Genomic DNA, 72089 nt, shown 5'->3' on the forward strand with positions numbered 1-72089 from the left:
TTTAGCTCGGTTTTCAACAATGTAAGATACATTGGATCGAATCATTGCATTTGCCGCATTTGGGTCCGTTATTAATCAAGTTTAAACATGTATGAGCACGTTTTAGGCCTAATTAGTAATCAAAAAAGGCTCTAAGATTACTTGGTCTCAAATATGAGTTTTAACTTACTTTATAATGCATTTCATAGTCCATAAACACTTCAACTTTGATCTAACATGAAGAACGGATTTTTATAACATCATCGCACTTCCTTTCGGGACAAGAGGCCAAAAGTAGGTGTCTACAGTTAGCCCCCACTTTGATCGAATCTAGAATAGAAGATAATCAAAGTAGTCAAGGAAATAAATCTGAGACTCATTCTGCGAAGTTCTCAAAGAATAAAGAATCTTTCAGAAATGTTAAGGATGTCGAAACGATCCTTTAGTCGCTAAGTGTTCGAGACAAGTAGCTATTAAGGCAAGAAAAATTATTTTCTAGTCTTAGTGCGCTAAAGAATCTAGATTAATCCTTTGCAAATGTAGAACACTTTCACAAGTAAAGGTGTTCTAGGTGATGTCATGTCATGAGAAGAAATCGGTTTAAAGATGATTAAAAGGGGATGATGTCCTCCCAATCATGTCATCGTTGGTCTAAAGTCCCTCGATACGTCATTGAAACTTTAGCCTGATTTTAACAATTTGAAAAGATGATAAAAAGTGTTTCGGCTTTCGCAGCCTGAATAGAGTTCTTAACAATTCGCTTGTAAAAACGCAATACTCGGTGTCCACAAGATAGAAATACATATCTCAAGACTAGAGACATATATCCAAATCCAGTGAGAGAGAAGAAAATCGGCAACTCTCTCAGCAGTTTTGTCCACAAGATGAGTACACGTGTCTTGAGACTGGGGGCATGTGCCTACATAGGTGCGACATCATCTCGTCGCTCTTTATACAGGGGTGGACGACACCCTAACTGTCTGATAAGCTAGTAAGCTCACTAACTACCGTATTTGCTTCCTATCAAGAAGTGTCTGTTCCTGAATGGTTCGGCGTGGCTGTCGACTCGTGAGCTAACGCCTAAAGTAAAGTAATTCTCTACCTTTTAGTTTCGAGAGGTAGATCTCGCAAAGCTGAGGAAGAAGTGAAATTTACGCAACACCTACGCCACACAATTTTACGCTATATGATAACGCCTTGCATTTTTACGCTGCATGATGACGCCTTCCTTTTTGTTGTGGACATGAAAAAAGAAGAAAAGTTGGTCATTTATAACGTCAGTACAGTAAAATGACAAACCTGTCTATGGGAGCTTTTACGTAAAGCACCACTACGAAACGTCTTAAGACACTCTTACAAAAAACGTTCAAAACGTATGCTTAGGAACGGCACAAAGCACGGTGTGCATGCAAAATGATGCAAAAAACTATCAAAGAAGAAAAAAAACTACAAAATGCAAACCAATTTAAAAAGATTTCGATAATTCGCGCGTTATTACGTCTAACAACGTACAAAACCGTTGGGAAAAATTCGAAACAGATCGAAATCTGAGTACTGGTCTTTTAAGTGACAAGTGTCCGCGCGCAACATAGTAAGTCGCGATGGATAGGCGCGCACAAGAAACTAGGTTGCGTTGGGATGCCACACGCAACTTGATGTGTTGCGCGCAACATTTGAATTAGTAAAAGAGTAAGAGAAGCGTGATCTGTAGCTCACTTTCTTCTTCTCCTCTTTCTCTAATTTTGATCTCTTCCCATTTTTTTGGTTGTCGTTTAAAGCTAAGGAAAGTAAATCTTTCTCCTTTTACTTTACCAGACTTTGATCTTGGTCAATAAAATGGAGAAATCGAATGAAGAATCCTAACTTGGAGTTGGGGTTTTCAATTCGACTTGTTTTCATGAATTTGTTTGTTTGTCGTTGTTTTAAGAAATATATTGCAACAAATTTCATGCGAGTTGTAAAGTATTGATCCTGTATGAGCATGTCAAGCATATATGTGTTTTTTTTCATTCTAATTTTAAATTTGTGCTTGAAATTTATTTTTCTTTTTTGCTCGCATAGACTATACTTGTTAATTTTAATGTAAATTGAAGTGTTTAGAACAACAATTATGCATTAACATTATAAATGAAATTTTGAACTTTGATAATAGCATGAATTTGTTCTTGCGACTCATGTTTATTTTTTTCATGCGTAAGTTGCAAAATTGGCTTTATCAATGATAAAAATAACCGATGGTTATTATTATTCACTTATAAAACTATGATTTCAAGATTTGCACAAAACTAGTTAGGGCCTGTTCTCTTCCGTTGAAATTCAGTTCAGTTCAGTTCAGCTCAGCTCAGTTCAGTTCAGTTCAGCTCTTAATTTACGTCTAATGATATTGCTAATGATATAAAGCCAAATTTCATTCTTTTAAGCTCTTATTACAACGACAACAACAACAACAACAACAACAACAACAACAACAACAACAACAACAACAACAACAACAACAACAACAACAACAACAACAACAACAACAACAACAACAACAACAACAACAACAACAACAACAACAATAACAACAACAATAACAATAATAATAATAATAATAATAATAATAATAATAATAATAATAATAATAATAATAATAATAATAACAATAATAATAATAATAACAGTAATAATAATCAATAAGTAATAAATAATAATAATAATAATAATAATAATAATAATAATAATAATAATAATCATCATCATCATCATCAATAAATAATAATAATAATAATAATAATAATAATAATAACAATAATAATTGAAATAATAATACTAATAATAATAATCAATAAATAATAATAATAATCATCAATAAATAATAATAATAATAATAATAATAATAATAATAATAATAATAATAATCAATAAATAATAATAATAATAATAATCAATAATTAATAATAATAATAATAATAATAATATTATTATTATTATTATTAATATGTACATTTGTATATACACATATGTATAGTAATAAATAATCAATAAATAATCAAATATCACTAATCTGTAGTTAAAAATCACTAATTAATAAGTTCAGTTCAGTTCAGTTCAGTTCGGCTGAATTCAGTCAATCGGAACAGGCCCTTAGTTTAGGAAATTCTTGAAGAGATCATCAAAATGGTGTAGCTTGGTTATATTTCGGGTTCGTGAGCCCCCATTTTATATTTTCGAATGTTGTAGCCCCTAGTGTTGGGTGACTTTGATGATTTGCTTGTTGTTAATAATTAGACCTTTTCATGTTGCTTGAAATGGGTATAAAAATCCTATGTTTCTTCTTATTATGATAACAACTAGGATCTTGGAAACGATTAAACTAGTGTGTTTAAATCGTTTTCGACCATTCATAGTTTTAACAAAGGAAATTTGCTAAGTCTAGTAATATTGGTCATTCATTAGAACAAGTGAGAGGAAAAATGAAATGTTGTTCAAATTTTTCGTCTATTCTTGCTACTTTTTAATTCTTTCTTTTGAGTTCAAATTTTGTCACTGTTTTGAAGCTCGAGAAAGTAGATGTTATCCTCCTTGCGAAATTCCAATGTGTGCTACAATATAGAATAATTTTAAATGAAGACTCCTTAATTTAGAATTTAGGAGTCTTTTGTTTACATTTTAACTCATGAAATTATTTGTCTTATGTTAATAAAGTGTCTTTATACAATTTTCATGTTGAATGATAAAGTACTACACTTTCGTATGAGCAAGTATCTTTTTATGTATCATGATTTTGTTTCTTTGCTCTATACTAGTCATACTCTTTAACCTTTAGAGTAAATTGAAGTATCGAAACAACAATTATGCACTAAGATTAGTTTTTGAAGTTGAACTTGAAAATGGATCGAATATGTAACCTGTTTAATGGCCAAGTTCAGTTGCAAACTTAGTTTTCAAAGGAACTAAATGATTATTAAATCATTGTGATGCATTTGACAATTGTAAGGCTCGAGATCTACGTAAACCATTTGTAGCTTAGGCGATTATCGAAAGTAGCTCGAATGGCATGAATATCTCATTTTGTTGTTGTTGTTGTTGTTGTGAATTTTTTTTTTTTTTTTTTTTTTTTTTTTTTTTTTTTTTGTGGATATTGGAGCCCCCATGTGTCGGGTTATGCGCATTCTTGCTATTTTACAAGTCTTGGAGCCCCCAATTTGAGGTAGTTCTAATGACTTGCTATTTTTTAGGCCATTCATATGATACTGAGATGGACCTATGTATATGTCCTATTTTGTTTTGGGATATTTAGGACAATGACATGGCTTTCACATTTTAGTTAAAGTCATGTTAAAGAAAGCAAGTTAGTTCTTTGCTTGTTTATAAACAAAAACAATTGTGTTTAAGGTTTAGTAATGTTACCTAATGTATAAACGGTTGTCAATATCATTGCGGTGATTTTATTCTCAAAGTTGATTTAAAACATCAAATATTTTCTTTTGTTCTTATCAATCTTTGATTTTGGTCTTGTAGGTGGTTTGCTTACCATCCCTTAGCCAATTTTCGCAGGAGAACTAAGCGAGAACAAGTTCGAGTCAAGAAGAAGTCGAATCTTAATTCAATCCTTTTGGAAATATTTATGTATATATATGTATTACCCAAACGGTTATTGAGAATCTGAAAATTTATTATTTGAGAAAACAAAAATTCAGAAAGGAAATTTTGAATACTATTTTTATTAGAAACATGTTATTTCGAACTAGAATTCAAAATTTGAAAATTTGAAAAGGGGTCCAATAATTATATTATTTTCAAAACTAGAACCAAAATGGAAAGAAAAGTCTAGCTCGTAATTGAGTGTGACTTTTTTGTCCAAGATTGATGAAGATTAGTTGTAATTTGCAACTTATTTCAACAAAGATATGAAAATGTGAGCAAACTTTCGTATATCTGATTTTGTTTATGTTTTTTTGTTTGTCATCATTGTCATATTTTGTTAATTGAAAGGGAAGTTCTTTCAATTAAATAAGCACCGTAGTTTGAAAATGAATGTTTATTAAACCTAGGTTTGGTGAAGTGTTAGAATAATTTATAAAATCATTCGAATCACTTTTAAAAATATGGTCTTATTTTAAAATGAAAGTTAAGTTGAGACCTATATTTTTAATTTGAAGCCCCCAAGTGTAGACTTAGGTGGCTTTTGGAATTCATGTATACATATGCTAGGGGATGTTTCTCATGTTTATTTAAAGCCCTAAGACTTGTTTTTTCAATTTGTGGAATATTGCATATGTTTATCACAAATTGTTTGATCAAGTAACAAAATTAATTATCTTGGTCAACTAATAGGAAGTGGTATTCTTCCCTTTGTCATTTAAAGTTATTAAGATGGTTCGTAATAAGCTTTGCATGACATTGATCTCGCAGCATAAATAGCGTGTTCAAATCTGAAAATAGAGAGAAGTGGGGATGTCTTGGCTTTTTTAAGCCCCCCAATTTGAGGCAAAGAACAAAATATTTATACTATTTTCGAGTATTTTAGTTGCCAAATGGGAGGGATCATCCCGACTTACCCCCTAAAAAAGAAATGAACAAAAAAGACAGATTTGTATAAAAAGGAAGGGGAATCTCCCATAGAAGAATAAAGAAAGAGAATTGGACATGTTTTCGAAAAGCGAGGATTATTGACTTAATAATTGAATCATTGTGATGACTTGGTTGTGAGGTATACATCTGATAGCGATAACGATCATTTTTTCATGTAGCGATCATGTTCAATCAATGTTCCTCGCTTAGAGAAGATGAAGATATCCCACGCTGGCGGACATATATTATTTACTCATGATAAGTGAGAAGACCAATGCTCAAGAGTTGTAAAAGACATCTAAAGTTGACGTCGAGGCTGTCGATATATCAAATCAATTTATTGTATTAACTCTTTTTCTTTCTAGGCAATGTATATAGAACCTGAATTACCTTGGTAATAAATAGCCCTATTATTATAAGAAAATAAGATGATTGTTTTTTTTTTTTTAAGTGATAGTCATCTCATTTTTCTTTGGCAAAAGATATGGAAAACATCGAATTTAGTTTGATTTGATTGCTTTACTAACATGATGTAATCAAGCCAATGACTATCAAATCATCCAATCATTTGAATTTTTTTTTTATATGATCTTGTAATCATAACCCAACACTTCATGCATTTTATATATGTGCGTGACTACTCAATAGTAGGTCCATATGTGCAAAGGCCTATGATTGGCCATATTTTCATGGAATGATGACTTTGGTATATGGTTATGGTCTACCTCAAGGAGGGCCTTTCCAAGGTTGTAACGTGGCTAGGCTTGGGGTTATGAAGAATGGACAGGCTCAACTATACACCCAAAATCCTTTACTTTTGGTGCTTATCAAATTAAAACCTTTCTGCTTTGTGTGACAACTCCTACATTAGGTGGCCTTTCCTTGTCCTCTTTGTATTTTCCTTTCTCTTCTTTTTTTGACAAGTTTTGTTTTGGGTTTAGAACGATTTCTTTTTTTTCTTTTGCATTGGGCTTTTGGGGGTTTAGACTAACTTTATGTCCCCCTCTTATGTTTTGTTCCCCCAATTTCCTATTTGTATCTCTTTGCACAATTCTCATCCCAAGGTATGGATAATGTAGGTTGAATAACTAATGCTCAATTGACGAGGCTCAAAAGGGTTGCCAAAAAGATAGATTTTCTCCAAGGTTAAGAGCATGGGATTATATTTGTGGAGTTTCAAGTTGCTTCCTGTGTTGGTGAAATCATTATATCCTTTCTTTGTGGGCCTAAGATGGGCCTCTTTTCATTCAATACATACATCTTGTAAGCCAAAGCTCATCAAGATTCTTAAAGTGTTGAGTATGTATGCCTTTTGATATTGCCTGTTTGTATGTGAACGTTTTATTTAATTCGAGTCAATGACAATAAAGAGATTGAAAAGAGAACAAGATAGATGTACTTGAAAATATATTTTTTTATTCATTAATTAATGAGAGTATAAAATAAGTAGATTCGACAGCATGAATCTCTTAGTCTATCATTAAAAAAAAAAAAAGGAAAGAAACAAAACAAGACCTAGGGTGCTACATCTTCAATTGTTGACAACTTCTTGAGATTGCGTCTTTGAGCTTTGTCCGTTTCCGAAGTAGGTGAAATCATCTCTAAAAATCAAGTCTATCTATATGATTCATGGTTTCATTTATCAAGTCCCTTTCAATTAATGTTCCCACAATATAGACTTTTTGAAATGTGTCTAAACCAAGGTATTGTAAATGACACATGTATGGTGGAGTCATATTGTCTATGAACTTTGGGACAAGTTCATGATCCAGAGGTCTTTGTGAAATAAGAGCAACCTTTGATCGCCACTTGGAAAAGAAGTCAATGAAGCCTTTTTCTTCCCCTTGCATTGCTTAAGCAATTCGAGATCGCGCAAGGTAGTTGTGAGCTCGATGTTATCTCCATATTGGGTTAAAAATGCTTTTACAACGTCACTCCAAGTGGAAGTTTGTTTCACATCGAGGTTATGAAACCATGATCTAGCAATGAAAGAGGAAAAGTACATGCATATAGGCTTGGCTCGACCCCTTTCAATGCCATAATTCCAATAAAGCTCATTAAGTGAGTCCTAGGATTGTCTGTAACCTTAAAGGTTGGCAAATCTGTATTCAATAAATTTTATGGGAGAGTCTTGCCATTAGGTTGTGGTGCAAGCTCATAATTGAAGTACTTATTCCCTGAGTTAGCTCAAAGGACAAGTTTCTCCAAGGCCTCTACTCTTTCGGCTCTTGCTTTTTCTTGCAGAGCGTTTTCTTTTTTCTTTTTCTGCTTTTATTTTAGCCTTCTCTGCTTTTTTATGAGCCTTCCTTTGGGCTTCTTCTTCTCGTAGGGCCTTTAGGTTTTGGAGTTCCTCTCTAAGTTTCTCCAATGCTTCTTTGTCACCCCTGATTGGACTAGTACGCGATTGTGGAAGATGATCTAGTAATGTGTATCACGAGAAATTGAGCGCGTTCACTTAAACCTTTTCTGCCAAGCATTCAAACAATTGTTTTATTTCTTTTTATTTTAATCCTTGTAATCGAATTCACTTTAACCAAGTTTGTTGATGAAGAATGTCAAAAAATTCACGAACAATCATTAATGGAATGTCATGATTTGTGCTGACTTCAACAAGGTAATCATCTAAGGATTTTACTTTAAATGAATTATTTTCGAAAAAGATAGAAGATAAAGACAAGAAGGTTGGATTGAAAATGCTCATTAAATTTTTAGGAATATTAATCAACCCGAACATACTCCTTAAAATGATCAATATACTATGGTATTTGTTGATCATTAGATTGCAATAGAGATCTATATCATTTTTTTTCAATTATGATTCTCATATTGCTCATCTTAAAAGGATAATATATTACTATTTGCTTAAATAGAATGATGGCCTCCGAATGTAAAATCTAAGAAATAATTAAATTATTTTCTTGGTTTTATCATTCATTATCTCTCTCTTTTTTTTTTTAGAATATATATATTTTTTGTTCTATTTCTCTCTCTCTCTCTCTCTCTCTCTCTCTTTATTTTTTTTTTATTTTTTATTTTTTTTTATTTTTTTTTTTTTTGTGAGGCAAACATCCCAAGTAAGGTTCTCGGGATTTTCTTTTTAAACATAGAAGAGGTAAATAAATTATACTCTTAAATCAAGGTTGATCAATTACAACTAAAACATGATGACCACGAAAGTAGGCACATTTAAGAATAAACATATTTATGACGTCCTATTATGGGATGCGAACTTCTAATGACGAACCTCATAAAAGTAATGTCATTAGTTCGATTATAATGTACGTAAACGAATCGTTATAATAAAAAACAGTATCGTGCGCAATTTTCCGTCTTGCACTAAGGTGGAAAGTGCATCTTCAAGAGTAGCATCTACCACATACGTTTTTTTGTTTTTTTTTTTTGCGAAAAAAACATTTTTTTGATTTTTTTTTTTGAAAATGCAAAAAGAACGAAAAAAGAAAATTTCGATTTTTTTTTCGATAAAAACATATTTTCTTTTCTTTTCTTTTCTTTTTTTTTTTCTTTTTTTTTTTTTTTTTGGAAAAACGAAAATGACGATCAAAGTAAAGATAACTAAGTTAGACAATGTTGTTAGCCAAAGATATATTTTTTAGCACCTACTTAACAATTAACCTTGAAGCAGTAATATCGTTTTCTCCGTATGATATTGCTCGTAGCGAGTCAAAGTCAACGTTGAACAGTGGGCGCGTGCAAGACACAGAGTTGCGCGGAGGTGCCGTGCGCAACTTCTAAACTTGCGCTTGGAGGGCGCACACAACTTTGACAGTTGCGCGTGCCACCTGGTAGGTTCGACAATTTTTTTTTTCGAAAACGCAAAAAGAGCTATAAAACATTTTTTTTTTCGAATCATAATTTTTGCAATTTTTATTTTATTTTATTTTATTATATCTCTATCTAACAAGTTGGAATTAGTTAGATTAGACACGAAGCACATATTCATGTAGTCACATTAGCACATATTCATGTAGTCACATAAGCACATAAAAGGAACCGTCAAAGCATACAATGTCATTCTAAGGTCAAGGCTTGGGTGTCCAAAGGTACCATATCTTAAGGGATGATGCACGAATCAATCACTCAACGTGTTGACCCATAACATAGCCCTCCCAACATTTTGTTGGCGATATGGGTGGGATGATTGTTATTGATTTTGGGATAGGAGCCTAGTGTTGGCAACCCCTAGTCAATGAGCCAATCCCCAATGGTTAAAGTGTGCTATGATTATGCGTGATGCAATGTTACTTGTTTGATTTTTACTTTTGTGAAAAAGGAAGATATTATGCGTTCGAGCCTCGCTCTCTAACTAGAGATTATCCAAGTTAGTTCTCGTTACAACCCATAGGCAACCTAGTGTTTGAAACCTTGGATCATAACTAAGAACTAATCTTGTAACCTCTAAGTCCCCAGTGGAGTCGCCACTGTAAGGAGGGTGTTCCCATCGTAGGGGATCATTCTCCTTAGATGCCCATGGTCCTTTAAAAGCCTAGGACTTTACACTTATTAGGGTGTATTAGGATTTAAATTCCTGACAGTTTGGGAGAACTTGAATTATAAATGATACTCTCATCACGCTTTTTTATAAGAAACAAGTAGGAGTCGCCATTGAGTTTTAGGAAAACTCATAAACCTCGTTCATGCCTTTCTCCCAAGTAGAGTTCAAGGGATAATTAGCACGAATCGTAAGTTTATCCATGCCCAAATTGATCTACATAAACCAGAAATGAGTTCGGGAGCGAGGGTACTAAGATAACTTTTCCTTTAGAGGGAGGGAAAAAATAAGTTTAGATCAGATCAAATAAAAAAGATTAAGTTCAGACCAGACCAGATTAGAAAAAATAAATTTAGATCAGATCATCGTTTCATGTGCAGTTTTTTTATCGCTAAATATCTTTAATTTCGTAATGAAAAAAAAAATATGAAAATTACATATTAATAATACACATTATTATGAATCTAACAAGACCCCACTTGATATATTTTTTATTTCCTTATAGATTATTGTACACTTAAGGTCAAAGTTTGGTCAAATAAGACAATCAGATTATTAGGTCATATCGGACCAGATCAGATCAGATCGGATAAGTTCAGATACGCAAAAATAATGTGAACCAAACAAGCCTTTTTAATGCAATATTCTTCGGTAGATCTCGTGATGGAGGAGGTGGGTGGTTTAATTTTGTGAGGGGGTCTTCATTTTCTAGGTAATAATCAAAGAAAGATGGCGGTTGATTGTGGGTCTTCAATTTCTGGGTGAGAATCAGGGGAGGAAGATGGTGTATAATGGTTGGTGTTGATGATGATGGTTGGTGTTGGTGATGATGTAAGCTACTAACGAAAATCTAGGATTTTTTTTTTTGATTTAATGTCCAATAAAGTAAAAGATCTAATTTAGTTGTACTTGACCTCTTCCAATTGTATGTAATTTTAGTTGTACTCAACTTCTTCTAATTGTGTGAAGTTGGGTGGTAATTTGTAGATTGTTTATAATTTTTCACAATTGGACAATTTACTATCACATCAAATTCGGATTTCGGATACATGATTTCTCGGGTCAGGTCATGGGCCGAGTTTCAAACTACCCGAAGATCTGGGTACCCAATGGTACCCGAAAACCCGACTACTCGGATCTAAACACCCTTAATGTTGGCAAAGAGGAAAGATGACAATTTTTTTAGGGTTAAATAATACCGTCGAAAAAATAGGTTTAGTTGGATATTTATAGGTAAAGTACTAGGGTACTATAATACTCTTATGCGGAAAGCTATGTCAGATGGTTCTATCCATGGGGCCAAAGCTAGCCGTAGGGGGATGAAAATCTCTCATCTCCTTTTTGTGGATAACAGTCTACTCTATGCAAGGGTCAACTGAAGAGAATGCTTGAAGATTGTCCAAATTCTCAACATATATGGAGTAGCTTCTGTATAGAAAATTAATTATGACAATTTGGAGGTTTCTTTTAGCAAAGGTTTAGTAGCACAACGCAAGAGGAACTCTTGAGTATCCTTGCAATGCGGCGAGTTGATAAACATTCGAAGTACTTGGGTATCCCAACCATTGTTGGAAGGTTAAAAAAGATGGTTTTCTTAGCTCTCAAGGATCGAATATTGAAGAAATTGATGGGTTAGAAGGAAAAAATCTTATCCCGTGCCAGAAAGGAGATTCTCCTCAAATTGACGATACAAGCAATCCCAACCTATCATATGAGAGTTCATAAGATTTCGATGTGTGTTATCGATGATCGAGATTCAAGCAATAATGGCTAGATTTTTTAGGGTGAGGGTGTAGATAAGAAACGGGTCCATTGGAGGAGTTGGCATGATTTGTGATCTCCTAAATGCTTGGGAGATACGGGCTTTAGAGATTTAAATGTCTTTAATGATGCTTTGTTTGGTCGTCAAGCTTGAAGGTTATTGTCTAGGTTAGATTCTCTTCTTAGCAAGGTTTTTAGTGCTAAATACAATGCACAAAAGTCTTTTCTGGACTCTAACGTTGGCTATAGGGGATTTTTCCAAGTGAAGCATTTGGTCTGCAAAATTGCTGATTAAGGAGGGTATGATATGGAGAATAGGTGAGAGTGTGGGATGATCCGTGGGTTGTCAACGGAAATAGCCGATTCATTTCTACTCTAAGGACTGATGAGATAGAATGTGTTATTGACCTCATTAATCATGAGACAAGGGAGTGAGATTTTCATCGAATTGCTAGCAATTACTCGTAGCATACTAGAAATTCCCTTAAGCTCCAGTGCTAGGCCTGAAATCATCGCTTAGGCTTTCTCCATGGACGAAATTTATTCAGTTAAGATAGCTTATATGCTCAGCAAATCGTGCAATCTCGATGATTTTCACAAGATTTGGGCGGAATTTTGGAAGCTAGAGGTGACTCCTAAGGTCCGACACTTCTTATGGAGAGTTTGCATGGGCACTCTCTTTGTGCGAGCTTGCTTGAAGTATCGTTACATGATAGAGAATGATGAACGTCCTTGGTGTGCAAGATGCCTGAAACTCTATGACATGCCCTTTTTATTGTCACACAGTTCGTGATATGTGGATTAATTGTGAATGTAGCGAGATGTCCCTTTGGCCTCAAGATATGAGTTTTTTGGAACTTTTTGACTCTTGGCGAAATCTGGATCAAAAAAAGAAGTACAGGGGAGATATTTTCTTGTGGAACATTTGGGAAAGGAGAAATGATATGATCTTCAAGGGTTCGAATACTCATCATTCCATTATTACCAAACGAGTGTTCCACTTTGCAGATGATTGCATCACCTACTACGAGAAGATTTATGGGGTGGCAAAAGGAAAGAGAAAGAGAAGCCCTAAAAAGTGGATAGCTGAGGTGTGATGCATCTCTATGCGATGAAGGCTAGGTGGGGCTTGGAGTGGCAGCTCATGATTGTAATGGTGATGTTTTGTTTGTTGTACAAAGACCAATATAACCCTTGATAAGTTTATCAAAAAGATTAAAAATAATTTCATTTCAGTTAAATAAGTTCAATTCAGTAAAAATAATTTCAGTTCAATAAAAATAAGTTACGTTCAGTAAAATTCACTAAATATAAAAAGGGTAATGCACATATAAGCATTTAATATACTTCCTTTTTTCGTATTAAGTTGGAAATTTATCGACAATTCACGAGTAAATCGGTGTAACAAAAGTTTATTTATTGTCAATTCTATCTACTTTTAGCTTATTATATGCGTATATATTTCTTTCTATTAGTTCAGCAAAAATAGTTTAAATTTAATAAAAAATAGTTTTAATTTAATGAAATTAATTTCAATTCAATAAAATTAATTTCAATTTAATGATTCAGGATAACTTCATAACTTGTATTCATAACTTATACTACGTACTTCGTATTTCCTTTTGAATTCGCACGAGGAAATCTTAGTTGAATCAATAGACGTGTTGACTCCATGTAAATCACTCACCTCCCCCGTATAAATTTACATCAGCTCCATACGACAACACTGATTACTCTTCACAATATTCTAAATTGAATCTCACAAACACCCAATTCAGACACCAATTTTCGTCTCCCAAAATTCAATCCAATTTCCTCAAGATCATTAAAATATTTCATCCAAAAAAAAAAAAAAAAAAAAAACTTTTGAATGAAAAATCGTCGTAAATTTTGATCCAGAAAACAAATCTGTAACTTGAGTATTACACATTTATACTACACCCAAATCAAAGCTGTTTTTCGATTTCAAATTTTGAAGGGGAAATTCAATTTCCCCTTTATCATTTGTTTAACGAGCATGTCGAAATCTTTGCCTTACTCCATGAAAGATGTTGAATATGATAATGCTAAGTTTCGGCAACGCTCTTTCACTAAGGTTTGATTTTTTTTTTTTCTTTTTTCTTTTTTTTTTCCTTACCCTTAATTTTCTCATTGGTTGATTTTTTGTTTTTTTTCAATTGCACTTAATTTTTCTCTAATGTGATCTTCGTCTTATATAGCAAATTTATCATAATTAGTATGCAATTACTAAAATTATTGTGCTCAGGTCCGGATTTAATAATCGTGTTGACAGTGTAATTTGGACTAGCAATGAGATTTCTTATTCCAGATTTTGGGAATTTGGACTCTTGATTGAGGAAAGAAGCCCATGAAACAAATAGGGATGGTGGAGCAATTGATGTTGTGAGGGTAAAAAAATCCGGTCCGGATTTGATAGTCGCGTTAATAGTGTAATTTGGACTTGCAATGTAATAACGTAGTTCGGATTTTGGGAATTTGAGTGCTTGATTGAGGAATAAAGGCCCCTGAAACAAATAGGGATGGTGGAGCAATTAGTGTTTCTGGTTCGGATTTAATAGTCGTGTTGATAGTGTAATTTGGACTAGCAAAGTAATTACGTAGCTCGGTTTTTGGGAATTTGAGTGTTTGATTAAGGAATAAAGGCCCCTGAAACAAATAGGGATGGTGGAGCAATTGGTGTTTGCGGTTCAGAGTGAATAGTCGTGTTGATAGTGTAATTAGGACTAGCAATGTGATTACTTTATTTGATAGTCACATGATCTTGGTTGATTACTTATTGTTGATGTCTAAGAATATATAAGTTTCACTGTGTTTGGGTTTAGTTGTCATATTACTGGTTCAAATTATTTTATCAACTCAAGTGTTAGTTCTTGATGGAGGAATTATTATTGTATCCCCTAAATTTCGGCCTTTCGGGTTCAAAAGGTTTGTTTGAGAGAGTAGCAATTTGGTGCACACTGTTTCTAGAACGCTTGATACAAATGGGTTTCCTAATAGTTTGATTATATTTGCCAGAGGATTATGTTGACAATGAAGTTGGTTAAATACATTAAGATATAGGGATGTAACCGTATCTTTGGAATACATGTTGTTCCTCCATATTTCTCTTCATATATTCTTCAAGAAGACCTCCTACATCTCATTGATGGATGCACCCTTGGGATGTGAGAAAACACATTTATGTTTCGGATTATTGGGAAAATATCTCTGTGAAGAGTTGAATGTGTGTGTGTGTTTTTTTTTTTTTTTTTTTTTTTTTTTTTTTTTTTTTCATATTTAAACTATGATGTAACTGACTAAATTTTTACAGTTCTAATGGACTTTAATTCGCTTGAAGTTCAGTGCCAAAGATGGGGGTGTACGTTTTGTGTTGTGCTTGTGTAAGAAGTATGCAATTATAAAAGCATAAGGGTCTTTGAGCTTAATATTTTTATTTATGGATGAATTTGTTAAATGGGTATGGATGATGATATTTAATCGGCAAGCTTTATTTATTTATTTATTTGATGGTTTAACAAGAGCTTGCCTAAAAAATCCTTCGTTGCTGAGAAAGAACTTGTGCCTGTAATATCTAACTTCATCTCTGACCAAGTGTACTGCACTTGCTGAGGTTGGCTTTATGACATAACCCTTACTCTATTATGAAGGTTTGATCAGTGACTCTGACCAAGGATATTGGAATGCATTACCCCTGTATCAGATGCTTTAGGGTATGAATCGGATGTGAACTCTTCAGTAACGATCAACTCATCTAATTGTAGCTGAGGGATCATTGATCAAGCTCTCAGCTTCTAACTGATTATTTGGGTTAACAACATTTTCTAAGGTTAGCCTTTAACTGTTGTTATTGACTAACGATTTACTGCACCTCGCCCTGCAAAATTACTATTGATGTATCACAGAAAGTTTTCCCACTTCTGAATATACTATACCCTGCCTCTACGGTAAGAGAAATTCTCTCTAATGTCTCTAGCAAACTGGGGCATATTATAGGGTAAAATTTATGCTAGTTTACCTTTGTAAGAGGCTATTGCAGTGGTAATTGAGACATGATTTAGCTCACTGGGATACATGTGAAATTTGTGACAGAATGTCAGTTACAGCTACGTGTAAATGAATTGTAGAACAGTAATTATGATAATGAGTTTTCCAACCAAACAAATCGCTTTAACTATGCAATTGAATGTGGAATATATACTGAAATTACTGTTGGTAGTAAAATTTGCTACTGAGGATTCAACTTCATTCACGAATTCTTGTCAGGCTTAGGTACTCCGAATTCTTATTTACGATACGATAGTAAGAAGAAAAATATATAAATCCTATCCTAAAAATACATATTTCCTTTTGAGGAATGTGAATCTTTGGGATTTGTTTATGATGGAGTAGATAGGACTCCAAACAATATACAAGTTTAGATATCAACTTTTCATCCTATATGAGACTCACAATGGATTACCTCCTTGAGGTGTTTGGTATGTATGAATTTATTCCTTGCTAGTGAAAAGTAGTATAGAGACGTCATCTACTCATTTCTGCTTTAGAACCTGAATTCTTGGATATCTAGAATGGTCATTAGAGCCAAGAAGTGCCTCAGCCAACAATTTACTGTTTCAACTAGTTTTTCACTATTTCACTACAAATATTCCGTCAACTACTGTGTTTACACGATGTAGCCCATGCTCCCTCTTTTGCATATCTTCAATACTGTCAGATAGCTAGTCAGTAGCTCTTGCATTTCCAGTTCTAATAGTTGTTGACTGAGCTGTTGTCCTTTGTATTTTAAAAAAGAGTGTACAGTGTAGAGTGGAAAAAGGTCTTTAATAAATTGAAGAATGGATCATGCTGTTCCAATGGTTTTGGTTCTTTTGTAGTTGGTTTGTTGATGCAATACATTGGTACATTCTTTTCTTTAAGGAACAATATTCATAAATTTTGCAACCATCATATTTATGTGAAACTGATAAGCACATTCTGGCTAGTAGAAGTCAGTAAGCCACTAATTTATGTTATCCTTCTCTGCAACATATACTAATATACATTTGCTTGTTCACATACTGGTACATCAGAAAAATTTGGTTACTAAAGCTATCATTGCTGTACATTTACTTTGACTAATGGATATTGTTATTTCATAGGTTCTTAACCAGACAATGCTGACCAAGGATGTTAAACGTAAATGTCTGGGATGCAGCACTGGGAAGTTTCTGGTGATAATTATGCTTTTTGGCCTTGCTTATCTCATTTTGAGACAACCAACACATGCTGTTTCTTCCCACGGGATAAAGGATAAAGCAAATGTTACAGTGAACACTAGTACCCGACTGAGGGGAGTATTTAGAAAACCACCAAGGCTACCCCCTCGATTAACACCTGATGAGATGCATACTAATAATAAATCTATCCATCAGCTAGATGCAGACACATCAAAATGGATGGGAAAACAGCAGCAAGTTAAAGGGGCTTTTATTCATGCATGGTCTGGTTACAAAAAGTATGCAATGGGTTTTGATGAACTTATGCCATTAAGTAAGAGGGGAATAGATGGTTTAGGTGGTCTTGGTGCAACAGTTGTGGATGCTCTGGATACAGCCATGATAATGGGTGTAGAGGATATTGTTTATGAAGCTGGATCTTGGATTGAAACTCACCTTGCAGAAAGGATCAGTCAGAAAGGCCAGGTTAATTTGTTTGAAACTACAATACGTGTTTTAGGTGGTCTTCTAAGCGCTTATCATTTAAGTGGTGGAGCTAATTTATCATCTCCGTCTGTGGGGCCAAAACCAAGTGCATATCTCAAAACTGCAACAATCTTAGCTGATAGGTTGCTTACTGCTTTTACCTCTAGCCCAACTCCCATTCCCTTTAGTGATGTTATACTGCGTGACAACACGGCACATGCTGCCCCTGATGGATTAAGTAGTACATCAGAAGCTTCTACACTACAACTTGAATTCAATTATCTCAGCGATGTACTGGGTGACCAAAAGTATAGCTTGGAAGCAATGAAGGTATTGGAGCACATGAAGACTCTACCAAAGGTAGAAGGGCTAGTTCCTATTTATATAAGGTATTGAATTTAGATTGAATATAAACTTCATCAGTTAAAAGATGGTTTGAGTTTTTAGCTCTAATTGCATATGCCTTTGTTTCTATTCAATGTTTTATGGATCTTGTTTATGCATTTATGCCACTCACCATGTTTATGTGCTATGTAGTACTATCAGTCTATCATGCTAGCTAGACAATGCTTAATTTTGGCCCTGGGTAAACCTTTTTATCTTGTTGAAGCCCAACGCCTCACAGTTCAGTTAGCTCCCTAATGTATTCCCTCGTGGCTTGTGAAAATTACATATAAAATATTGAAATGAATAGAATATTCTGTAAAATATCTAATGGCTAGAGATAAAAAGAAGTTACTAACTTTTTCTACTTATCTCTTCACAGTCAATTTAACAGCATTATATCATTACCCTCTATAAAAGAAAATTGCTATCATAGAGTGTTGGAAAGTGTATAGATTGAGAAGACATGCTTCTTTTCACTAGAAAAATTTATAATTCCGATGCTTACCTTTTCTATGTACTTTGAAGTTGGATAATATCATTATGTCCTTATGAATTAATGCAGAACATTTGTGTCAGGGTTCAAAATTTTTAATGTGTGAAAAATAACACAAATGAAATACTCAGAGATAAGAAACACAACACTAGATACATGGATTTCATCTTGCTTTGAATTGAGAAATGCTTATAAGACAGGAGTAAAGAAAAGTCAACAGATAGCAATTGTCCCATCAACCTGATTTGTTGGTATGGTCAATAGTTGATGTTACCATACATCTTTAGTGTGTCTAGAATGGTTTATTCAGAAGAGAGGTTATGGAACATGATTATGTTGCACACGGAGAAAAAAATTGACCCCCTTGTCTAGTTGGCGGTAATAAGAAGTGGTAATAGTGATGAATTTGTTTGTAATCTCATAAGAAATACTCATTCTTCATATACTGCCATTGCTACCCTATCCCACTTCTAGAAGTAGAAATGGGTGGTAATGAAAGTGTACGGGGGAAAAAAAAAATTTGGGAGTAGAGAAACATCACCATAAACATTGGAATGAGGATCTCCTTACAAAATTACATTATAGATCCATTACCAGTGGTACCATTAATTGCTGCTTGTGAAATTAATTGAGAGGCATTAGACTCAATGGTATGTGTTGCTTGATTTAATGGTCATTTTGATCTTCTTACAAACTCTGAATCATGTTGTAGTTTTTGGGTTTGTATATTGATGATTGTTTGCATGTTTGTGTTGTCACTTTACTTCATCTTTATGTACAGTTTAATAATCATTTTTGTTTTGCACCTTATGTTTTTTCTAAGGCGCTCTAATTTTGCATTGAGTCATTCTATATCTACGGCCATATTTTAGTAACAAAATGCTGCTAATAGGCATTCTAATGGTTTTATTTACATAGAACTAAGAAGCCACATGCATGTCTTTAGATAAGACTAACCAGTTTTTAGTTACAATTTGGATTCTATGTCTTCTTGTCTCCTTCCTAGGAAGTAAAGATAGCTGTGTTGATTTGGCTCAGTCTTTTTTATTTTATTGTTATTGATACAAGCTCTTTTGTTTTGCTTCAACTTTTGTGTTTGCAGTCCTCAAACAGGTGAATTTAGTGGAGAAAATATTAGACTGGGATCACGTGGTGACAGCTATTATGAATATCTATTGAAAGTTTGGCTGCAACAGGGAGCAAGTCAAAGCAGAAATTTAACATATTTACATGATATGTATGAAGAGGCTATGAAGGGTGTTAGACACCTCCTTGTCCGAAAATCAATCCCAAATGGGCTGGTTTTTGTTGGGGAGTTACCTTATGGAGCCAGTGGTTCTTTCAGTCCTAAGATGGATCATCTGGTATGTGTTTTTAAATGAAATGTCTGTTGACTTTGCTTTCCTTAGATTTAATGTTGTTTGTGAATAAATGAGTGTGTATATTGCCTACTGAAGCTTTTTAATCTGCCAAAGTTTTTTTGTCTTTTTCTTGCTCACTGAAGCTTGTATGATTAGTTAAATATAATTATTTATTATTAAGGCGATAATTCTAAGCTATCCTATATTTTTTTTTTTGTAATTTTTTAAGTATAATTTTACATCTTTTATTTATAATACTTCATATATAGCCCGTATTGACTCTTTCCTCTTCTTTTTTGCTGGCTCTTTGGAAAACCACGTATATAATAAAAGTAATTTTTTTTTTTTTTACTAATTTAGTGATAAGGTTGCATAATTTAGGTCTTTTACGTTGGCTGCTAATTACTTGAATGTATTTAATTTTGTATTATTATTTCTGCCTTTAGGTGTGTTTTCTTCCTGGCACTCTTGCTCTTGGTGCCACCAAAGGCATGACTAAGTCAAAAGCTATGAAAGAGAACTTGCTAAGCTCTGAGGACCTGGAAAATTTAAGGCTTGCTGAAGACCTTGTTAAGACTTGTGTTGAAACGTATTTCGTAACTTCCACTGGTCTTGCTCCAGAAATTGTTTATTTTCATGTGGAGGTCAGTGATTTCATGTTACTTTGTCGAAAGTATTAAACTTTTTTCCTTGCAGCAGTTTTGATTGCTTTACTTTGCACCTTTTATCTCCCTTGTTATACATATGTGGCTGCTGTCTGATAGAGATTTTTGACCCATTTTTTTTCAATTGAAGCAGGATTACTTTGAAGAAGGGTTTGATGGTGGAAACAAGAGTTCAAAATTTCTGAATGACATAATTATCAAGCCTGCTGACCGTCACAATCTGTTACGTCCTGAAACAGTGGAATCCTTGTTTGTCTTGTACCGCATAACAGAAGACCCAAAGTTCGTCAAATTTTAATACCTTGTTTATTAGAGATTTATTGGGTTTTTTTTACTTTATTTAAAAGCACTTTCTACTCTGCAGGTACCGTGAATGGGGATGGCAGATATTTGAGGCGTTTGAGAAATATACAAAGGTTGATTCTGGCGGGTATACTTCTCTTGATGACGTGACTTCTCTTCCTCCTCATAAAAGAGACAAGATGGAAACCTTTTTCTTGGGTGAGACACTGAAGTATCTATACTTACTGTTTGGAGACAGCAATATCGTTCCACTAGACAAATATGTTTTTAACACAGAGGCACATCCTATTCCTATTAATGCTTCTGTCAAAAGGCAGTGATGCATGATGAGTTTATATGGTGGATAAAGAAGCATTTGACCTTGCTGCGAAATATGGTATGCATGGATCTAGCGCTTACAATTGGCCTATTGTTTATTCTTGCAAATTCTCAAATACTTCTTTTTGCTCACTACTGAACAATCTATTGACGGTAATTTCAAGTGAAACGTGAGCCTGTCTATCCCATGCAACGGAGGGCAGATTTACACTGGTAGCTGCTGATTAAGGGCTCCAGGGGGTAAACCGGTAAAGCTTCTTTGAATCGCAGTTTTTATGACTGTTCACTTTCCAACATGACTTTGTTGTAAATTACATGCACGGAAAAATTAGGTTATATGCATAGTGGTCTTCCCCCTTTATTCACAAACAAATTAGACTCACATAATTTTGCTGTCCCAAATGACATTTGTATTAGACACCGTCCATTTTATACAAGTGATCTATAGAGTTGCAATTTATCTGGAATTCTATGCTCAGCAATGATTTTTATTTAATTTTTTTTTTCCCTCTCCTACTTTCACTTTCTCAATTTTCTTTGATTAGTGTCTTCAATTTATCTCTTTACCTTATTCCATTTTTCGCGACGGTTTTTGTGACAATTCATGTAAGCTGACCCCTGACCCTAAATCAGTTTGGGACTGTGCTTTATTGTTTTTGTAGTTCTGCAATTAATTTGCTTTGGACTGCTTGAATTATTGATAATTTGATGCACCATCTTTGAAAGAAATCTGTATTCGCATGCCGCTCTGTTCCCCTCTTAAATCTGCAATGCATCATCCACACAATTTAGAGTATTGCAGATTTGCAGGTTGATAAGGTAGAGAAAGAAGCCATAAGCCATTAAATAATTTTGCAGGATCATCAAATTAATTTGAAATTTGTTATATAGTTTCCGATTTTGAAGGAGATAGGTTGGATCAGCAAAGCTGTATGTTAAGATTTTTCTAATCTGTAGGCGGTTTTGATTCATGCACAATACGCCGCTGATCGTTGGTTTTGTTTGTTGGAACATAACTAGCTTTAGAGCAAGTCTTGAATGATAAATTGCAGGCAAGTCTTGAATGATAAATTGCAGGAAATTAACATTACCTAAAGGAAAAATTGACATATGCTACCAGCAAAAGCACTTCGTGTCACATTTGCTACCCGTTTAATTTTTTATTTTATTTTACTACCACCAAATCCCAAAATTAGAGATTTCACCACCTTTTGTCTTATGTCGTTACTTATCCGTTAGTGGGGCCCAACCACTGTTCAGCCACCACACTACCACCCAAGCCACCTCACTGCCACCGTTCAACCTCCTTTTCCACATCAACACTGCCCCGAAACCTCACTGCCACCCCCTCCCCTCGCCGGCGACCAGCCAGCCCCTTTCCGTCGTCAGAGCTAAGCCTCTCCCCTCGACTACCACCGCTACATCATCAGCCTCCCTCCCCTGTTCATTTTCTTTGGCTGCTCTAATTCGCTTCTTCCATCCACCATCATCTAAAATCAACATCTTCAAACGCTTCACCTTCAATCATCATCAAATCGCAGCCGTTGATTCGATTCAACGCATCTCAATTCTCAATCGCCCAATTTCATCAATTTCGCTCTAGAGTCTCTGAATCTTTGGTTGAATTGGGGCGTTAATTTCCAATTATGGGGCTCCAAATGCTAAAATTGCGGGCTGATATTTGTTCGATTGGGCTGTCGATTATGGTGGTGCGGGGCTGCTGGTGGAGTGCGCTTTTTGTGGTGGCGCTGCAGCCTGCAGGCAGCAGTGTTGGTTCTGAATGTGCTCGTTGCAGTGTTGCGGTGGGGGTTGAAGTGTGGGATGAGCTTGGTGATGTTGGAGAGAACAAGGAATTCGCAATGGTTTGATGTTGTGGGTGCGCTGGTGGCAGTTTGCAGTGGTTTGATGTGATGTCGGTGATGGTATAAATGGTTGTGTTGCTGGAGGTGCGGCTGACAGGGGTTAGTGAGGTGTTTGCGTGAGGAGCTGGGAGTATGGGAGTGTTGGTGAGTGGTTAGTGTAGTGTAGGTTAATAAATTAGTGTGGTGAAGGATAAATTGGGCCCTACTTAACGGTAACATTGACAGAAACCGTTATATGGTAGTGATATATATAGTTCGGGAATTTGGGTGGTAGTAAAATAAAATAAAAGATTAAACGGGTAGTAAATGTGACATAGGGTGTTTTCGCTGGTAGCAAATGTCAAATTTTCCTTACCTAAATGTTGTTTGGTATGTGCAATTATCTCAATTTTAACTAGAAGACCTGATTTGACTTTTTGTGGGTTGACATTGCTCGCATGTTATGTGAAAAGCTGAAGGCTAAAATTGATTATGTTAGCCAATTTTGACTATCTGATTGTGTTAATTGATTTGACGAGCTGATTGTATTAGTTGATTGTATAAAAGTGTTTGATAAATAATTTTTTTTTTTTTTTTAAATCTGTTTGAGTATGCAAAATGACCAATAAGGACATTGACATATTTGATTGTGGTAGGGTTTTGGGTTAGTTAAATGATATAATTATCATTTCACCTTAAAATACTTGAATGAGCTAATGAAAAAGCTCATCCAAGTATCATTATAACAATGAGCTTATTTGGTGAAATAAGATCTTTGAATAGCTCACGACCAAGTATCTCAATTAGCTTATTGTAGTGGTCAGTCAATTAACATTGGTCAAAAAAGCTAATTTGATTCATCAAACAACTTTATTGCCATGTTTGGTGAAAAGTTAAAAAGCCAAAATTAACTATGTTAGTTGATTTTGACTACGTGATTGTATTATCTTATTAAATTAATTGATTGTATTAACTAATTGTGTAAAAGTGTTTGGTAAATAGTTAATTGCTTAAAGTTATTTGAGTATATAAGATGACTAATAAGTTAATTTACGGGTAGTTAGAGATAATGTTTTAGAGTAATGGGGTATAAGTGTAATTACATCGTAACATATGAATAAGCAAAAGGAGCTTTTTGAAAAGAAGCTTATTTAGTGGAATAAGCTTTTTGAATCAGCTCACCACCAAGCAACTCAATTAGCTTATTATAGTGGTTAATTAGCTAATATTAGTCAGATAAGCTAATTTTCTCTACCAAACACGTTCAAACATCTTATGTGAAGTGTGAAGTACTTGATAATATTCGCATGATGTAGTTACCTCAAGTTCTCACCTGTAGCGATCCGACCCATAATCACCTCTAGGCGTAAACAAAAAGAAACAGGAGCTGAACCACTAATGCAAAGCGAAACAAGTATCCTATAGCAAGGACCACTTGTGTAAGCCGAAACAAAGGCAAAATGGTCCCGAAAAGGGCAGGGCAAGACACTAAGGCAGCCCCTCCCGCACATCCCACCGGTCCATATATAAACTGGCCGATACACAAAAACAGCTGATGACTAATGACTACACAAAAAGGGCGCTCCCTAAATTGATCATTTGTTTGTTGGGGACCGAATTGACGCTACCCCCTCCCTTTCTTTCATGTTTGCTCACTTTTTGCAATTTGAGCGCAATTTCTCAACTACTAGCACGTTGTTTTGTATCTCGCTTTCTTCTACATTTACTTATTTTGTATTTTTCTATAAACCAACAAAGTTTGTAAATATCTTTTCCCTTGTTTTTATTATAGTGGTTTGTAATGCATTTGCATCTCATTTGATTGAAACAGTGACAGTGCCATTTTTATTCCAGCATGTTTGAATTTTCGAAATTGTCTTTGCTTCCTTACATTTTTGTCAAATCTAGATACTTGATATTTCTGGACTTCTGGTACAAAATAGTGTGTGCTAATTATGCTAGGTACTTGATCATGGTTCATGACATCTGATATTAAATCTCGTTTACATCATTTGTCTTTGGGACTTTTTTTTTCCTAAATAAATTATGTGGAAATAGCCAAATAGGTACACCATTATCAGTATGATGACTAACCGTTTCATTTACTCAAGGGAGAGGTAAACTAGGTCAATTTAGAGGATAGTTAAAAAGTTTGTTTAGAAAGGATGGATATCGTACTCATATTTTTAATTCCGTTTTGAAATCTGTTGCAGACAGGTAATTAAAAGTGTACAAAGGTAATCGATTTTCTTGTTACACTTTTAATTACTTGTTAAAGAGAAAATGAAAAAAATTTACAAATTATAAAAAATTAGACCAATTAACTATCATAAGACCACTTTGTAGGTGGGTTGGGGCGTTACGCCAAGGAAGAGAAAAACCGGTATAGAGTCACATGCATGACTTAATTACAAAAGTGGTCGAGTACGACGATCATACACAAGTGTTTCTCTAAATATAGAAGTAGATGATGTGGTTGTCGAAGAAATGAGGTATTGATTGTGCTAGGAGGGAGTCCTTGCATAAGGAAAATATTAGTTTGTTGTTATATGACTAAGTTGGAGACGTAAATGGTTTATTACTAATGGTGTTTGTTCCATTTATTGCTTACTTTTGTGTGTAGAATTATATACTAAGGTAATGCTTGCTAAATATAGTAAAGGGAATTGGATCACTGATTGATAGTAATTTCAATGTTGTTCAAAATGATTATCATTGGAAATATGTATGCTATGTATGCTAGTGTTATTAATTTGGCAGGACCTTTAGGAGGAGATCGATATGTTTACTAAACATGATTCGAAATGATGAACGAATGTAATTATCTAGCCTGTTGATTGTTACAATCTTTTTTAATGTATCGCCAATCTTTGGCTATGCTATGAATTTACCAGGTATGGCTTTAACAATTTTAGATGTTTTATATGTATGCAATAGTTGAATGTCATAATATAGTGTGAGAACTTGGTATACTTATTATGCAAGACCAGCTATCCGCCTGTCTTGTCTTTATAGTACGTCATTTTATAATTTTATAGAGCCTTAAAGGTGCATACTGATCCCATTGTAATTTGGAGACTAATGCACAAGGGTACTTGTGACTTTATATATATGTTTCAAATTTCTGTTGCATCGTTTTATCATACAGTCATGCAATTGACCAAACTGAATTTCTTGCTATGAATGACAAATTGTTGGTGACAATTGCTGTGGAAAGTTAAGTCCACTTCAGTAAAGTCTAAATGCAATGTAGAACAAAAACTATTGTTATACAATACTGATAGACAGTCACAAGGAAGAAGAGGTTCTAGGACCTCTTTAATAATCTACTGTTGTATTAAACACTCAAATGAGGGCTTCCCCTTTCAATTTCAGTAAGTTAAGGAACTTAATTGATTTACAAGTTTCCTATCCAATTATCCCATCTGTTCTATGATACACTTTTCATTTCCTCAAAATTTATTTTGGAAGGAGGTTAGAAGAGTTCCATTTATTTGCAACTTGCATTCTAATTATGCAGCTAAATTGCATTGGACTCTTTGGAACCTCGATGTTATTGCAGAAAAAATAGATGATCTCCATCTCTAATGACACCAATATCTTCTACTTCTGCATTATCAGTGCTGGTAATTCTTGTAAAGCATCCATCGAACTTCTGGCCTGCAGTGCACAGGTGTTTGACATCAGAAGGATACACAATAGATGAAGCAGCAGGAAAAGATAAGTTTCGCTATTGAGTTTAAGAGTGAGGTCTGATCCATCATATTCAACTGTATCTTTCTAAAGTAAAGGTTTTTAAAAGAGGAGTTTACCTGCAATACTGAACAGTTCTTCAATGCTATCAGGCAGAACAATCAATTTTCCAAACTGCTTCTCTATACGGTCACTTTGTGACAGTACGTGAATGATAACTCTAATATTATTGTTTAAGTTTGCAGTTGCTACTCCAGAATAGCTTGGTCTAGACATCTCTGCTACTGCCTGGCTACAATAGTTCTTGCTGCATTCTCGGTTCTCATGGTTGTTCTGGAACCCTGGTGATTGTATTTCACCAGCCTCTACACTAATCCTATCACTTGATTCTCTTTTTCTATGAAGTATTTGTTCACTATATATGTTTTCACTTCCTTGTTGCACTGAGAAATTTGATGCTCCCCACTTCGTGTCAGCACCTTCATCGACCAGAATCTTAACTGCACCAAGTTCTTCATCCTGAACAGCTGAACCAAACTTTGGTTGATCGTTTTGGATCTCTGATTGAATTCCCATGCCACATGTAGTTGGATTGTGGAATTCTTTAGCGTCCACCTTGTATGTGGCCTTCCATCCTTCATTAGTCAAGGAACTTTCATGGAATCGGGCTTCACATCCAATTGTAGAGCACATTTTACATCTGTGTGGACCATGAAACCATCCACCACAAAGGTATTCCTCAACTACTGGCTGCATTAAACAACCTAGGCTTTCTAGAGACTTGAGTTTCTGCAAAAAAAGATTAAGAGAATGACATTAGCACTCTGTCACCAAAACCAAGCCCAACCTGTTTACTCTTTAGCTTAATTACCAGATACAGATTGCTCATAATGATGTGTCCGTCTTCCTTGTGTGTGTGAAAAGAATTTGTAATCGAAGTTCTATTTAGCCTTAGTATCTGAGACAGCTCTGTGGTCCGAACTGTGAAGGGCTGCGGTCTGTCACACAGGACTCCTATATCTCCAAATATATCTCCTGCAAGTATCTTTTGAATAACCTGCATATTCTTTTCACTGTCAGACTTCATGAAACTTTGATTACCCTTTATGCTGTCACTGTTAAGTCGAAAGCACAAGTACCTGTTCATGCCCATTAATGTGAGCTACCATGTCCTGTGAAAAAAAAAAAAAAAAAAACCAAAACAGTTCCTTAGTCTAGCAGCTCTTTTGTGAATGCCTGGCATTTTAAAGCGCTTGAGACAAATAGACTTTACCAATGAACCGGACACAAGGATATACATATCTGTTGGCGCTTCATTTTGTAAAATGACATCTTCTCTTGGTGGGAAATATTCAGCCTCTATGTCTGAAACCTGTATACAAGGACTTCATAAGTATATCATCATTTAGAAGAAATCCTGCAGTGAATCTTTTTTAAGCGTCTTACTGTTAGTTTTGAAGTTTGACGAGCTAGAAGATATCTTACCAGTTGTAAAAAAAAGTTTTGTGATACTCCACGGAAAAGCTGGACTTTCTGGAGAATGGGAAAAAAAAGATGTTGTGCAATGTTCGATCGAAGAGCTTTGGGAAGATCATTCAGGGTCTCATGCTGTTTTAAACTGTCTGTTTTGAACTTCAGACAAATATGTGACAGCATTTGGTCCTGTATTCGTGGAGGAAGCTGATTGCGTGTTGCGAATTCTGAACAAGCCCTGACTGTATCCCTCTGTAGATTCAGTTGAAACGAGCAATAAATTAATGCCTATCTCTCCTTTATTTTTTTTTTTTTTTTTTTTTTTTTTTTTTTTTTTGTATACTTTCCCCATCTTATTGTCGTTGTCTGAAACATCTATCTTTCTGGTCCCTTTTCATTATTTTATTTGGTTTTTCTAGACTAATTAGTGCATTCTATTATCCAAGATGTTCGGAGTCTTGAAATTTTAATATTATTTTCTTATCAGTAAGACAGTTGTAGCATTTTTGTTTTCTTTTACTCAAGGAAGATTTGCAGTTCTTAAATTAGTCACAAGGTTTACGTTGCAGGCTTGAAGCTACAATTCAGTTATAATGTATGCGAATGGTATGAACTATGTATTGTTTCTTCAGTTTTTATCTAGCAGTATTGGAGCTTATTCTACAATATAACTAAAGCTGGCAGGAGATGCGAAATTGAAGCTACTTACAAAAGTTCGGGTGTGACTGGTCCAGTGAACAACAAGGTTTGTCATGTTTCCGATAAGATAAGATGTGAGTCCGAGGTTGAACAGCATGTAGAAGATGTCGAATATCATCTCAATTGTGTTTTCAGCATGTAGGTCACCGTAACCAGTTGTAGTTAGTGTCACAATAGACCAGTAAATCGAGGAAATATATCTTTTCCCTATGCTCTGTGATTTAAAATCCGGATTTACTGCACCAATCCATGTTTTCTTCGGATCAGGGTATCTATCTGCTATCAGATAATAGAAGCATCCAGCACAGTGAACAGCAAATAGAGTTACCTGGAATAAAATCGTAACCATGAGAATTTTTTTCGTCTCAATGATTGAACTCAATTATTGTAGTTGACTATGACAAAGTTAAGTGAAGTTCATGATGGCTTACTGAGACAAGTTTAGTGCAGCGGGTCCAAAAGTAGTTGAATCTGATATCTTTCTCAAGCCTGAAGTCCAATAATAGAAAAGAAGAAATAATTTTGATGAGTATCTTTTGTCAACTCTGAAATGTGATGCAGAACACAGATAGATAAAATATGGTTTATTCCGAGTTCTGTTTTGGACCTTGCAAACAGTGAGCTGACTCTTCGAAGTCTCCAGAGTCTGAGCATGTTAAGTGCTTCAAACCCCAGTCCACCATTGTGGTTCGTAAAGATGAGGCTGAATGTCTGAAGAGGCGCTGTTGAGCAGACATCGAAAATAAACCAGGTTGATAGATACCTGTATGAAGATGTAAGAAAAAGTTTAGCTCAAATTTCAGCAGCTAAAATGACAGAACTGAAAGGACTTCCTGTTTCTGACCTGACTGCAATTTTTTTATGATCATCAATAAGTAGGTAAGACCTACGATCAAGATATGCAACGAAGAAGGTAAGAACTATATCAATGGCAAAAAAGGCATTGACAATGTGATCAATGATGAAGATTGTATCCCGTTTATATGTAAGGAACGCGAATTCAAAAGGGCAGATCCATGCCGAGTACACAACCAGGACAACTAGAAGCATCTCCCATGCCCTGAAAATATTAAAAAGTAAGCAATGAGAAACTGCATATATACCATAGAATATGTTCTCATTTTTGCAGGGTGTGGCTATCTTACCTATAGCGAGGATCAAAAGGTGAAACAATATGTTTTTTGAGTTTTATGGCGTGGTTCATTCGAGCACCAAGAGATGGCAAGATATCACTAGAGAAAACGTTACCATAGCTACTTCCTTCGATCCTCAGCTCATCTGTGTAGAAGCGGTTGAAAAATGATTTTGTGCAAGAAAAGGACATGCTTAAATGCTAAAATAATTTTTGTGGCGCTCAAGAGCAGATAAGCTGTAGTAAAAGAGCGTCCAAAAGTTATTGTGCAGGCTTCTAAGCTGTGTTTGGAAGGTTTTATATAGTGAGGTAAGAATCTATTATTCCTATTCCTTGAATCTTTTGTATTTGTCAGATGACTGTATTATGGCAAGGAAGTAGCGCGTAGCTGCCATGTACTTGTACAGATGAAGAAATTTAGTGAACGCGAACTTTCTTTACATGTCTCAATAGAAATGGCAAGCAAGTATACGTACATATGGACCAGGAAGAGATCTTGTGTATGTAGAAGAAAGATCATGGGTGGGGTTATAGAGAGATATAGAGCAATTAATGTGGCAGAGATACGTCTCTTTTGTGTTTTAAGTTTTTGCTGGTATAATTTGATTGGGTCCATGGGTACGAGAAATAGGGAAAGCACTCGGAAAATTGCTAGTTTACAGGGTAAAAAACCAACAGGTTCCTGATGTAAACTGGAAGAAATGTTACAGACTTACGGTTAACATCGATGGTAATGGTAATGGTAATGTTAACGAGTACGACTAGTATTGGTGGTGCAGGAAGGAAGTGCATCAGTAAATTCTGTAGTATATGATATGTAAAAAATTCTGTAGTTTATATAGAAAAGGAGCTGTGAAAACTTGTTAAAGGCAATTCTGGAAATTGAGTTGACAGATTCTGAGTTAATTGTGTTTTGATGTTTAGACTTCCAAATTCCAATTCATAGTTTAAAGATAGAGGGAAGCCAAATTCTCAAGATGACCCACATCCACCCCACCCCAATCCCCACCCCAAAACACACATAAAACAAGTGAAGAAAGGAAGGGGACCAGATTATCCCAGTGGATTCTTGATTATTTGCATAATGTGAAGTAGCCACATGGTCCAATAAACAAGCTTTTAATATATATGTTTTTTAGTTTTTTTGTTTTGGAAATATGTTTTAGGTTAGAGATTAATTGGATAAGGTCATGTCCTCTTCCCCTTGATCACATAATTGAAATTATATTATTGATTGGATTGTATTAAAATTGAACGGAGTTAAATTCTGCTGATTATGCGAAATTCGTGGCTTTTATAATCTTGGTTTGATAATAACCAAGAATAAAGAATAATAATGAAATTCACTTAGAACATGTATGTATTGTTTTACTAATTGAACTAGTTGAGAGTGAGGGGTAGCTCAAGTGGTTAGAGCTTCCCTCCCGATTTCAGAAAATCCCGGGATTGATTTTCATCACCCCCGCCCTTGTGGCTCTCTAAGCACCAAAAAAAAAAAAAAAAACTAATTGAACTAGTTTACTTTTGAAGCTATTTTATTTTGATTAGTCTTAGAAAAAGTTAAAGTTTTTTTTTGCTCTTTCTTTATCTATATCCTGTCTCAAATACAGAAAATATAATATTTTTTTTGAAGTGAAGGAATTACAGGATCTCATATTGTCAAATGAAATACACAAAAAGCATTAACTAATTATTAATCCTAAGACTGAGCTATATAATTACATAAAAAGAGACTTTGATTTTGAAGTGTGGATGCAACTTAGATCACCTTACACCCAATACTAAATATTCCACACTAAAAGGGGGTGGTGTGAATGAGAATTGAACTGTGACCTTCATGTTAAAGGACCAATTCAACTAAAAGACTTAAGTTAGCGATTGGAGTTCCATGATTGATTTTGTAGTCTGTCGCATACTCCTAAATGGATGAGGTCTTAATCTCTTAGACGCATACCATGTGCACTTAAATGTTAAATGAGAATATAGTCCAATAGGTTTGGAATCTCTCCATTATTAGATCTCTTAATAATGAAAGCGCCCTTGTGTAATGCACAGGACAGCTCAATGTTAGGCGAGGATCCAGTCCAATAGAGGTGGAAGCTCTCCCCTTGTGGCCTTAACTGCCTCTAAATCCCATGAAGTTTAGTTTGTGGTCCACTGTTGGAAAAGTTAGCACCATGTTGCTCCTAACTCCTAAGTCATATCTTAATAGGGCTTTTAATATTTAATGAAATTAAAGTTGTTTTTGGATTCCAACTTGAATCAAACTAAACTGAACTAATTAAATCGATTTAAACATATATTATAGGTATTTTGGTTAATTAGGGTATAGGATCCACCTAAATTGCCAATGGAGCATTCGAGGAGGATGAATGTTTAATATCCAAGGACAAACGATGAATGTTTTAAAACAATTGTTTTATGTTCATGCATAAATTAAATGTTATGCACTCCCTGCATTTCCTTAAGTTTTACTCACTTTTTACTTTCATTTGTATTTATGTTTTAATTACTTATGCTTAATTTCTATAATTTTAAGTTAAATTTTTATTCATTGTTTATCATCGATAACCATACTTTCTAGTTCCAATTTAATTGAATTAATTTCTTAAATTCTATCACTTGTCAAAGTCCATTTCACAGTATCTCAAAAATTAACATGGTATCAAAGCCATGTTGAGTTGAGTTGTAATCTGGGCTAGTAATATGGGCAACTCACATGTGCGAGCGAGTGTTAAGCCTATGAGAAAACCCACATGTAAGTGACAGTGTTGTCCCAGATTGAAAAAAAGAGAAAGCTATGTCCATTTTATAAGGTTAAAGGACTTACTTCTCTCAATTTCTCATTGCCATATGATTTTAGGATGGACTTTCCTTTGGACTTGTGAAGGGGACTCTATCTCTTAATTTGCAGCTATGTCCCAAATCCGTATTTAACAAAAGTACTCACATGCATGTATACCTATTTTCATTTTTTTCTTGGTCTAATCGAGTAGAATTCAGTTAATGAAAAGAGTACGATATGGTCAATATCACAACTGTGGTATAACAACAACCAAAAAAAAACGGACAATGTCTATGGCTAAAATTAATTTGCAAGTTTCTACGATGATGGTGACGGTGGTTGCAATGGATTCGCAAAATAGCAGCATATGTGAAATAAAGGAGCAGGTGACTGACAAAAATTTACATAAGATAGCTCTTTCTTGAGAATCTGAGGTGACAAATACATCCATGGTAGAGTAACTATGGAAGAGTAAAGGCACAGAGCATCCATTGACCATTATTATTATTGCATATTTCTGTTTTTCCATTTTTTAGGTAATAAGTTTGCAACTATTATAAGCATTGTGAACTTTCTTTGTCATTAAAAAAAGAAAAAAAATAAAAAAATAAAATAAAATAAAAATCTAATTAGAAGGTTAGTTGTGTTAACTTATAAGTTCAGTATTATTTTTAAGCTAATAAAAAATACACTTTCTTTGTCATCGAATAATCTTCTAATGTTACTGATTCGATATTATATTTCATCTACGTTATCAATTTTTATTAGTTAAAAATTATATTTATTGAACATATATATATAAAACTGAATAACTTTTTACAGAATATTATATTTTTAAGGTGAAAAGAACAAGGCCTTTGTTTTGCAGCTTTATTTTTATTTTTTTTATTTTCCCAAACCGGAGACCTTTTTTTTGAGACTATTATATATATGGAGCTTTCTTAAATATAATTAAATTAATTGATAACTATTTTTAGAGCGCTTAGCCAATTGATTTGGAGTAGTTTGGGAAAAATTAATCAAAATGTTGGACCATTATAATACTCTGATTAGTTCATAAGCTAACCTTTTAATGCATAGGTTAAATTTGTTTTTTAAGTTGGTACTGTGATAAATAAATAATATAGAAGTAATAATTAAAAGAATTCTATGTAAGGTTACTAAGGCATGCAATTCGGTAGATTCATGATCTTTCCAAGGTGCAAAATCGTATTAACATTTTAGATTTTATTGTACAATTATATTGCTGCTGAGAAGGTCAACATGTTTATATTTAATTTGAGGTAGGAGAAAACGTAAGTGTGTGTAGAGTCTTCTTTTGGTCAAACAAATCTAGCAAGATAATGTAAAAGTTCAATTCTATTTGGAAATAGATTGTCTTTTCATGCTTCGATTTATCGCATATCTCATTAACATCACAATCTTATGGTTCAGTTGCATGTTCGATTCAAATTGGTATATGACTAATTAAATGGAACATTTCCATTTGAGTTTATTAAATTCTGACTTATTTATTATCGTGTCAAATTTCAAAAACTTGTACAATTTTTTTTTTTTTTTTTTTTTATTTTTTTTATTATTATTATTATTTTAGAAAAAGCACAAATAAGATAATGATGTAAAGAATATTTGATCCAGTTTTAAGATTTTAACTAAGCAAATAAGTTAACATTAATCTAATACAATAAACAATAGAAGGTTTTTTTATACCCGTATTTCTAAGTTATTTAACCGATCTCAAAATATCCCGCCACATTGCAACAACTACACAAAGTCTTATACGTGGCTGGCCACACCGTGTGGCCAGCCACTATAGGGGTTACTTTGCTAGTGTAATGGGGGTTACTTAATAGTGTTAAAGGGGTTACTTCATCATTGTTATAGAGTTACTCGGTCAATATTATAGGGATTACTTAATTGGTATTACAGGGGTTAATTAATCAATGTTATAGGGGTTACTTTAAGTGGTCACACGGTGTGGCCGGCCGCACACAAGACGAACTGCAACAACTAACATACCAATTTGTCCCTATATAAAACGGTTCTTGTCTATCACCTTCGATGAACTAAAGTTAAAGTAGAACTCTCAAGGAAGACCAGGTTAATTGATTAGTATTAATTATGAAAAAGCTTAAATGAGAACCATATGTGTGAAAATAGATTCTTGCATTGTATGTATCTTACTATCTTATCCCATTGAATTCATTGATAGCCGACGTTTTATAATATAATCTCACGTCCCAAATACGCTATATGGTTTGACCCACTTTCCTTTTCAGCTGCCTCCGTTTTGCCTTTTTCTTTCATTGAAACGGGTAGGGTCCCCCATCTTCTGTACACAAACCATAGATTATTAGAATCCAAATCATGCACCTCTATTCTTATTTTATTTTTGTTTTGGAATATTCTTTTTCCTGTGAAATCATCGATAATTTTTTTTTTACAATTTTTTTTTGATTTTTTTTTTTTAAGTAAGGAAAAATCATCAATAATTATTATTAAGCCTTTTGTGATTCCGTCTTGAGGTGTCAATTGTAGGTCGAGTTTGGTTCAGTTAGGATGAATTTATTTTAAAATTGAGTCATGTTTTCATATTTATAACATGTTTGATAATTAGCTTAGATGGCTAAATAGTCAATTTTGTTGTAAGTGGTTTGGGGTTCAAATCCTCTTATCTTTATATTTTTTTATATTAGTGATGATGTGGCATGTTGTGATGTTGGGTAGGTGACGTGGCGCCATCAAGTGTTTGTGAATTGACGTGGCGTCATGAATTGTTAGTGAAGTGACGTGGCGTAATTTGGAAAAGTCTACGTGGCGCATGGACGTTTTTATAAACGCCTTTTAATATATTAAATATAGATTATAAAATGAAATATGTATTTTTAAGTTGATTTCAAGTTAGGTTAAGTTTTGACACTTCTACTACCGTGAAATTTTTTCCCTAAAAACGGATGCACCGTGCTCCGTGCATCCGGATTTCTTTTTTAAAAAAAAGGTGGAATGAACATATATTTGTTTAGTAAAGAACATATAGTTCTTTTGTAAAGAATATATATAGCTATTTCACAAACTTTTAAAAATCGGGTGTATAATATTATTGTACATTCGTTATAATGATAGCCTAAAATGATCAAAAGTTACCCCTGACATGAATAAAAGTTATTCCAATATGCATAAAAATAACCCAATACAAATAAAAATTATCTACGCTTTAGTAGTAAAGAATCGCATTTTAAGTGACTAAAAATCAATTATTGGTGATTGAATGTAATTAAATTACTTTTGTAAAACTTTTCTTATTGTCTATTTATATAAAAATTGTATTATGTTTAATGTTACCCAAAAAAAGGCAAAAAGTTACCCTAAAATTAGCTAAAAGTTACCCTTATACTACTCGATGTACACTAATATTAGTGTAAAACGGGTGTATACAAAAGTTTTACTAGCTATTATATAAAGAACATCATATATACTTGTTTTGTAATGAACATATAGTTGTTTCCATAATATTAATAAAGAACATGATGATATAATGTAATGAATATTATTTTATTCAACAAAAAGAAACAGAAAGAAATAAATAGTATTTTTTAAAGAACGTCTAGCTTTTCAATTTTTAAATGAATTATTTGTTGCATAATTGAAGAGTTTTGGTAATTATTTCCCAATCTCAATTAGAAATTTGTATATTTCTTCATATTTTAATTCCACTTGTTTGAATTGTTTAGAGAGAGGAATAAAAATCTTAGAGAGTGAAATAGAAAATTTAAAGAGAAAAAGAAATTCTACAAATAGAAGTGACGAGGGGTAAAACTAGGCCGTTGACTAATCCTCCCTCGGTCAAACTAAATTTATAAACACTTAACAAACCTAAATATAGGTATAGAGGCAAGTCAAGGGTCGAACCCAAAGGAACGGTAATGTTCAAACGCTCTCAATTATGTGCTTAAGTTAGGTCGAAGACAAAGATAAAGAGAGAACTCTAATAACTAACAAACAAAGAAACCAAACAAATAAAGCACTAGGGAATGGGGATCTATAAGTAATCACGACAATTGTAGCAACTCAGGAACAACATGCAAATCAATGGTTGCGAAGACTAATGGTAAGAATAATCAAAAGAGCTCGACAAGCTATCTCCTAGAGGTCTAAGTAGCGCCAACTACGAGAGACACTAACTAGAAACGTCACTAATCAAACTGAATCGACAATAGCAATTCCTAAATCAATGGTCCGTATCATTAGCAATTACAATGCAATCTAGCATAATTCTCAAGGCCTATCGAATTACATACATTAATAATTTCCATTAATCACTTTAATCTCAACAATTAATCAACACAATCCATCCGCAAATTAAGCACAATCAATCAATCATACAAGTTTTACCCAATCCCTAGCCAAACAACTACTCTAACATCATCATCAAATCAATTAAAAACTAAGGAAATCAAGAATCAACAATGTATGAAGAACAACTACACTAATCAAGCATCAAACATCAAAATCAATCCAAACAACAAGAATATTAAACAAGGCAATAAAATGCGATAGAGTTAGAAATGCTCATTGATAATAGAGAAGATCTTCAACACAATTGTCACCATTGAATCTTCAATATCTCAATCACCATTGAAATTCCTCACTTTCTCTCTCTAAAATCTACTCCTAAACTAACCCTAAAAGTAGAGAGAGAAGCTCTCAACTAAGCTAAAATTATGATCTAATTTCAATCTAAATCAAAATTACAAAAATCGGGTTACAAAGGTTTAAATAGGAGGCGCAAAACGAAACCGAGCAAAGCAGGGACCCGGAGGGGCGCGTCCGTGCTCCTATGGGTTTCTTCGGTTCTTCTCAATGGTTCGTGCGTTCGCTAATGGCTTCAAATGAGCGCACCGAATGATGATGATGGACACCAAGAGTGCCAGTCCCAAAAAGCACTTGACAGTGGGTTCAACACCCCATCTTCATGAGAGCACGGATTGAAAGTGCATGAGCTAGATTTGGAGAATCCACTACTTCCTTGCATCTTGAGCTTTCCTATTGCCATGAGCTTGCTCCAAAAGCATATTCCACCTTATTAACCCATCCATATCAAGACTTGAACCTCGTACAACACCTACAATCACGAAAAAGAGAACAAATAAAGGAGAAAAGACTAGAAAAACCATTAAAATGCACAAAACCACAAAATAAGAGAGAAAAGGTACAACAAAGAGCCAAATCATAAAACTAAGCATTTATTAAGAAGAAAAGCTATGAAAAGAAGATAAAAATAACCTAAATGCTCATCAAATGGGTGACATTTATGACACCCATCAAGAAGACGATGGATGCGTATCTAGATCGAGTTTCGTGGTGCTTTAGATCATTGTTTGTTAATTGGAGTGATTGTTAATGAAGGTGAATATGTGGATTTGTTAATCAAAGATCGAAGGTAATTTTGAATTTTTTTTTTCATTAATTGTGTTATTTTAGATTTGAAATAGAATTTTTTGTAATCATAAAATTCATTGTTTATTTTCCTTTTTGAAATTTGGAATCCGGATGTTGAATTTGAGAATAATATGACAAAGGTTGAAGATGATGTTCTATATAAGATAGTGTTATGTTCATTGTTAGTAAAAGCTCTTTTTATATTTCTTATGTTCTTTTGTTATATTATTCATGTTCTTTTAACACGTTCATTACATTTTAACAATATGCTCTTTTCACTTTAGATGTATGTTATTTAATCTTTACAATTCTATAAAATGTTCTTTTTACTTTAACTAAATATTCTTTTCATTTTAGCTAAATGTTCTTCACATCTCTATACAATGTTCTTTCTGCCTTTTTTTTTGGAACGGATGTACAATGCGCATGGTACATCCACCTCAACAAACCACTAATTGCTACCGTCCATTTGACCTTTTTTTTTATAAATTTTTTACAAAATTTATAATGGAATATTTTGTTGAATAGGTACATTATCACAAAAATTTAAGAAAATCGGATGTATAATAAAATATTGTACATTTGCTACAAAGTTATTACTTTAAAATGATCAAAAGTTATCATTTAATGAAGGAAAGTTACCCGCTATATATAAGTTGCTCTGATATAAATAAAAGTTATTTATGCTTTGTTGATAAAACTTACCCAAAAAAGTGTAAAAGTTACCCTAAATTCAACAAAAGTTACCCCGATATACAGTAATATTACTGTACAACGAATTTAAACAAATTTTCTTGTTAAAAGTTGGCTTTATAAATTTCAATAAAATCAACTTATTTTATTTTATATTAAATTAAGTATATAACATGAAACTAGTACATTGACATATATATCAAGGTTTTTTTTTATTTTTTTATTATTATTATTAACTATTATTATTATTATTATTATTATTATTATTATTATTATTATTATATATATATATATATATATATATATATATATATATATATATATATATATATATATATATATGTGTGTGTGTGTGTGTGTGTGTGTGTGTGTGTGTGTGTGTGTGTGTGTGTGTGTGTGTGTGTGTGTGTGTGTGTGTATGTATATATTATTATTATTATTATTATTATTATTATTATTATTATTAATATGTGTGTATATATATATATATATGTGTGTGTGTGTGTGTGTATATATATATATATATATATATATATATATATATATATATATATATATATATATATATATATATATATATATATATATATATATATATATATATATATACATATTGATTTTTAATAATAATATACTACTTCCGGTCCAATTTACTCGCAACAAACGGATATTTTATGTCTCACAAATAATACCCCTTTGTTGCGAGTAAATTGGACCGGAGGTAGTATTTAAGGTTAAACTAGGGCCTTAATGTAAGCTGCTATTTGTTAGCAAACATATAGGATGGGAAAATGTACCACTACATGTATAATAGGTGACAAGTGGTAAGTATTTTTGGGAAAAATATTCAACTGATAGGGTGGTAAAAAGTACCACTACTTGCATAATAGTACACAAAAATAATATTAAGACAACTTACATAATGTACCACTGTAGAGTCAGCTTTTTCCAAAAGCTTGCCAAATTTACAATTTTAACCCTCTTATATATATGCTTTGTAAATGCATAGCAGCTACTCGTTGAGATGCACTATAAAACTAGTGCAATGACCTCTATATTAAGTTTGGCTCATGTCAAATTTTAGGATAGAGGGGTTTTTTTTTTCCCTAAATGCAATAATTAAACTTACACATTTGTTAAGTTATAACCTTTTTTTTTTCAACATCCAGGGGTGTGAAGGTTCAGTGCTATTGAACTCCGTCGTAAATTCTAAGTCAGAGCAAGAGGCATCGGGCAATAAAAACTTAGCAGAGTTCGAAGTTATTGATGATATTAAAGCAACGGTTGACAAAGAGTGCCCCAAAATTGTTTCTTGTGATGATATCTTGGCTGTCGCTACTAGGGACGCTGTTTCTCTCCAAGTAAGTTTCAACCATTCATGATTATTATACTTGTTCTAAACATATTTTTTTTGTCACAAATCACATTTATGTAATAAAAAAAATTGATTGTAATTTGTATACAAAGAAAAATGACACTTCATTTGTTTCTTAATACTTGCAACACTTATCTTTTCACGTTTGCCAATGCAATATTTCAATCGTTAATATCTTTAATTACCAATGTGTAAAAATTTTAAGAATTTGATATTTATGAATGTAAGCATAAATCGAGACGAGTATAACAAGATCCCACACGACTATATTTTTCCTAATTTATTAATCACCAAAGCTAGTCATGAACTGTAAAAAAAAAAAAAAAAAAAAGAAAAAAAAACTGAAGAAGTATATATAACTCTAAATAGTGATTATATATAAGAATTTAGTTGAGGAAACAAATTCTTATATAAAAACAAATTCTTATATAAAAACAAATTCATACTCATCTAGTGTATGAAAGATTAGATTAGGTGTCATTCAAGCCCTAATTATATTGGCTAGTCCAATATCCAATTGCAATCCTTTCATGTGAATATTCTCATGCCTATATCATAGTTCTATTTGTTTATATGTAGACAATTCGGGCCCTAAGCTAATTTCTAAATTTCGATTTCAAAACGCTTGGAATTTAGATACTGAAGCTCGTGCTATAATTGCTAAGAATTGGGCACATAAATTTTCGGGCTCTAGATTGTTTTGCATCTATCATAAGCTTACTTGTATAAAGATAGACCTCAAACATTGGAATTTCAAAAAATAGGGTAATATTCAATCAAACTTGTCAATTAATCATGACAAACTAAAAAATGTTGAAGAATAGTTACAAGCTTTTCCGACTAATAGGCATATCAAACAACATTTGCTACGTCTGGTAAAGAAACGAGAAAAATTGTTGTTATTTGGTAAAAAGTTTTGGGGAAAGTTAGCTAAGAAAAATTGGCTAACACAAGACGCTAGGAACTCTCGATATTTTCATGAAACTATAAAGTATCGCAAGCAACGTTCACAAATTTTCAGGATGATATAGATAATTGGGTTGATTCCCAGAAGGAATTACTCAGCTCTTTTTTGATGAATAATCCAAGATTATAACTATTCTAGAAATATTTGTATCCCATGGATTAATCCAATTATCTCTACTTCTTACAATAATAAATTAACTAGCCCTTTTTCGGATGAGGAAATAAGATAGGCATTTTTTTTTTCACAGTGCCCTTATATAGCTCCTGAATCTGATGGTTTCGACCCTAAATTTTTTCAGCATTACTGGCCAATAATTGATTCTGACGTCTGTAAAGTAGTTTGTGATTTCTTTTTTTCATGGAGGTTTACTATGTCAATTAAATCTTATGCTCATTTCTCTTATTCCGAAGGTTGAAAATCCAAATAAGGCAAGTCAACACCGCCCTATCAGTCTTTGTACAACCTTTTATAAAGAAATCTCCAAAATCTTGGTAAATTGTCAAAAACCGTTCTTGAAACAAATTATAGGTCCTTATCAAAATGTTTTTGCTCCTGATACTGCTATTTAAGATAACATTTGTTTGGTCCAAGAAGTGTTGAATATCTTTAATAAATCGAAAAACAGAACAGGATAGTTAGCTGTGAAGTTAGATATGGAAAAAGCTTATAATAGAGTTGAATGAGATTTTTTATGGTCAACTCTTTCTGCATTTGGTTTTAATGACATTTAAGTCGGTTGAATTAAAGCTTATGTTACCACAGTATCTTACTCTCCAATGGTCAATTGAAATTTATCTAATATGATTATTCCCTCTAAAGAATTCGTCAAGGTGATCTTTTATCCCCAGTTTTATTTGTTATTTGTATGTAAGTTCTTTCTTTTGGATTCTATGAATAAGAATGGTATAGGAATTAAATTAGCTGCATCTGCTCCAATTATTCCCTGTCTTCTAGCTCTTTGTTGATGATAGTTATGCTCTTTTATAAAGCTACTTCAACACCCTACAACCATATTTGAAATATTTTAGGGGAGTTTTTTGCCATCTCGAGTCAATTGATAAATTTTCACAAGTCTTCTATTGTCTTCTCAAAAAAGGTCCCTTCTTCTATAAAGAGGAATTTAGCTAGTTATTTTAATATGACTCCTAAGTCTTTCTTAGGCAAATATTTGGGAGTTTTATATAACTCTCGATCTTTTTCGAAAAATAATTTTCAACATCTGGTAATCAAAGCTGATCAAAAAATGAATAGTTGGTCTTCAAACACAATGGCTAAAGTTGGTAAGACCGTCCTTATCCAAAGTAATTTGGAGGCACTACCTTTTTTTGCTATGTTAACAACTCGCCTATCACTATTAAATTCTCTTGATCAAATTAACAAAATGTTTTCTAGAAATAATCGCCAAATAAAACAGCTACTCCTATGATCTCATGGGATAAAATCTATCAACCTAAAGATTATGGTGGCTTACACCTTCGTAAAACTAAGGTGGTTAACTCCGCTTTTTTAGGTAAAATAGGTTAGAAAATAATCTCTAACCCCAATAATATTTGGGTTTGTTCTGTCACTGCTAAATATCTAGCTCACAAAGTCCTCAACCAAATAAAGGACTTTTGGATTTGGAAAAAGATTCTTAAAATTCACCCACTCCTACTTCATGGCCTTAGATGAAAACTTGGTAATGGTACTAGTGTTCTATTCTGCCTTGATAATTGTGCTCTTCTAAAAATTTGATTACTATGCTTAATTTAGATAGTTCGAATATCCAAAACCTAGATCTTACTGTTGATCATTTTATTTTGGAAAAGAATGAATGAGATATTTCTACTCTTTCTCTTTATGTCCCGTCTAATATTGTTCATCTTATTAAAGGAATCCCACTTCCCTCTTATGTTATTCAAGATGTCTCTAACAATGGTGATTTGACTGTCAAATCAGCTACTTGGCTTGTGTAGACATCTACTTTTGGCCTCCTGTCTTGACAGGAAGTGCAATGACGATAAATAAAGCCATCTTTGTGTTGGATCAAAGTGAAGAATACTTATGGATAACTGGTTAAGCCACAAAACACAAAGACTAGCCCGAATAAAAGAACAAGGCCAATACAAGATCCAATTAACTAAACCCGATCATAATTAGGCTTAAGCCTGTGCTTAAAACCCAATAATGACGGATTTAGGAGCGCCTAGGTTAAAATTTAAGCTGCCGCGGAAAATGTCGCGCGCATCTTACAAAGTCGCGCTAAGCAGTTGCGCGCAACTTATTCAGTTGCGCTCGGCACCCCGCGCAACTTCTGGAGATGCTCTCGCGAAAGATTCAGAATATCAAAATATTGGAAAATCGAATCTTTCCAAAGATCTGCGCGCAAGACAAATAAGTGCGCGCATCATTCGCGCGCGACTTATTCACTTGCGTGTGACAGTCGCGCGCAACTCATCCAGTTGCACGTGACACTTGCTGCGGAAGAATGCTCTTAACCCTAAACCTAATCATTCCCTATAAATAAGACCCTAATCCGAGGCTTAAACACACATAAAATAACCTAAAATGCTGGCAGAATACTTGTGAACTTGTGCTTCTTAACCCTCGCTCTTGTCCTAAACACTCACCCCTTTTGATACTTTGTTACTACGGTGGAGGTTCCCCAACAAGAAGGAATCCATAAGTGTTATAAACGGAGATTTAGCAAAGAGAAGTGGTAAATTCCCGAGCACTTAGTTAAATCACATTTACTTTCTTGTTTAAAAGAACCTTAATTAATTAGTTAGTGTTGTTTGATCACCTTTGAAATAATTAATTAATCAATTTCACATAGTATCTTTTGTTAAATAAAGATTAGAATTGAATAAAATAATTGTTGGTTGATCACGTAAGCCAAGACGAATATTGTTTATATTCTTGTTCTTTCACAAATTTGATTAAATAAGAATAACGACCTTACGATGTAATTCCTACGTGAATTGATGTGTGTAAATAAAATCAATATACAGAGTTTTAGGTATCACGTTGCATATATTGTTTGGTGATGAAATTGTGCAAAGGAAGAGCTAGTAGAGGCCGCACTAGGGCTAGGATCGCAATTCCCCTCTAAAGGGAACGTTATCTTGGTACCCTCGCTCCCGAACTCATTTCTGGTTTATGTAGACCAATTTGGGCATGGGTAAACTTATGATTTATGCTAAATATCCCTTGAACTCTACTTGGGAGAAAGGCATGAACGAGGTTTATGGGTTTTCCTAAAACTCATTGGCGACTCCTACTTGTTCCTTACAAAAAAGCGTGTATGATAGAACCATTTATAATTCAAGGTCCCCCAAACAGTCAGGAATTCAAATCCTAATACACCCTAACAAGTGTAAAGTCCTAGGATTTTAAAGGACTGTGGGCATTTAAGGAGAGTACCCCTTGCGATGGGATCACCATCCTTACAACTTGCTCATAATATTTTTCTCATACTAAATGGGAATTTTCATGGAGTTGAAAACTTGATGTATCTCCAAAATTGAGAAATTTTATTTGGCAACTTCTTCATAATACTCTACTTACTAGGGATAATCTTTCCCATCGTTAGGTGGATATTTCTTCTGTGTCCCCCCTCTCTAATTGTCATGATGAAACTCATGATCAAAATTTTTTATCTTGTTCTGATACTTTTCAATTTTGGAATGTTGATGCTACTATTCGTTGGATTGGTCGAGTCCCTTCAACTACTGGTATTCATTTGCTTTTTAAAGTTTTAAAGGGTAATTTCTCTATGTCTCTTAAAAAAGGTTACAACTTCTTTATGGAGTATATGGAAGACTAAGAATTCAATGATTTTGGTTGAAATTCGTTTTTCTCATATGACCATTTTATCTCGTGCCCAAAAAATTTATCATGAATGGAATTTTCGTTTCTGTCTCGACTCTTTGGATACTCAGTCTCTTGCTCTCCCTTCTCATCCTACCCCTAGGAATATATGTGTCTCTTGGTTGCCCCCTCCTCCTGGTGCTATTAAAATATATTTTGATGGTTCTTTTCGGGATGGTTCGGGGGCTATAGGTATTTAGAGATCATTTAGGAAATAATATTTGTAGACGTTCTTTTAATATTGGTATGATTACTCCTCTTATTGCAGAAGCTAAGACCCTTTGTAATGGTCTTCTTTTGGCTCAGGCCCATAATATTTTTTAAGTATTTATTGAAGGGGATATTTTGCTTATTATTAATATTTTGCAGGGAAAGGCTCAGTGCCCGTGGAAAATTCAGCTACTAATGGAAGCCATCAAGGAGATAATTCGAAATTTCACTTATGTTGATTCGCGCCACATTTATAGAAAGGGTAATTAAGAAACAGACTATGTTGCTTCTTTGCCTCATTTTATTAAAGCTCACTAAGATATCGATCCGTTTATATATAATAAATTTTTTATTTTTTTTTTATTTTTTCTGGTAAGTTAGGGTATAGTCATGAGAGAACACTATTCTAATTTCTTGTTTACCTTTCCATTTAAAGAAAAAATTAATTGAGGAAACATCAAAACGTAAAACTACCAGTCTACCACCATTCCTTTCTTCCTCAAATAGGTCATTGTTGCATTGACTTGAATGGTCAAAGCATACTACTATATATAATTATTGAAAGACCAATATAATATAACTAAAATCTTAAGTTGCATGATGGTTGAAGCCTCGTAATATATTTTTCTGTTGCGGGTCCTTTGACCATTAATACTTTCTTCATTCTCTTTTAGTTGAAACATTTAGAAATTTGCACCGTATATCACCGTTATCCCATTTGACCACTTTTGATTTATATGTTGGAAAAAATATAGTTATGTGATATCTTAGTTGTTAGATTAGTTTCAATTAATATTTTTCACAATATAAATATATATATATATATATATATATATATATATATATATATATATATATATATATATATATATATATATATATATATATATATATATATATATATATACATATATATATATACATATATATATATATACATATATATATATACATATATATACAATCGTGAAAATCAAAACGTTAAAACTAAAAGAACAAAAGAAATATACATAATAATTGTGCATTAGAAATAATTTTTGATAGAAAATTGATATTATGAAAGTATGTTAATCCAACATTAAGTTACATTAGAGGTGAACAACTATGGCTCAGTTCAATGTGGCCTAGCTTGAAATTAAAAAAGTGTGACAATGGGCAACCCTGAAAACACTTTTTTAGTTTAAAATCTAAATACGACCCAAAAGCTTCAAAGCTTAATACTCTTTTGCGGGTTTGAGCATGAAATTTTATGCTTATGCTCATGCATAATCAAACCTAATTTTTTAAAGCACCTCTATTTTACATAATAGTATGTGTGTTTTTATGTATACAAATGTATATTAATTAAGTCAAAGTTAGTATATGAATAAAATACAAAAGTCAAAATGTTGCATTTAAAATAACGAAAAGATTAATTTTTTTTATTATTCTCTCGTTCCATAATAAATGAGATTTTTTAATGAGAAGAATGTTTAAGATACTCCCTTTATTTTTTTTATAACTATTCAGGTTGGGCTCTTTGCATTATTCATATAATTCACTTGGACCAAAGTTGTTAGTGATTTATACATAAAAAAATTACAATAATATGAGTATTTGTTGAAATCATCTTAATGTATATTTACTTTTCATATATCAACTTTTTATAATTTCTATTTACTTATAATCAAAGAAATTATTAGTCATGCATTGGCATACATGCCTATTCTATTTGGATCACTTAAAAAACACAAAGAGAAAAAAGTTGAGTGAGTTAATTTCTTTTAATTGTTAGTAAAGTGGATGGAAAAAGTGTGGATTTTTAATGGTGAAGAGGAGTTGGGTGCATTTCTTAATATAGTTTCAAAAGCGGTGAAGTGGTTTAACAATAATATTAGTGGTCCCTTCTTATTTTTAAGGAGAAGATATTGCATCAATCCGGATTGACGAAATGTTTTTGTTAGTTCGGACTGACAAAATGCGGATTTTTGATATCCTCAATTGGAGGGACGATATCCTCTATTTTTTGGATGATATCCTCTATTGGTTGGGTGATATCCGCTACTAACTGGATGATATCCTCTATTGGCTGGATCCGGGATGATATCTTTTATTGGCTATGTGATATCATGGCTGGATAATATCATATAGCCCATAGAGGATATCCTCCAACCATGATATCATATAGTCAATAGAGGATATCATCCAGCCAACAAAAGATTTCAATTCAATCATATCATAGACACAATCATAAATGATATCATACAGCCTATAGAGGATATCATCCAACCATGATATCATATAGCAAATAAAGGATATCATCTAGAGGATATGTATAAATTATTGGAGGTTATAAATTATTTGATGGAGTATGTATAATTTTTTTGAGTATATGTATAATTTGTTTGATGATATGTATAACAATGGCGGAACCTCCATTGAAGATCTCGTACTAAAGGTCATGGGTATAACATAACTTAGTCATTTCTCAACCAAAATACATGCATATGTTATCAAAATGTTCACAATTCAACATACAATCATATGGAAAAATCAATTTCAACAATTATACATCACATAAGAAAGTCTCAATTTGATTTTTTTGGGCATTTTTTTGAAAGGAAAAATTGCCCGGAATAATCCGACCTTTGCTCATCCGCCCAAAATAATCCCACCTATCGATTATTTTTTAATAATCCGACCTTTATAGCTCTTCCGCTTTAAATGGTCCCAACCGGTCATCTAACTTGTTATTACAAGTTACAAGACATGTGTCCGCCTACGATTGGTTACAAAATTAAAAAAAATAAATAAAAGAAAAACAGAAAAAAAAACCCAAACCCAAACCCAGATCCCAGCAGCCCCCACCATCGGAACCTACCTAATTCCGGCCACGATCTCCCTCTCCCTTCCCCTTCCCGATTCCGGCCACCAATTCCCTCTCCCTTCCCCTTCCAGATCCCGACCACCAAAGGTGAGATAAAAACATATTACATATTAATACTAAAGCAGATTAAATTAATCGTAACTTCTTTAGCAATGTGTGAGCACGATGAACACACTGACGATCAACCTTATGTATAATATTACAATACTGAAAGATTGAGTCAAGTTGTTTAATATTGGGGAAGAGCCAAAGGTATTCAATGTTAATTACCATGACCATCCCTCGAAGGAGGGTTACAAGAGAATATAAATCAGTTAATACCATGAGGGAATTAAACCCTTGATCAAAATCCCATTATAACCCATACATGCATGCCATTGCCTCTACATGTAAAGTTGATGTACAAACCCTGAAGTTACTTCCGTCAATGATTCGATCATCCAACGGGTCATCATTATCCAAGCACCATCCCATCCTAGCTTGTTGAGTATCTTTAATCTAAAAACCATCTATTTCCAGAGAAAGTAAAGCACTCCCTTGGTTAATCAGTCCAAGCTAAGCTATGTAAAGCCCTAGGGGAGGATAGGCACCATAATCACCCCAAGTAATAGATGGGGAGTTTCTACAAGTGTTTGTGCTAACAAAGACTGTATGTGTGTCTTTAACCTCCGCAAACTGTGAAACAAAATGCCAAGTATCATTAAAATCCCTAAAGATTCTAGAATTCCGACATCACTAACCAAATACTTCAAAGCGTACCGATGAAGCTACCTTTCTAGAATTCCGACATAATTAACCAAATACTTCAAAGTATACCAACGAAGGTACCTAAGCGAGTACTAGAAGGCCCATCCTGACTAATAAAAAGTCGGAGAAGATCTTGAATCCAATCTAAAGAGAAGGTCTCCAATAAATTCTGAGCGAATACTGAGGCGTCGACCCCTCAAAACTGTTCGTGCGCTAAAGCACATCCTACAAGATGTTGTAAATCCTCTGACTGGAAATTACAAAGATTACAAAACACATATTGAATCGAAACACCTCTGTGATGAAGTTTCACCTTAACTGCGAGAGCACAATGTAGTAGTGCAAACATATACAAACATTGTGCCCTAATTTAACATTAACAACTTTGCTCCAAGTGAATTATATGAATAGTGCAAACTCAGGAATGCTACATACTAAGCATTTTGAAGAATACTTGTAATAATACCTCTCTATGCCCACTTGACATCTTATTTTGAATATGCCTTAATGATATTGCTAATTATTTATGCCCACTTTACATTAGGATATATTCTAAAAATAATATTTAGGGCATGAAATTCAGTTGGAACTTTGGTTACATTTGGGAATTACAAGTGTATTATTTTAAATTAGGAAGTCAAGTTGTAGACACCTGATTGTGTCTCCCCAAACACCAAACCCAATGATGGGTATATTTCACGTCATTGATTATTGCATATGGTGAAATGTTGAAGATTCTTGTAAATTTCCCTTTCTAACCTGTCCTAAAATGTTTTAAACCAAAACCATTCATTTTGTGCCTTTAAACCCAAAATAATTCATTTCTTGTCCCTTAAAATCATTCATTTCGTGTCCTATTTATGAAAAATGTCAAAACTAGTTTTTTTAATCCATAATATAGGTCCAATATTTGTGTAGTTGGAAGGATATTGGAAAGAGCTTTCCAACAATATATTATAAGCCCGATTCCGAGTTATAACGAGGAACTTATTGCCAAAATACTAAATTGGGCCTAATATGAGCTTTATATGCGGACCCAATGATCATGTGAAGGTCCATTAATGTTAATTATATTTCTTAAAAATTAGGATTTATTAGGAATTTCTAAGAAGTCTCTAAAAGTAACTAATCTATCCTTTTCAAAAGATAATAATCAAGAGTTTGAAATTGAATAAAATTTCGGAAAATTTGAATTTTGGTACCTCGAATATAGGGGTAATTGAATTTTAGTACCCATCTAAAATTTTATTTTAAATTGGTACCTCCAAAGTTGTAACTTTATAGGTTTTGGTACCTCCGTCCATGTTCCGTTAAGTTTTCCGTTAGTGGGGTCCATTATCTAATTATTTAATAATTTAAATTATTAAAAAAAAGAAAAAACATTTTTAAAATAAAAAAACAAAAAAAAACTAATAAAATAAAAAAAATCCACCAGCCACGCGGCCAACGGCGACCACCAAGCCACGGCAGCTGCCGCCGCGACTAGGCACGAAGCCCATCCACAGCAGCTGCCGCCGCGGCCAGGCACGATGCCCAGCCACAGCAGCTGCCGCCGTGGCCAGGCAGGGGTGCCCATAAACCCACCAGGTCCACCACCCACGATTCCACGAACCCAAGAACCCAGAAATTAAACCCACCACCCACGAACCCCGAAACCCACCACACCCCACCACCCACGAACCCCCGAAACCCACAACCCGACCACCCACGAACCCCTAAACCCACCACCCACAACCCACGAATCCAGAAACCCACTACCCTACCACCCACGAACCCCGAAACCCACCACCCACCACCCACAACCCAGAAATTTAACCCTAAAACCCTAAAATTTAATTTGGGGGAAAGAGGGAAGGGGTGATTTCGAGGCAGGGTTGGTGGGGGGGGGGGTGGCGTCGTTGCAGGGATGCGGGGCTGGGGGGGGTGGCGTCGGCGCGGGGAGGCAGGGTGGGTGGGGGGGTGGCGTCGGCACGGGGAGGCAGGGTGGGTGGCGGGGTACTTCTAATTTTTTAAAGTTTTTTTTTTAATTATTTTTTAAGTTTTTTTTTTTAATTAAATGTTTTTTCTTTTTTTTTTAATAAATTAAATTATTAAATAATTAGATAATGGGACCCACTAACGGCAAAGTTGACAAAATGCTAACGGAGGTACTGATATCTATAGTTTAGTCATTTTTGAGGTACCAATTTAAAATAAAATTTTAGATGGGTACTAAAATTCAATTACCCCCATTTTCGAGGTACCAAAATCCAAATTTTCCTAAAATTTCTCTTTTTTAAAGTCCTAATTCTATTCAAATTGAAAGACGCTCAGAGACAGTCAGATATTATTTTCGTGCCTCATAATTTTTATTAAAATATTATATGGTTGGAGAAACCTTGAAATTATATTTCCAATGACATATTATAATATTAATTATGAGCTATAACGAAAAAGTTATGAAACAAATACGAAACTCTATCCAAAACTAACACTGTCCCACTATTTCCGTCATAAATTTTATTTAAAAAATATTTTAATATGATTGAAACTGTGTTGGAAAGTGGACTTCAAGATCTTTCCAACGACATATTATTTATATTATTCAAATTTCGGGATCAAAAGATATGATAAAAATAAAAACTGCCAAAACTGCTGCCTATCGCAAGAGTTTTATTCTGATTCGAATTCGGATCTTTTTCTAATCTTTTGACCCTATTTTTTTCACACACACACACACACACACACACACACACACACACACACACACACACACACACACACACACACACACACACATATATATATATATATATATATATATATATATATAGAGAGAGAGAGAGAGAGAGAGAGAGGTATTTTCACCCCTTTTCAATCATCAACAAGCTTGATCACCAATAATTATCATCTCTTTTCCCTTTCTGAGCTAATGCTTATTCTTTCTCTTTCAATTCTCTTTCTAAGCCTAGCCTAAACACATTAAACACATCTCTTTTATTTTTCTTGATTTGATCACTATTATTCATTCATGATACAATAATACACCTAGCCAAGATCGAATTTTCCTTAGACCTCGACGTGAAAGGTTGATATTGAGGGTTTGGTCCCAAATCTATATTACAATTCTTTGATTAGATTTATTGTTTGATGTAATATATTATGAAGTTACTAATGTGTGTATTCTTTTAATAGAAATAGGTACAAGGATTCAAAGTGAGTAATTCAATTCCTCTATTTCTGTAAGAATCATGCTTAGATTATTATTTTAATTCTTAGTATCATGTTTGGGAAGTTAAATAATATTTATAATATTTTATTTCTTCCTAGTATTATGTAAGGGCTAAAGTTTTGATTTTTATTATTTAGTGACATGCTAGGATTTGTTATGTTATCAAGCATGTTAGTATCATGCCTAGGATCTTGCTAATATTATTATGCTTTGATGAGATTATTATTATTTTGATGAGGTGATTTGTGGAATCAATATTATTATGTTGTTTATTATTATTGTTATTGTTTGATCACGCCCTCTCTTGAAGATTTGTACTTGAAATCACGCCTAATAAAATAATTAATAATTTTATTTAGGCGAATGTGGATTAATTTAATAATTGTATGTTAATTGGAAAGCGCACATGAATATGAGAAGAACAAAGTAAAGGCCTATTTAGGATGAGTTTAATCTCTTTTAGATTGGATTCGTACCATCATTTTCGAATATTCAGTCATGGTTCAGGACCACTATAGAATTAGCGATCTTTGTGATAGATTGTGAATAGGGTGTAACCTTCACCTTGTGGACGGTTTACAAGTTCCTAAAATATGTTGGCGACTCTTTTTCTCTAGCTTCCTTCCCTTTGAACACCACCATGCTTAAGTGTGTGATCACGGTGGTCTCAAAGTTGATGTTTGAATATTCCCTACACAAGTGTATTATTTTCACTTATACATTCTCTTGGAACTTTGGTTTAAAAGTGTATATATTTGGAATAGCACACTAGACTTCACACTTGTAATTCTTCAAACATGACTTCTCATTGAAATATGCCCTAATTCCAATATGAAGTGTAATTCCAAAATGTAACTAGGGCATATGTATACATTAGGGCATATCAGGAACACTTGACTTTGCACTTGTAATTCTCTTAAACTTAAAAAAACTGACATTACGACCTGCTATATTGTTTAATAAAATTCTGGGTTTGATTTCAAAAATTTTACCATTGACCCAATTAACCGAGCCGGCTAGACTAGACCGCCCATTACTTATTTTCTAGTTTCAAACCTATTGTAAAATAGTGTCCGCCTTAAGTAAACACCGAAGGCAATACGAGTGACGACTAGAAAATCTGGACCAACTATTAGAGTTGTTGGAAAGAAAGATTGTGCGTAAATTGATAACTTTCGAAACTAGCAGTTGTGGGTTTGTAAGAAAATCTCCAAACTTGTTCCATTAGCAACACCAAGGAAGACAAACAACGAATGCCCAATCCACTCATGCCACGAGAAAGATGCATGGTATCCTTATTAACCCAGCGCATACCTTTAGTATCATAATGCACTACACCTAGAAGAAGCGCATGAGTAAAGAATCAATTTTCCCTATAATTGAGACCGGTAACTCATAGCAAGCAAGAACATGTGAAGCCATAGCTAAAAGAATAGAGTAAATAAAAATTAACTTTTGGGGTTAAGAAAGCCATATAGCATTTAAGTAACTAAGTCTTTCGATAATTTTGTCAATGATAATTATAAATGGGAAGTGGTCCTTCTTTTTTCCAACAAAATCGATTAAAGCGCCTAAATGATGATCAAACACCTGAACATGCTTCATTTGGATTATAGATTTGAAACCTTCTTGAGTAAAAGTTCATTTCTAAACTTAATCAAGAATTTTGACAGGTTTAGCTCTTCTACCGAGATCTTAATACGTAAACCGTTGAATAATCTGCACAAAAAAGATGAGAGCATCGTCCGCAAAGAATAGATGTGAGATAGTTGCACTTGTATTAGATATCTTGATTCCTTGAAACAACTTCAGATCCAGTCCTACATGTAACATACGAGAGAAAATATCCATGTAGAATAGGAAAAGGTACAAAGAGATAGGATAACCTTGAGAAAGATCACATTGTGGTTTAAACATGTTGAGGTAGTACCATTGGTCAGTGATTTGTAAGAAACTGTTGAAAGGCATTGTTTTGTCACAAACGATCCGAAAACCCATAGGCTTTTAAGGTCCACAAAAGAAAACTCCAGTAAATTATGTCATAAGCTTTGCTCGTATCAATTTTATTCAAAGCAAGCTATAGTGCCAGATTTTTAAAAAAAATTTAGAACAATTAATTTTCTCCATTAATTCATGGCTCAACAAAGATATATATGTCATAACGCGTCCTTAAATAAAGGCGTGCTGGGAACCCGAAATAAGAGGAAGATACTAGTGCAATCTTGCAACCAAACATTTTGAAGCATACTTGTAAATAGTCTTACAAAGGCCAATCGGTCGTAAATGGCCCATCTTTGTTGGAGTACTAATATTAGGAATCATGACAAGAAGAGACAGGTTCCATTCTTTTAGGAGGAACCTCGTTATAAAGAAACTTTGAATGTTTGAAACAACCGACTCTCCCACAATGTCCCGATGGGTTTTGAAAAATTCAACTATAATTCTATCTGGTCTCGTAGACTTGCAGTTACCTAAGGCAAGTGTAGCATTTTGAATCTATGGAGCAGAAAAGGGACACTCCAAATTATTGAGCTGAGAGGTATTGAAACGAAAAAGATGTAATTCATGCAGGACAACGTCAATTTCTGGATCATAAGGAGGCACATTATCATTTTTAAAGGTCTTTTTAAGATAATGAACAATAACACGCTGAACATCCGGTTTGGATAATACCTTGGTCATCAAATAATGAACTAATATTATTCTTCTTCTGTCGACTTTTAACCTTACAAAACAACATTTTAAATTTGAAGGGCAATCCCCTACTTTAAGTATCTAATTTATGTTGCAACATTGTCTCTAGAATTGGTTTTGCAATAAAATATTATTGTTTGATGTAACTATATTAGCCATATAGAGAGAAGCATCACTAACCAACTGCAGTACCTTTCCCTCATTGGAAAGATCCTTAGAGAAAATTTTCCAATCAACACCCCAAAACTTCTTATTATTTAGACACCAATTCCTAACTAGTGTCTTAACATATTGTATTTTCTTATACAGAATGAACATAGGAGACCCTGAAAAAGAAGAAGTCATGAATTTCATCATAGTTAAGAAACCAAATGTCCAACTGGTATGGATGGTTTGATTGTCGTTGAAAGGGAGAGTCGTCAAAGAAAATAGCAGCATGATCAGAAATGAGAATCGGTTGATTGACCACTAACCGACTATATGGATAGTTATTAAACCAATTAGAGGTCATATAAGAACGATCCAAACACTGTAAAATGAGCTGATCTTCCTCCCTTTTATTCGTCTAAGCCACAAATTAATATATAACACAATAAAGTAGCGGCCAAATAAAATTAGTTGAACACTAAGTTTTCATACTTCTGGTTAACTTTATAATTTATCCTTGAATTGTAAATGGATTAGAATATTATACTATTTACAATTTACACTATGTACTTATCATCTTTTGTAATCAATAAGTAAAGAATTATATGATCAAATCCTGTGATACTTTCTTCAAATTTAAAAAATATCCATTACAAATGATAAATGTATAAATATATTAATGATATAAGTTCCACATTGAAAAGCGTGCACTCTAATGTTGTAATTTCCAAAAAGCACGTCAAAGTACTAAGGCCTTGTTCTCATAAGATTATTTTCTGTTCTGTTCAGTTTAGTTTAGCTCTAATAAGCTAAGTTCAGTTGAGTTGAGTCCAGCTCTCAATTTCCTTCTCTCATAAAATATTCAGTTCAGTTCAATTCAGCTCTAATAAGTTCAGTTCAGTTCAGTTCACTTCAGCTCAGCTCAGCTCAGTTGAGTCAATGAGAACAGACCCTAAATTACCTAATTCTGTGTGTTTTACTCACTTTCCATCTTTATACTTGTTTTACGTCCTAGGGGAGATTTTGGGGTAAGGTGGATTGTTTCATGTGGGTACGGGTGGTTTTAAGGTGGGGTGGGTGCGTTTAATTGAGGTGGTTTTGGGTGGGTTTGTGTAGACACCCATTTGTGTCTCCCCAAAACCAAACCTAGTGATGAGTTCCTTTCACGTCGAATCATAATCGAATGAAGTGAAAGTGTGGAAAGTCTAGTGTTGCGGATAGTTTTAATTTCTTTTCTCTTCTCTCTGTTTTTGAAAACTTATTTTAAGAAAACAGCAAATCCAGTTTGGTCGGTCTAAGATATGGGTCCAATAGTAGTGTAGTTGGATGGGGCTTGACAAGAGCTTTCCAACGATATATTATAAGCCCAATTCCGATGAATATTGAGGAAGTTATGGCCAATTTACTAAACTGGGCCTGGTTTGAGCCTTATATGCGGCCCAATGATCTAGGGGAGGGCCTAATATAGATTTATCATTCCTAATGCAATTAGGAATGGTCTTAGTCTTCTAGATTCTTCTAGAAGGTTCTTTTCATTCCTAATTCAATTAGCATTGATAAATTGACTTTTGTTGACTTTTCAGAGTTTTAATTAAAATCAAAGAACGTTTTTTTGAGGAAGATACGATTTTATCCTCCTGTACGACAATTTCTATCTGATTTTAAGAAAACGCGTGAATTTCTGAATCAGCGCCAAACGCCAGCTGTAGCGCCTGGCGCTAGCATTGGCGCCTGGCGCCAATAGCCAGCGTTGGCGCCAACATCGTTTTATGTGCGCCAGAACTCTGTTTTGATATTTTATCTTTTTGGCTGATTTTCTCTATAAATAACGTCGTAAAAACTCCGTTTTCATTCATCAATTTTCATTCATCTACAACCTACAATCATCTACCACCAATTTTCATTCACCTACAATCTACCAACTCTCATCAAGATTCTTTTGATTACTCTCTCTCTCTTTTTCTAAATTAGCTTCTCTCAAATATAAAAATTCCGCATTCATTAGATTTAGATACACCTAGCCATATTCAAAGTTGCTTTCGCCCTAGACGTGAAAGGTTTAATTTCTGAGGGTTTGGTCCCAAATCTCTTTTTCCATTATTTGATTTAATTGTTTTGCTTATTATATTCCTTGAAGTTACTAACGTGTGTATTTTGTTATTAGAAAGAGATACGAGACATCCAAGTAAGTGCTTTAATTGATTTATTGTTTAATTGATATAGAATTCATGCTTATATTGTTATTTTGATTCCTAGTATCATGTTAGGATGTTTTCCTTAATTTGATGTTTAGGGTGACAACAATAAATTCCTAGTATCATGTCTAGGGTAACTTTAATATTAAATATGATTAAAAGTATGATGCTTCTTATGTTCTTCCTAATATTTATGATTATTAGTATCATGTTAGAGCTAAAAATTTGACTTTTATTGTTAGTGACATGCTAGGGTTTGTTATTAATCTTGTTAGTATCATGCATAGGATCTTGCTATTTTTATGCTTTAACATGATTATGAATATATTATTATTATTATTATTATTATTATTATTATTATTATTATTATTATTATTATTATTATTGTTATTATTATTATTATTATTATGATTATTGTTATAATTATTATTATTATTTTGATTATTATTATGTTGTTTGATATTTATTGTTATTGCTTGATCACACCTTTTATGCATGTTTAAAGGGAATTGATACTTGTAATCACGCTTAATAAGATAATTAATAATCTTGTTAGGGTTAATTTGGTTATAATTCAAGTGATCGCCAATAATAGATTTATTTGTGCATTAAATTCAACCAACATAGATAAACGGGTTTAGGGTTAACCTATTGATTGCATGTGAATCATAAAGCGCACATAAATACGATCAGAATAATGTAGAGGCCTATTATTAGGGCAGGTTCAATATCCTTTAGGTTGGATTTGTACCTTCATTCCCGAACCCTATTTTGTTCAAGACCTTATGGAGTTGACGATCTCTTGGATCGTTATGGGATGTAACCTTCACCTTGTGAACGGTTTACAAGTTCCTAAAAAAACTTGTTGGCGACTCTTTTGCTCTATCTTCTTTCCCTTTGGACGCCACCGTACTTTAGTGTATGATCACAGTGGGGTTCAAGATAGGGGATTAATGCTTGAAATATTCCCCACAGTTTTTTGGCGACTCCGCTGGTGAGGATTTCTATTTTAATTCCTGAATTTGTTTCGGCAATGATTTAGAATGAGTGGATGAGACTCGAAACGTTCTAAGTATTTCATGTGCGTAATTTTGATTAACATTATTGTCATATGCATAAAAAAAAATATCTCATTGGAAAGACCATCCGTAATGAGTTAAAAACATAGGATTTTACACATAGGAAATTTGAGAAATATCTTTCACAACTAGGACCGAAATAACACTGCGCGAAACTGGAAAATTTTATCGAGCACAGAAAGCTGCTGAGGCATGTAGGAATTAGCGTCAGCGAATAGACGGCAGCTATGTCGCCAGGCGCTACAGCTAAATCTTGGTGCCAACCTCTGTTTGCTGGCGCCAAATTCTTCCAATACCGAGCCAGAAATATGCGTTCTAATTTCGGCCAGTTTTTCGTATTTTTTGCTCGATCCTACTTCCTGATTGAGTTTTTCTAACTTTTTTGAAACCCATATGTGTTCTACATATGGACACAACCCTCTGGGATTTCATGCTCCATCTACCTGATTGAACGCTCTGAGCAACAAAGGGTACATCCGAGAATGTTGAATTCACCAAACCATGGAAGCGAGTTTTTCTAAAACTCGCTCTGTCCCATCCACTCGCGCCAACCCTTCACGGTTAGGCTTCCGCGCGGTGCATCCGGATAATTAACCATGGACCCTCTATTGACTAAACCATATCCCGAACTTTAGAGAACTAGAGCCATGGTTAGGTTGCAAACTCATTGCATCATATTGTACCTACTTGACTAATTGTGCATTATTGGTTGTGCATATATTTTATGTTTCTCTTAATCGTTTGTTTGACTTGTGTTGAGATTAAATAAATTAATGACTTAAAGAACTTTGCCTAATTAATTAATTAATTAATTAGAGTCAATAAAGTCTAATATTTTAATCAGAATTGACCTAGTACAACTTTAATCATGCCCCTGTTGATTAATAACACCGAAAACAGTCTCAGATTGAAGCTCCAGCATTGGCGCCAAAATGTGAACTATAGCGCTACTCTGTGGAGTGTGGCGCCTGGCGACAACTCTGTCGTCTGGCGCTACACTACACAGTGTGACGCCAGTCCTGTCGTTTTGCCGACAGTTCGGATTATTGATTGAGTCATCACCTAGTGTCTATATAACCAGTTTGCTAATTAATTTAGTTAAACTTTGTTGTCAATAACACTTTGTTAAGTCATTAATTGAGTCTAGTCACACAGTCTAGCCACATGGTCATGACACGAGTCTTAACATATCACCTACACACACTAGTCTTAGCACACAGTTTGAGTATATGTCACCATGACCATGTCTTAGGTTCATGCATGAGTCGGTTTTTTCCGTCATTTAAGTTGGGGGTACATCCTATTCCTAGTTCTTCATGTCCCTCCGTCTACATCATTTTTCTTCACATCTTTCTTCATGTCCCTCTATCTACATCATTTTTCTTCACATCTTTCTTCACTTCCTCCATCCATAGCATGTTGAATTGAATAAAGTTTGAGTCAAATTAATTAACAATAAATATCCCCAAATTCCTTTTCCACAGTACTTGGTCAAGGAGAGAAGGGCGATTAATCAAGGACAACCTCTTTATTCAAGTTTCACTTTTTGATAAACCAGTTCGTCAAAAGAGGAAGGCTAAAAAGATAATGTCAAGTCAAGAAGAGGTCAATGAACTTAGGAATCAATTGAATGACGTGACTGAGGTGTTAAAGGCTTTAACCCTCAAAATTGATGACCCTGTGAAGCAACAACAAATAAACCTTATGCGAGAAAGTTTGAGCAAGCTATCTAGCAACTACAAGTTTCAAGGGATTAGTTCACAAGGGGTCTCGCTAGACAAGGAACTTCTTCCGCATAAGTTCAACGCCACTGACATCCCTAAATTCAAGGCGACATATAACCCTTACTTCCATCTAAGAGCTTTTGAAACTATAATGAGCATTAAGGGTATCGATAAGAAGGTTTTCCCCTCTCTGTTCTCACTATCTCTCAAGACCGTTTGCCAGCAATGGTTCTTTTCTCTCGAGAAAGAGTAAACCTCCACCTGGGAGTCCATAGCAAACGCTTTCATAGATAGATATAAGTGAAACATCCAAGACGAAACAGACCACAGAAGACTCGAGATGTTAAAACAAAAAGAAAACGAAGGGTTCGCTTCTTTCTTCAACAAATGGAAGGAAACTTCCGCTAATATGGTCAAGGCTCCTACCGAAAAAGAGTCTGTGAGGATGTTTATCAAGAATCTCCAAGGGAAGTATTCAAGGCACTTAAGTACCAACACAACTTGAATACTTTCAAGGCTGTCTATAATATAGGCATTGACATTGAAGATGACCTTCTGAAAGATAATAGTGCAAGAGGAAAGAAGAACGGCCATCCTTCTTCTTCCTCTCCCATTAATGAGGTACATGCCACGAACGCCTCTAAATCGCGAATCCAAAGGTCAAAAAGAGTGTTCACCCCACTTGGCATGAGTTATGAAACGGCTTTCGAGAAGCTACACCACAAAGGACTAGTCATGCCCATAGGGCCTATCAAAGATCCAGTTCCATAAGCCAGGCCACCCAAGTGGGATCCTAATAAGTATTGCAAATATCACCAAGGAAAGGGTCACGACACTGAGGAGTGTTGGAAACTCAAAGAAGCTATTCAATATCTGATCGATAACAATGAAACTTCCGAGATTCTAGCCATCGAAGATGACCAAGCATCCTTTGATCCATCACTTATTATCACACCTGTAGGAGAGCCCATGATCGAGATAACTTATACGACCTCTCTCGATGAAGTGGCCATGATTGGGGAGGAAGAAAGTCTTTTCTTAGATAATACCAGGAAAGACTCGTCAAGTCTAAAAGATGACGTTTGAAAACTGCAAGATGTCGTTGCCATGCTCTTGAATGCGGTAGAAGGATTAGCAAATCGGTGATGGTCATCAAACAAAATTCTCGCCAAGAGTTTAATGAAGAACTCAATGCTCCTAAGCCACGGGCAAAACGGACCATTGAAGAATACACACCAATAGGAATGACTTACAACGAAGCTTTTGACTGTCTTCATAATCAAGGTCTTATTCACTCCATTGGTCCCAGTCAAGACTCTCCACCTGAAAAACGTTTTCCCAATTGGGATTCAAATTCTTATTGTCGATACTATAGAGGTCGCGGTCACACTACTGAAAAGTGTCTCGCTGTAGACACCCATTTGTGTCTCCCTAAAACCAAACCCGGTGATGAGTACCTTTCACGACGAATCATAATCGAATGAAACGAAGTGTGGAAAGGTCTAGTGTTGCGGAAAGTTTTATTTCTTTTCTATTCTCTCTGTTTTTGAAAACTTTATTTTAAGAAAACAGCCAATCCAATTTGGTTGGTCCATGATATGGGTCCAATAGTGGTGTAGTTGGATGGGGCTTGCAAAGACCTTTCCAACGATATATTATAAGTCCAATTCCGATGAATATTGAGGAAGTTATGGCCAATTTACTAAACTGGGCCCGGTTTGAGCTTTATGTACGGCCCAATGATCTAGGGGAGGGCCTAATATGATTTATCATTCCTAATGCAATTTGGAATGGTTTTAGTCTTCTAGAATCTTCTAGAATGTTCTTTTCATTCCTAATTCAATTAGCATTGATAAGTTGACTTTGTTGACTTTTCAGAGTTTTAATCAAGATCAAATAGCATTTTCGAAGAAATTATATTATTTTATCTTCCAGTACGAGAAATTTATCAGATTTTCCAGTTTGGCGTCCAACCCCAGGCCTTGGCGCCTGGAACCAGGCTTGGCGCTAGACGCTAGCCACTGGTGCCTGGCGCCAATCCTGTTTTGCGATCTTCAGACTCTGTTTTGTTAAATTATCTTTTTTGGCTGATTTTCTCTATAAATATCGTATCAAAAACTCCATTTTGATTCACCAATTTCCACCAATTCATCAATTCACACCGATTCTCTTCATTCGCAAGCTTTCATTCGAAATTCATTCATCTTCGTCAATCATTCATCTTCATCTCTTAAATATTAATTCTTTAGCATTCTTTTCTTTCTTCAATTCTTTCTTGCTTTTTCATACAAAATTTCGCATTTACAAGGTCTAGAAACACCTAGCCATATTCAAAGTTGCTTTCGCCCTAGACGTGAAAGGGTTTAATTTCTGAGGGTTTGGTCCCAAATCTCTATTTCAACTATTTAATTTGATTGCTTTGGTTATTATTTTCCTTGAAGTTACTAACGTGTGTATTTTGTTATTAGAAAGAGATACAAGGCATCAAAGTAAGTAATTTAATGGTTTTAATTGATATTATGATGTAGAAATCATGTTTAAATTGTTATTATGATATTCCTAGTATCATATCTAGGGTAATTTTAATATTAAATATGATTGTTACGATGCTTCCTATGTTCTTCCTAATTTTAATTCATGTTAGTATCATTTTAGGGCTAAAGCTTTGATTTTTATTGGTTAGTGAAATGCTAGGGTTTGTTGCTAAAGCTTTGATTTTTATTGGTTAGTGACATGCTAGGGTTTGTTATTAATCTTGTTAGTATCATGCCTAGGATCTTACTTTTATTATGCTTTAACATGAATATTGTTATTATTGTAATTATTATGATTATTTTAATTATAATTGTTATTGATTATTATCATTGTTGCTTGATATGTATTATATTTTATATTGTTATTGCTTGATCACCTTTTATGCATGTTAAAGGGAATTGGTATTTGCAATCACGCTTAATAAGATAATTAATAATCTTGTTTAGGGTTAATTGTGATTATAATTCAAGTGATCGCCAATAATAGTTTATTTGTGCATTAATATTCAACCAACATCGATTAAACAGGTTTAGGGTTAATCCTATTGATTGCATGTTAGTCAGAAAGCGCACATGAATACGAGCAGAATAAAGTAGAGGCCTATTATTAGGGCAGGTCAATATCTTTTAGGTTGGATTTGTACCTTCATCCCCGAACCCTTATTTGGTTCATGAACTTATGGAGTTGACGATCTCTTGGATCGTTAAGTGGTGTAACCTTCACCTCGTGAACGGTTTACAAGTTCCTTAAAAACTTGTTGGCGACTCTTTTGCTCTATCTTCTTCCCTTTTGGACGCCACCGTACTTTAGTGTATGATCACAGTGGGGTTCAAGCTAGTGGGATTTTAAAGGCTTGAAACTATTCCCTACAGTTTTTGGCGACTCCACTGGGGAGGATTTCTATTTTCATTCCTGAATTTGTTTCAGCAATGATTTAGAATGAGTGGATGAGACTCGAAAAGTTCTAAGTATTTCATGTGCGTAATTTTGATTAACATTATTGTCATATGCATAAAAAGGTTCTCATTGGAAAGACCATCCATAATGAGTAAAAAACATAGGATTTTACACGTAGGAAATTTGAGAAATATCTTTCACAACTAGGACTGAAATAACACCGCGCGAAACTGGAAGATTTTATCGAGCATAGAAAGCTGTTGAGGCATGTTGGAAGTAGCGTCAGGGGCTAGAGCTTGGCGCCACACTTTTAGCCGTAGCGCCAGACGCAAGTATTGGCGCCAGGTGCTACAGTTAAAAGTTGGCGCCAGTCTCTATTTGCTAGCGCCACTTTCCCCCAATACCGAGCCTGAAATATGCGTTCTAATTTCGACCGGTTTTTCGTATTGTTTGCTCGATCCTACTTCCTGATTGAATTTTTTCTCACTTTTCTGAAACCCATATGTGTTCTACATATGGACATAACCCTCTGGGAATTCATGCTCCATCTACCCGATTGAACGCTCCTGGCAACAAAGGGTACATCCGAGATGTTGAATTCACCAAACCATGGAAGCGAGTTTTTTCTAAAACTCGCGGTGTCCCATCCACTCGCGCCAACCCTTCACGGTTAGGCTTCCGCGCGGTGCATCCGAACAATTAACCATGGACCCTATTTGACTAAACCATATCCTGAACTTTAGAGAACTAGAGCCATGGTTAGGTTGCGAACTCATTGCATCATATTATGCCTACTTGACTAATTGTGCATTATTTGTTGTGCATATATATTCCATGCTTCTCTTAACCGTTTGCTGATTTGTGTTGAGACTAAAATTAATGACTTAAAGAACTTTGCCTAATTAATTAATTAATTAATTAATTTGAGTCAACAAAGTTTATTTTTTTTAATCGGAATCGACCTAGTACGACTTCAGGCATACCCCAGTTGACTAATAATACCGAAAACATTCCCAGACCGAAGCTCCAATATTAGCGCCAAAGTCTGAGCTGTAGCGCCACATTATAGTGTGTAGCGCCAAACATTAACTAAATTGTCTGGCGCCAACCACCATAGTGCGACGCCAGTCCTATCGCTTGACCGACAGTTCGGATGATTTGTCGAGTCATCACCTAATGTCTAATTAATAAGTTTTCTGTTTAATTCGGTTAATTTTGCTGACAATAATGCTTAATTGAATCAATGTTCGAGTTTAGGCACTAAGTCCCATGGTCTTACACAAGAGTCTTAACATGTCACCTACACTCACTAGTCTTAGCACACACTTTGAGTACACATCACCATGACCATGTTGTAGGTTCATGCATGAGTCGGTCTTTCCGTCATTTGAGTTGGGGGGTACATTCTATTCCTAATTCTTCATATCCCTCTGTATAAATCTTCTTCCACATTTTATTCCAATCTTTCTTCACTTCCTCCATCCATTGCATGTTGAATAAAGTTTTAGTCAAATAATTAACAATAAGTATCCCCAAATTCCTTTTCCACAGTACTTGGTCGAGGAGAGAAGGGCGATTAATCAAGGACAACATCTTTATTCAAGTCTCGCTTTTTGATAAACCGATTCGTCAAAAGAGGAAGGCTAAGAAGATAGTGGCAACTCAAGAAGAAGTCAATGATCTTAAGAACCAACTGGCTACTGTGACTGAGACACTGAAACTTCTCGCACTTAGGGTCGATGACCCCGTGAAGCAACAACAGATGAACCTCATGCAAGAGAGTCTAAGCAAGCTATCTAGTGACTATAAATTTCAGGGCATGAGTTCGCAAGGGGTCTCGCTGGACAAAGAACTTCTTCCGCATAAGTTCAACGCCACTGACATCCCTAAATTCAAGGCAACAGATAACCGTTACTTCCACTTAAGAGCTTTTGAAACTATAATGAGAATTAAGGGTATCGATAAGAAGGTTTTCTCCTCTCTGTTCCCACTATCTCTTGAAACCGTTTGCCAACAATGGTTCTTCTCCCTTGACAAGGAGAAAACCTCTACCTGGGAATCGATAGTGAATGCTTTCATTGATAGATACAAGTTGAAACCGACCATAGACAACTTGAGATGCTAAGACAAAAAGAGAATGAAGGCTTTACTTCTTTCTTTAATAAATGGAGGGAAACTTCCGCCAAGATGATTGAGGTCCCCATCGAAAAGGAGTCTGTGAGAATGTTTGTCAAGAATCTCCAAGAAAAGTATTCAAAGCACTTAAAATATCAACACAACTTGAATACTTTCAAGGCCGTCTATGACATAGGTATCGAGATCGAATATGACCTCGCAAAGCAAAAAGCTACTAACAATAGCAACCACGGTGGCTGGAAAGGAAAGAAGAGTGACAATCCTTCTTCTTCCGAAAACGCCCACTCTAGTAATAGTGTTAGTAACTTTGACCATAATGATGTCTTAGCCATGGACAATCAAGGATCTAAAAGGAAACCCAGGCGAGATTTCACATCCATTGGAATGACCTACGATGCTGCTTTCGATCGTCTCTATGATCGAGGATTAATGAAGCCTATTGGCCCTACCGAGGATCCAACACCAGAAAATCGATCTTCAAGATGGAATTTAAATTCCTATTGCAAGTACCATCGAGGAAAAGGTCATACTACTGATGAATGCTACAGGTTTCAAAACCTCATTCAAGATCTCATAGAGGCAAATAAGATCCCATCGCCTCTAGCTAGCGAGAAGACTGGATGATGTCGGAGCAAACAACACAAGACAAGAGGCGAGCTTCAATGACAAAATTTCATGACCTCTTTTTCTATTTCTTTTTCATTTTTTCCTTTCCCTAATAAGTCTAGCATAGGCACCTTTTCTTTTCCTTTAGATTATTTTTGTAGTTTTTCTTTTCTTTTCCCTTAAAATGAGCATTTATTTCCTTATATATGATCATTTCATTGCATTAAAAAAAAAATGTCGAATTAAGCACAAGGTATACTAATGATTTGAGGCACCCCTTGTAGCCACACCATATCTCCTTTCGCCCTTCAATTATACAATCATTTCTTCATAAACCACTTTGAGCTTCGTCTAACGATAGACCTTTCTTTTTTCAACCTACATCTACCTAACCTTGGGATGGGATGGTGTGTAACTTATGCAATTCTAAAGAAAGCTTAAGCAAATTCAAAAGAAAGCAATAGCAAAAAAATAAGCAAAAATAAAAAATGAAAACAAGTGTACAAAAGGGCAAGTGTTCCAATGTCTTTGATATGAAAATATCTTCGATAAGAACATGTCTCAGATTGCGTCTCTTATCGAGTGCTCGGTACCGTGCCTGAGAAACATGAATGCCAAGTGAGTGATAGACCGCATGATCGGGATTTCCCACACTTATTAAAATAAAATAAATGCTAAAGCAAAAGAAAGAGCTAAAAAAAAAAGAGTAGAAAACCTCAAGCATAAAAATACAAATATTAAAAAGCAAGGTTGCACACCTTGGGGGCTTATCTAGGGTCTTGAGCCTTTATCCCCTTCTTCTTTAAACCTTTAGCCTAACCATGTTACAACCCTTAAAAAGACCTTTTTGAGGTATACACACTTGTGCGAGGTTTGGCTAGAGCTACGTTCGGCCTGATTCCTAACGGATGCGTAGGCAACCTCACATCAAGGTGCGGCCGTAATAAACATGCATTCATATTCACATTCACACACTTACACCATGATCATATCAAGGTATCTCCAATGCTCATCCCTATTCATTTAGAGCTAGACTTGGGGGCTTGATCCCTACATCATTAGCTTATCTAGCTTAAGAGTCACCACCATTTGACTCTTTTAATAAATAATATCTTTTCAGACACTTAGCTCTTGCGGCCTAACTTTTGTGTCACTATCACACACATCACGTATACATGACCAAATATATTTCCCTTAGGAACCCTTTGTCATGAAATCTTAACATAACGATGAAGCATGCCTTGTCACATCACTCATCACTCATAAATGTCATTACATAGAAATATGAAGTGCTTAGCCTCCGTGCCTAAGTTACCCAAATACTTTCATCATGGAGTCAACCGTTGAGATAGCCTAGGATGGATTAATCCTTGCACCTTGAGAGATAGTATCGAATGACATTTGACTAAGCTCATTCAACATGCATCTTCAGACTTTCGATTCTTTTTCGCGTCTTTCTTTTTCGGGAGAAAGTTGGTACCCTCCACAAAAATGACGAAATTTTTTTTTGCATTTTCGAGTCGCATAATCAACACTATGCACACATGGGTCATGAGTCTAACACATGTGTCATTTCACTTTGAGTCGAGTCAACCTCGAGTCAGTCAATCAGCGAGTCAAGTTTATACCTTGAGTCGTGTCAAGTCGATGAGTCAAGCATTATTAAACCTTAGCTCAACCCTCAGATAATTTTAAGCCTTAGGTCAACCCTAAGATAATTAAAGAAATTGGCAAAGTTCTATAGTCAAAATAAATACAGGTGCAGCAGAACAGGGAAGACCCTACTCCAGCGCTTGGCACCAGAGATATCTCAGCAATAATAGAGCTCGAAGCCTCTCAGAAAGGTGATTTCGACCTCATACAGGAATTTCGGGTTCCTTGGTATGCCAGTTAGCCCCTAGAAGCAATTTGACATGATTAAGTAGTCAGTTTGATTACAATTGCATTAAGTGATTGACCTGACGAAAGATCGTCTCACTTAGCTTAAGCGCCTAAAACATTGGCTCATTACAATCGGTTCAAAAGCAAGCACTTAAACGACAATATTTCCAAATATGGATTGTTGCGCATTCTTATTAAACGACAAAGTTTTCCAAAAATTGGATTGTCATCCCCAACTGACAATATTTCCAAAAATGGATTGTCGTGCATCTTCTTCAACGACAATTTTTCCAAGATTGGATTGTCATCTCTGGAAAAGTTTCCAAGCGTGGATTGTCGTGCTGTTTCTTTGTTTGGCAATTTTTTCCAAGTTTGGATTGTCATCGCTGACAAGTTTTCCGAAATTGGATTGTCATACACCCAGTTCCCTATAGAAAAATTTCCCAAAGGATTGTTGTAGGTTTCTATTCATCATAAATATCGGCAAAAGTTCCTCAACGTGGATTGTCATTCATTTTAGTAAGTGGCAATATTTTCCCAAAGGGATTTTCGCATAGCGTTGGCAAATTTCCAAGGTGGATTGCTTTCAAGAGTTATGTTCTAAGATGTGGATTGTCGGTCGTAGCAAAGTTCTTATGAAAGATTGTTACGAAGCATTGGCAACTTTTCCAAAAATTGGATTTTGGCAAATTTTCCGAGGTACGGATTGTCGCTTCATCGTGACAACATTTCCAAGGATGGATTGTTACGTGGCATTGACAACTTTCACTAAATCGGATTGTCATACATCATACAAGATTTATGTTGGCAACTATTTCCAAAGAAAAGAGGATTGTCATCACAGCAAAAGCACCGACATACTGGTTCACAAGCAGCAAAGCGCCGACGTACTGGCATAGCAAACATTAAGAAGCAGTGATCTTTTCGAAGACTATCACAGCGGAAATTGGAGTTATAACAAAAAAGAAGCTCTTTGTTCAGAGACGAGTGAACATCGAAACAGCAAGGTGGCGTTCCCTGGATTGTAGAGAGTTGTCACAAACAACTGAGGATTGTTTCAAGAGAAGCAATCTTCGATAGTATTCCCTTGGACGTGAAATATTATCCATGCGGATGAGGATTGTGTCTCCCCAAAACCAAACCCGGTGATGAGTACCTTTCACGACGAATCATAATCGAATGAAACGAAGTGTGGAAAGGTCTAGTGTTGCGGAAAGTTTTATTTCTTTTCTCTTCTCTCTGTTTTTGAAAACTTTATTTTAAGAAAACAGCCAATCCAGTTTGGTTGGTCCATGATATGGGTCCAATAGTGGTGTAGTTGGATGGGGCTTGCAAAGACCTTTCCAACGATATATTATAAGCCCAATTCCGATGAATATTGAGGAAGTTATGGCCAATTTACTAAACTGGGCCCGGTTTGAGTTTTAAGTACAGCCCAATGATCTAGGGGAGGGCCTAATATGATTTATCATTCCTAATGTAATTAGGAATGGTTTTGGTCTTCTAGAACATTCTAGAAGGTTTTTATCATTCTTAATTCAATTAGCATTGATAAGTTGACTTTGTTGATTTTTTAGAGTTTTAATCAAGATCAAATAGCATTTTCGAAGAAATTATATTATTTTATCTTCCAGTACGAGAAATTTATCAGATTTTCGAAAACGCGTTGAAATCCAGTTTGGCGTCCAACCCCAGGCCTTGGCGCCTGGAACCAGGCTTGGCGCCAGGCGCTAGCCATTGGCGCTAGCCACTGGTGCCTGGCGCCAGCTAGCCAGGGTTGGCGCCAATCCTGTTTTGCGATCTTCAGACTCTGTTTTGTTAAATTATCTTTTTTGGCTGATTTTCTCTATAAATATCGTATCAAAAACTCCGTTTTGATTCACCAATTTCCACCAATTCATCAATTCACACCGATTCTCTTCATTCGCAAGCTTTAATTCGCAATTCATTCATCTTCATCAATCATTCATCTTCATCTCTCAAATATTAATTCTTTAGCATTCTTTTCTTTCTTCAATTCTTTCTTGCTTTTTCATACAAAATTCCGCATTCACAAGATCTAGAAACACCTAGCCATATTCGAAGTTGCCTTCGCCCTAAACGTGAAAGGGTTTAATATCTGAGGGTTTGGTCCCAAATCTCTTTTTCAACTATTTAATTTGATTGCTTTGATTATTATTTTCCTTGAAGTTACTAACGTGTGTATTTTGTTATTAGAAAGAGATACGAGGCATCAAAGTAAGTAATTTAATGGTTTTAATTGATATTATGATGTAGAAATCATGTTTAAATGCACCCCTTTTTCTTTATTTTTTCCTCTTTAAAAAAAGCCGTAAAGTCAAGTCGATTTGAGTCAAGTAATTAAAACGCAAAATGGTTTAAATTACAGCGCGTGGTCAAGAAAGGAAGGACGATTAATCAAAGACAATCTCTTCGTACAAGTCCAACTTTTCGACAAACCCATAGCTCGCAAGAGGAAAGCTAAGACCATAATGGCAACACAAGAAGAAGTCAATGAGCTTAGGAACCAACTTGTTACCATGACTGAAACACTGAAGCTCCTTACACTTAAGGTCGATGATCCCGTGAAACAACAACAGATGGACCTCATGCAAGAGAGTCTAAGCAAGCTATCTAGCGACTACAAGTTTCAAGGGCTTACTTCACAAGGGGTCTCGGTGGACAAAGATCTTCTTCCGCAGAAGTTCAATGCCAACGACATCCCAAAATTCAGAGCAACTGATAACCCTTATTTTCATTTAAGAGCATTTGAAACAATAATGAGTATTAAGGTATTGATAAGAATGTTTTCCCCTCGCTGTTCTCACTATCTCTCGAGACTGTTTGCCAACAATGGTTCTTTTCTCTCGAGAAAGAAAAGACCTCTACCTGGGAGTCCATAACAAACTGTTTCGTTGATAGATACAAGTGCAACATTCAAGTTGAGACCGACCATAGGGAACTTGAAATCCTCAAGCAGAAAGAGAATGAAGGCTTCACCTCATTCTTTAACAAATGGAGGGAAACCTCAGCTAAGATGATTGAGGTGCCAAGTGAAAAAGAGTCTGTAAGGTTGTTCATCAAGAACCTTCAAGAAAAATATTCCAAGCATCTCAAGTATCAAAATAATCTCCATACCTTCAAGGCCGTCTATGACATTGGGATCAATATTGAAGACGACTTGGCTAAGTTAAAAGCTGCCAACAATAACTCCAACAGTGGCTGGAAAGGAAAGAAGAATGACAATCCTTCTTCTTCCAAAACCACCCACTCAAACAACGTTAGCACTTTTAATTTAGGAGAAGTCCTTGCTATGAACAATCAAGGACAAAAGAAACCATTTAGGAGGAACTTTACTCCTATTGGCATGAGTTATGACACCGCATTTGATCGATTAAATGCAAAAGGTCTTATAACTCTTATTGGACCATTTGGGGACCCACCAGTCGAGAAGAGGTCAGCTAATTGGAACCCCAATGCACACTGTAAGTATCACCAAGGTAGGGGCCATCTCACCAAAAACTGTTGGAAGCTTAAGGAAGCCATCCAAGATTTAATCGATAATAACAAGCTGCCATTGCCCCTTACCAGTAAGATGCCAAGCATTGATAATGCACCTCTCACGCACGCCTTGGCTATCTCTGATGAGGAAAACGAGGTTGACCCCTCGTCTCTTATTAAACCTGTCAAAGAAATCCATGCCATTGAAGAAGACGAGAAGACATTCTTCGACGCCATGGATAGCCTTCAAGAATCGGCAAGTAAAGAAGATATACAATTGCTCACACTGTCTATAATGGAAGTATCGCATTTACTACGTGAAGCTCTTAAAGCTATAAAAGAACCCCAAAAGAAATATGACGAGGTTCCACTCCTGAAAGATGAACCCAAGAGAGAATTCACACCCATGAGGACAACTTATGAGGCAAAGCATTTTCCCTTATAAGTCATTGAAAGACCCAAGAAGAGTAATAGAATTTACACTCCAATTGGGATCCCATATGCACAAATGTTCGAAATTCTCTCCGAGAGTGGTGAGATCAAACCTCTCGAACCAAGACCATTCGAATCATTGAAAATGACAGATAGGTATTACTGTCAGTATCATCAATCAGGGGGTCACACTATCGAAAACTGTTTCAAATTCAAGGATTTGGTTCAGAAAATGATTGATGATAAG

At 34.7% G+C, this 72089-nt stretch overlaps 2 protein-coding genes across 6 annotated transcripts; one reads left to right on the forward strand and one right to left on the reverse strand.

Annotated features, from left to right (window-relative positions):
• Window positions 1-13475: 13475 nt before the first annotated feature.
• On the forward strand, window positions 13476-21531 carry LOC145636109 (mannosyl-oligosaccharide 1,2-alpha-mannosidase MNS3-like). 5 transcript variants are annotated; one of them, XR_014114026.1, is made up of 7 exons: window positions 13477-13901; window positions 16966-17897; window positions 19491-19752; window positions 20196-20393; window positions 20548-20696; window positions 20779-21093; window positions 21200-21531. XR_014114026.1 is itself a non-coding variant. In XM_081687566.1 (7 exons), the coding sequence occupies exons 3-7, from the start codon at window positions 16981-16983 to the stop codon at window positions 21035-21037; spliced, it is 1785 nt and encodes a 594-aa protein (XP_081543692.1). In that variant the 5' UTR covers window positions 13477-13901; window positions 15475-15653; window positions 16966-16980; the 3' UTR covers window positions 21038-21531. The 5 variants fall into 5 exon arrangements, 4 of the variants coding, with proteins under 4 accessions (XP_081543691.1, XP_081543692.1, XP_081543693.1 ...); XM_081687566.1 differs by adding an exon at window positions 15475-15653 and having other exon boundaries at window positions 20779-21531; XM_081687567.1 differs by adding an exon at window positions 15528-15653 and having other exon boundaries at window positions 20779-21531.
• Window positions 21532-26126: 4595 nt separating this feature from the next.
• On the reverse strand, window positions 26127-30774 carry LOC145636110 (potassium channel KAT3-like). The gene is made up of 11 exons (XM_081687568.1): window positions 29887-30774; window positions 29586-29801; window positions 29349-29504; window positions 29173-29230; window positions 28752-29069; window positions 28055-28294; window positions 27843-27941; window positions 27709-27741; window positions 27441-27626; window positions 26689-27358; window positions 26127-26536 (listed from the first exon to the last, which is right to left on the reverse strand). The coding sequence occupies exons 1-11, from the start codon at window positions 30063-30065 to the stop codon at window positions 26430-26432; spliced, it is 2262 nt and encodes a 753-aa protein (XP_081543694.1). The 5' UTR covers window positions 30066-30774; the 3' UTR covers window positions 26127-26429.
• Between the last annotated feature and the right edge of the window lie 41315 nt (window positions 30775-72089).

Source organism: Chenopodium album, chromosome 6, assembly GCF_948465745.1.
Source record: "Chenopodium album chromosome 6, dcCheAlbu1.1, whole genome shotgun sequence".
In the NCBI taxonomy this organism is placed as follows: domain Eukaryota; kingdom Viridiplantae; phylum Streptophyta; class Magnoliopsida; order Caryophyllales; family Amaranthaceae; genus Chenopodium; species Chenopodium album.

Bases quoted from the DNA above. Each gene is read 5' to 3' on its own strand.
- LOC145636110 (XM_081687568.1), bottom strand. From the start codon at position 30,065: ATGTCCTTTTCTTGCACAAAATCATTTTTCAACCGCTTCTACACAGAT. The intron at 29,070-29,172 runs GTAAGCCATCAT...ATTTTATTCCAG, and splicing joins GCTGCACTAAACTTGTCTCA to GTAACTCTATTTGCTGTTCA. The intron at 27,742-27,842 runs GTAAAGTCTATT...TTTTTTTCACAG, and splicing joins TCCTTGTGTCCGGTTCATTG to GACATGGTAGCTCACATTAA.
- LOC145636109 (XM_081687564.1), top strand. From the start codon at position 13,824: ATGTCGAAATCTTTGCCTTACTCCATGAAAGATGTTGAATATGATAAT. The intron at 13,902-16,965 runs GTTTGATTTTTT...GTTATTTCATAG, and splicing joins GGCAACGCTCTTTCACTAAG to GTTCTTAACCAGACAATGCT. The intron at 17,898-19,490 runs GTATTGAATTTA...TTGTGTTTGCAG, and splicing joins CTAGTTCCTATTTATATAAG to TCCTCAAACAGGTGAATTTA.